The sequence below is a fragment of the Salmo trutta genome, chromosome 31, assembly GCF_901001165.1.
Source record: "Salmo trutta chromosome 31, fSalTru1.1, whole genome shotgun sequence".
NCBI classification, from domain to species: domain Eukaryota; kingdom Metazoa; phylum Chordata; class Actinopteri; order Salmoniformes; family Salmonidae; genus Salmo; species Salmo trutta.
The window spans coordinates 3,208,632-3,280,720 of NC_042987.1; positions in this window are offsets into that span (position 1 = coordinate 3,208,632).

Consider the following 72,089-nt stretch of genomic DNA (forward strand, 5'->3'; position numbering starts at 1 on the left):
CCTTCTGCTGGGGACAATAAAAATACACTGTAAAATATGCAGTTGTCACACAACACAATGCCACAATGTCTCAAGTTTTGAGGGAGCATGAAATTGGCATACTGACTACAGGAATGTTGACAAGAGCTGTTGCCAGATAATTGAATGTTAATTCCTCTACCATAAGCCACCTGACGGTGGGGTTATGGTAGGGCAGGCATAAGCTATGGACAACAAACACAATTGCATTTTATCGATGGCAATTTGAATGCACTGAGATGCCGTGACAAGATCCTGAGGCACATTGCCATGCCATTCATCAGCCGCCATCATCTCATGTTTCAGGATTATAATGCATGGCCCCATGTCGCACTGATCTGAACACAATTGCTGGAAGCTGAAAATGTCCCAGTTTTTCCATGGCCTGCGTAGTCACCAGACATGTCACCCATTGAGCATGTTTGGGAGGCTCTGGATCGCCGTGTACGACAGCGTGTTCCAGTTCCCGCCAATATCCAGCAACTTCGCACAGCCATTGAAGAGGAGTGGAACAACATTCCACAGGCCACAATCAACAGCCTGATCAACTCTATGCAAAGGAGATGTGTTGTGACCAACAGATGGTATCTGTGACCAACAGATGCATATCTGTATTCCCAGTCATGTGAAATCCATAGATTAGGGTAATGAATTTATTTCAATTGACTGATTTCTTTATATGAACTGTAACTCCATTAAATATTTTTAATTGTTGAGTTTATATTTTTGTTCAGTGTATGTGCAACCAGGCAGAGCAGAACACTCAGAACCAAAATAGTATGTTCTGCTTGATCACATGTATTTCTTTTTCTTTTTCAGGGTAGTTACTCTGTTCGTTGCTCCGATACAGGACCTATGTCATGCAAATTGGGGCAGAGAAACCATCACGCTGTCAATTGATCCGATTCTAAACCAACATATGCATTGTAAAGGAATAAGAGCTATGTTTTGTGGTATTCAGTTTGATTTTGACACAGACACACAACCCTGTCTAAATCCCACATATCTGTTTGCGCTGACCCACTTGAAGGACATGACTGTACTGTAATATGATAATCTGCATAATTTATCCTGCTGCTGCGTTTGTCTGAAATCTCTCCTTCCAGTCCCTCTTTGAAGTCCTGATGGGAAGGCTATCTGGGGACTTGAAACAAGTCTTTTGGTAATTTTATCAGAGAATTAATGGAAAGCAGTTTGAGAGTGATATAGACAGACCATACTACACACTGCTTTGAGCCAGGACTTTGAGTTCCCTGTGGAGTCCACCGAGTATATTTGAGCATCTGTTCAAGCGAGCAATATTGGTAAGTTCACGTCATAGGTATGGAACAGGATATGTTAAAAATCGTTTGAAGTGTGTGTACAAGCAAGCAATTTAGGCTGTGAGTGTACAAACAAACTGGGCTGTGTGTGTACACTTAGGTTTAAAACCATTTGGGCTATGAGTATCAGTGTAGGCTCCGCAGAGGAGAAAGGTAAGGACCATCCTCCTCAGTGAATTTCATAAAAATACAAATAGTGAAACATAAAAAAAGTTTATATTTTTTTATGAAACTACTAAATAAATTCACGTCACTAAATAACTGATTAAATGAAGGTCTGCAGTAGCCTCAACAACACTATCTTGGGTAGCACCATGGTGTAGCCGGAGGACAGCTACTTTCCATCCTCCTCTGGGCACACTGACTTCAATACCAAACCTAGGAGGCTCATGGTTCTCACCTCGCTTCCAAAGACTTACACAGTAATTATGACGACTTACGGAGGGCGTCCTCCACCCTATCAGAGCTCTTGCAGCATGAACTGACATGTTGTCCACCCAATAAAAGCATCAGAGAATGAATCTAGTAGTGAAAGCATTAGCTACAGCTAGCAAGCGCTGCAGTGCATAGCATGTGGTGAGTAGTTCACTCAAAGAGAGAGAAAGACAATAGTTGAACGAATTAATTTCTTCAAAAATTAAGTAGAAGCAGCAGAGAGAGAGAGCAAGAGCAAGCTACAGTGAGGGAAAAAGGTATTTGATCCCCTGCTGATTTTGTACATTTGCCCACTGACAAAGAAATGATCAGTCTATCATTTTAATGGTAGGTTTATTTGAACAGTGAGAGACAGAATAACAGAAAAAAACTAGAAAAACGCATGTCAAAAATGTTATAAATTGATTTGCATTTTAATGAGGGAAATAAGTATTTGACCCCCTCTCAATCAGAAAGATTTATGGCTCCCAGGTGTCTTTTATACAAGTAACGAGCTGAGATTAGAGCACACTCTTAAAGCAAGTGGTCCTAATCTCAGCTTGTTACCTGTATAAAAGACACCTGTCCACAGAATGGCCAAGACCAAAGAGCTCTCCAAGGATGTCAGGGACAAGATGTTAGACCTACACAAGGCTGGAATGGGCTACAAGACCATCGCCAAGCAGCTTGGTGAGAAGGTGACAACAGCCAGTGCGATTATTCGCAAATGGAAGAAACACAAAAGAACTGTCAATCTCCCTCGGACTGGGGCTCCATGTAAGATCTCACCTCGTGGAGTTGCAATGATCATGAGAACAGTGAGGAATCAGCCCAGAACTACACGGGAGGATCTTGTCAATGATCTCAAGGCAGCTGGGACCATAGTCACCAAGAAAACAATTGGTAACACATTACGCCGTGAAGGACTGAAATCCTGCAGCGCCCGCAATGTTCCCCCTGCTCAAGAAAGCACATATACATGCTCGTCTGAAGTTTGCCAATGAACATCTGAATGATTCAGAGGACTGGGTGAAAGTGTTGTGGTCAGATGAGACCAAAATGGAGCTCTTTGGCATCAACTCATCTCGCCGTGTTTGGAGGAGGAGGAATGCTGCCTATGACCCCAAGAACACCATCCCCACCGTCAAACACGGAGGTGGAAACATTATGCTTTGGGGGTGTTTTTCTGCTAAGGGGACAGAACAACTTCACCGCATCAAAGGGACGATGGACGGGGCCATGTACCGTCAAATCTTGGGTGAGAACCTCCTTCCCTCAGCCAGGGCATTGAAAATGGGTCGTGGATGGGTATTCCAGCATGACAATGACCCAAAACACACGGTCAAGGCAACAAAGGAGTGGCTCAAGAAGAAGCACATTAAGATCCTGGAGTGGCCTAGCCAGTCTCCAGACCTTAATCCCATAGAAAATCTGTGGAGCGAGCTGAAGGTTCGAGTTGCCAAACGTCAGCCTCGAAACCTTAATGACTTGGAGAAGATCTGCAAAGAGGAGTGGAACAAAATCCCTCCTGAGATGTGTGCAAACCTGGTGGCCAACTACAAGAAACGTCTGACCTCTGTGATTGCCAACAAGGGTTTTGCCACCAAGTACTAAGTCATGTTTTGCAGAGGGGTAAAATACTTATTTCCCTCATTAAAATGCAAATCATTTTATAACATTTTTGACATGCGTTTTTCTGGATTTTTTGTTGTTGTTATTCTGTCTCTCACTGTTCAAATAAACCTACCATTAAAATGATAGACTGATCATTTCTTTGTCAGTGGGCAAACGTACAAAATCAGCAGGGGATCAAATACTTTTTTCCCTCACTGTATATTTTGTTATATTTTTTAACTTTCACTTACTTAGCTAGCTAATGGAGATAACTAATTGAGCCAAGTCAAACACCCGGCTCAAACAGAGGGGAATGCTATTTACTGTATGTTAGCTAGCTGGCTAAGGCAACCCAATACTGGAACACTTCCAAGTCAAGGTAAGCGTTTGGTTTTATTAATTTATTGCCACTGGCCCACTGATGTAACTGCTAAACTGCTTACTATACACTGAACTGCGTGATTGTAGCGGGTTTACTAATGCGTTAGTTCTAATAGCTATGTTCACCTGGTCACAAACAGCTGTGTGTTGTGCACAGAAGTCCACAAGTGAAGGGAAACGGTGAGAGGAGGATAGCGCGTAGATGCAAGAAGGAATTAAAGAATGAGAAAATTGACGATGCTGTTTGTATGTGGCTGCTATGAAAGTGAACTGTGTGTGCGGGGTGATCAGGTATGTATTCATTCCGCCGATTATGTTGAAAAATGTTTCTTAAACGGAAGCAAACGGAACAAAACAGGAATAAACCTACCTGAATTTGTCCAATAGAAACTGTCATTTTGGTTAAGAAACAAAACGTTTTGCAACTGATTGGACTAATGATTACACCCTAGACCAGCTAGATGCAGGCAAGACTGTGCAAGGCGGTATTGAATGTGTCACTGTCTGTCACCTTGATTACTCCAATTTGTCTCTCAACATGTGCACCTACGTTATAAACTTTCATTCGTAGTCTGTTGTAGCAACCTCATTATGGTTATAGGGAAATGTGAGTATCATGAGGTAGCCTAAACCTATCAATGTCACATTGAGCTGGGTGACTGGAATATGAATGACAGTCATCGAATGTGCTGTAATAGTAATAAGGCCATGCTCATATAAAAAACATCTTCCCTAATCTTAAACATCACTGACCGCCACTGATGTGTATACACTTATGTTAAAAGCAGTTTGTGCTATGGGCTGTGTGTGTGTAGTTGGGACTGTGTATACAATAAATTTGGGCTGTGTGTGTATCTGATTGCAGATTTTGGGTCTTGGCAGCAGGCAGGTCTGTGTAAAGCAGCTAGTCTGTTTTGGTGTGTGTGTGTTGGGGGGGGGGGATTGTGGTTCCAGCCCTTAATTATGAAAACTAACAACCAGGGGGCATTTTTTATTATAATATGATGACAACATAACACCCTCTGGTCTCCAACACAGCATCAGATGGCAGGAAGAGACAGAGAGGAAGGGATGACACTGGCAGAAGGAGAGAAAGAGTGAAGACACTGCCTCTCCGTCAGATGGCCTGAGGAGAGAGAGGGTGAGGGATGACACTGACAGGAGAGAAAGAGGGAAGAATGGATGACAGAAGGAAAGAAGAGAGAAAAGAGGCGATGGTAGAGATTCCAAAACCTTTTGCAAGTGAGAACCTGTTCGATGCCACTCTCACGCAAGGCTTGCTTTTATTTTGTTTTATTTTATTAAAACCTACTTTTAACATGCAGTAATAGCCCATGTGTGAATCAAAACCACAACTTGGATTGCAACCCAACTGAGCCATCAGACTAATAATAAAAATGATATTACTGTGAACGAGGGATACAAAGTACTGTATTTTGAAAGCAGGTGCTTCCACACAGATGTGGTTCCTGACTTAATTAAGCAATTAACATCATCATGTTTTGGGTCATGTATAATAATGCCCAATTGCCCATTATTTTTGGCTACTGTGGCTAGAAGAAGAAATTGAAAGAGGGGTCTCAAAGGACTGTAGAGGATTTAAAGGGTGTGTGTGCGTACGTGCGTGCGTGTGTGTGCGTGTCAGTCAGAAGAGCTCAACCCAATTGAACACTTATGGGCGATTCTGGAGCGGCGCCTGAGACAGTGTTTTCTACCACCATCAACAAAACACCAAATTTCGGAATTTCTCGAGGAAGAATGGTGTCGGATCCCTCCAATAGAGTTCACACACTTGTGGAATCTATGCCAATGATTGGCAGCTCGTGGTGGCGCAACACCCTATTAAGACACTTTATGTTTGTGTTTCCTTTATTTTTGCAGTTACCTGTATATCTTTCAGACCTTTGATAAGTTTTTATAAAGGCCATTAAATAAAAATGTGTAGATGGGACATTCAGGTTCTAATTCTACGAACCAGGCTTTCCTCAGTGACCTACAATAGTGGAAAGGTTTTGGTGAGGGTCTTATAAAGGGTGAGAGCCCATTCACCCATGCACTCACCCATGCTGGCATTGGCTGGCCTGCCTGGGTACATGATGCAGTTCCACTGAGGCAGGCTATACAGAAGTAGCTATATCTCCCCCAGGTTCACTGACCGTAAAAATAGCTCTGAAATATGCCAACAATTCACGAGTACAGTACTCACCTCGAGTCAGGGCGGCGAGCAAGTGTGTATTGGAAGTGACGTTTTATGGTTAGCGAACTTGGCTCAGGGCAGGGAAAATGTTACTCTGTGATGCACTGTACTTTATAGGATATGGTTCAGAGAGAGGGGAGACCATGAGCACATTCGGTCTAAAGTTTTTTCATTGACAAACAGACTTTGGGTCTCCAAAGCAGTCAACGTAGCAAATTATTTTAGCCATTTTCAGTCATTAATATTTTATTTTTTACATGGTTTGTATTTATGTTACAGCTCTGCGAGAAATCCCCTAGGATCCGTTTAGAATAATAGTAACTGCCTTGTAATAACATAACACGTACATAGTAAAAGTATTAGTTACTAATTTTACTTTTTTTTATATTCTTTCCTTCCTAAGACCCAGAGTTTTTCCCGGTCAGTTCACATGGTCATGGAAAAATAGGGTAGCTCACATGATCTGTAAAACTCCTGACCCTAGTCCTATCAACATGTTTGGCCTGTGTTGTGTTGTGGTCTGGCCAGCCCTGATCAGACTGATCTGTGTGTGTCTCTAATTACTAAAGCCTGGCCTTGGCCGCTGCTACACTACACTGTATGTTTACCACCCAGCTCTCTCTCTCTCGCTGTGAAGATTGCCTCATTAATCCCTGGTTAATTTAATCAGTGAAGTCAGCAGCAGCAGCTATCAGTGGGTTAATCCAACATCCCATAGTATCCTATAGCCCATTAGTTAATCTTACCTTCCGCTGATCATATATTATGCTACATTACTGGGACAGTACATAATACATTACTGGTATTGCTGGGAGCATTGGTAATACATTTAATTGTATTGAGGGCATCCTTTATCTTGTTGTACTGCTAATATATTTTACAATATTGAGTGCATCCCTTGTTTGGTGGAATGCTTTCCAGTAATCTACTAACTCTAGCTCATACCCTGTTATCAAATCAAATTGTATTTGTCACATGCTCCGAATACAACAAGTGTAGAAATTACAGTGAAATGCTTACTTACAAGCCCTTAACCAACAATGCAGTTAAGAAAAATAAGTTTTAAGTAAAAAATAGAAAAAAATTAAATAAAGAGCAGCAGTAAAATAACAATAGCAAGGCTATATACAGGGGGTAACGGTAGAGTCAATGTGCGGGGGCACCAGTTAGTCTAGGTAATTGAGGTAATATCTACATGTAGGTAGAGTTAAAGTGACAATGCATAGATAATAAACAGAGTAGCAGCAGCGTAAAGGGGGGGGGCAAATCAAATAGTCTGGGTAGCAGTTTGAAACTTAAATCAGTTTTACCTAATTTATATCAACATGTTAAATGTGCAACCAGAGGGAAAAGAACTCTGGACCACCTATACTCCACACACAGAGATGCATACAAAGTTCTCACTCGCCCTCTATTTGGCAAATCTGACCATAATTCTATCTTCCTGATTCCTGCTGACAAGCAAAAATTAAAGCAGGAAGCACCAGTGACTAGATCAATAAAAAAGTGATCAGATGAAGCAAATGCTAAGCTACAGGACTGTTTTGCTAGCACAGACTGGAATATGTTCCGGGATTCCTCCAATGCATTGAAGAGTACACCACAGCTGTCATTGGCTTCATCAATAAGTGTATCGATGACGTCGTCCCCACAGTGACCGTTCGTACATACCCCAACCAGAAACCACGGATTACAGGCAGCGACCGCACTGAGCTAAAGGCTAGAGCTGCCGCTTTCAAGGAGCGGGACTCTAACCCGGAAGCTTATAAGATATCTCGCTATGACATCCGACGAACCATCAAACAGGCAACGTGTCAATACAGGACTAAAATCGAATCATACTACACCGGCTCTAACGCTTGTCGGATGTGGCAGGGCCTGCAAACCATTACAGACTACAAAGAGAAGCACAGCCGAGAGCTGCCCAGCGACATGAGCCTACCGGAGAAGCTAAATTACTTATATGCTCGCTTCGAGGCAGTTAACACTGAAACATGCATGAGAGCACCAGCTGCACTGGAAGACTGTATGATCACGCTCTCCGCAGCCGATGTGAGTAAGACCTTTAGACAGGTCAACATTCACAAGGCCGCAGGGCCAGACGGATTACCAGGACTTGAACTATGAGCATGTGCTGAACAACTAGCAAGTGTCTTCACTGATATTTTCAACCTCTCCCTGTCTGAATCTGTAATAGCAACATGTTTTAAGCAGATCACCACAGTGCCTGTGCCCAAGAACACTAAGGTAACCTGCCTAAATGACTACCGACCCATAGCACTCAATTCAGTAACCATGAAGTGCTTTGAAAGGCTGGCCATGGCTCACATCAACCCCATTATCCCAGAAACCCTAGACCCACTCCAATTTGCATACCGCACCAACAGATCCACAGATGATGCAATCTCTATTGCACTCCACACTGCCCTTTCCCACCTGGACAAAAGGAACACCTATGTGAGAATGCTATTAATTCACTACAGCTCAGTGTTAAAAACCATAGTGCCCTCAAAGCTCATCACTAAGTTAAGCCCCTGGGACTAAACACCTCCCTCTGCAACTGGATCCTGAACTTCCTGACGGGCCGTCCCCAGGTGGTAAGGGTAGGTAACAACACATCTGCCACGCTGATCCTCAACACAGGGGCCCCTCAGGAGTGCATGCTCAGCCCCCTCCTGTACTCCCTGTTCACTCATGACTGCATGGCTAGGCACGACTCCAACACCATCATTAAATTTGCGATGACACAACAGTGGTAGGCCTGATCACCGACAACAACGAGACAGCCAATAGGGAGGAGGTCAGATACTTGGCCGTGTGGTGCCAGGACTACAACCTCTCCCTCAACGTGATCAAGATAAAGGAGATGATTGTGGACTACAGGAACGAGAGCACGCTCCCATTCTCATCGACGGAGCTGCAGTGGAGCAGGTTGAGAGCTTCAAGTTCCTTGGTGTCCACATCACCAACAAACTAACATGGTCCAAGCACACCATGACAGTCATGAAGCGGGCACGACAAAACCTATTCTCCCTCAGGAGACTGAAAAGATTTGGCATGGGTCCTCAGATCCTCAAAAGGTTCTACAGCTGCACCATCGAGAGCATCCTGACTGGTTGCATCACTGCCTGGTATGGCAACTGCTCGGCCTCCGACCGCAAGGCACAACAGAGGGTAGTGCCAATGGCCCAGTACATCACTGGGACCAAGCTTCCTGTCATCCAGGACCTATATACCAGGCAGTGTCAGAGGAAGGCCCTAAAAATTGTCAAAGACTCCAGCCACCCTAGTCATAGACTGTTCTCGCTGCTACCACACGGCAAGCAGTACCGGAGTGCCAAGTATAGGTCCAAGAGGCTTCTAAACAGCTTCTACCCCCAAGCCATAAGACTCCTGAACATCTAGTCAAATGGCTACCCAGACTATCACATTGCCCCTCCCCTCTCCACACCACTGCCACTCTCTGTTGTCATCTATGCATTGTGGCAGACCAGCGGGTTTGGTCTAGACATTTACACATATCAGACACGGACAGAGTATGATTAGCTCGGTTTCAAGGGTGTTTATTCAATAATAAGTCAAAAAGAAAAGGATAGGTCTCCCCCATGAGACCCTCTCCGGGATACCGGAGACGGTCTCACCACCCAGGACAATGGATCGGATCCCAGCAGGTGACCCAAAACAACAGCACCGCAGAAGGGGCAGACGGAGCGGTCTTCTGGTCAAGCTCCGTAGACAGGCACATTGCTCACCGCTCCCGAGCATACTGCTCGCCAATGTCCAGTCTCTTGACAACAAGGTAGACAAAATCTGGGCAAGGGTTGCCTTCCAGAGAGACATCAGAGACAGTAACGTTCTTTGTTTCACGGAAACATGGCTCACTCGAGACACGCTGTCATAGTCGGTACAGCCACCTGGTTTCTTCACGCATCGCGCAGACAGAAACAAGCATCTCTCTGGTAAGAAGAAGGGCGGGGGTGTATGCCTTATGATTTACGAGACGTGGTGTGATCATAACAACATAAAGGAACTCAAGTCCTTTTGTTCACCTGACTTAGAATTCCTCACAATCAAACGCTGACCGCATTATCTACCAAGTGTCAAAGCTCACTAGAGTGATGGGGTGAAGTCAGGCGCAGGAGAAAAAAGATGCGTAGTAGGGTGTTTTATTTCCTAAGTCCAACAATACCATAACCAGGCTACGAACAAGGAAAAAAGAACCAGACAAAAAATAATGTCCACCTCAACAGGGTCGGAACATAGTCCAGAAACAAATTAACATTCTTCCACGAAAATAAATCAGGAAAACACAACAACCCCAAATTCATTAAAAATCCTACAATGTGATTTTCAGAATTTTTTTTTCTCATTTTGTCTGTCATAGTTGAAGTGTACCTATGATGAAAATTATAGGCCTCTCTCATCTTTTTAAGTGGGAGAACTTGCACAATTGGTGGCTGACTAAATACTTTTTTGCCCCACTGTATATACTGTACTCTATACCATCTACTGCATCTTGCCTATGCCGTTCGGCCATCACTCATTCCTGTATTTTTATGTACATATTCTTATAAATTCCTGTACACTTGTGTGTATAAGGTAGTTGTGAAATTGTTAGGTTAGATTACTTGTTAGATATTACTGCATGGTCGAAACTAGAAGCACAAGCATTTCGCTACACTCGCATTAACATCTACTAACCATGTGTATGTGACAAATAAAATGTTATATTTTTTGAAACTGCACTGTTGTTTAGGGGCTCGTAAGTAAGCATTTCACTGTAAGGTCTACACCTGTTGTATTCGGCGCATGAGACTAATAACATTTTATTTTATTTTATTTTATTTGATTAGCTGTTCAGCAGTCTTACGGCTTGGGGGTAGAAGCTGTTAAGAAGCCTTTTGGACCTAGACTTGGTGCTCCAGAACCTCTTGCCGTGCGGTAGCAGACAGAACAGTCTATGACTAGGGTGGCTGGAGTCTTTGACAATTTGTAGGGCCTTCATCTGACATCGCCTGGTATAGAGGTCCTAGATGGCAGGAAGCTTGGCCCCAGTGATGTACTGGGCCATACGCAGTACCCTCTGTAGTGCCTTGCGGTCGGAGGTCGAACAGTTGCCATGCCAGGCAGTGATGCAACCAGTCAGGGTGCTCTCGATGGTGCAGCTGTAGAACCTTTTAAGGATATGAGGACCCATGCCAAATCTTTTCAGTCTCCTGAGGGGGAATAGGCTTTGTCATGTCCTCTTTATGACTGTCTTAGAGTGTTTGGACTGTGATAGTTTGTTGGTGATGTGGACACCAAGGAACTTGAAACTCTCAACCTTCTCCACTACAGCCCCGTCGATGAGAATGGGGGCGTGCTCGGTCCTCCTTTTCCTGTAATCCACTATCATCTCCTTTGTCTTGAACACTTTGAGGGAGAAGTTGTTGTCCTGGCACCATACGGGCAGGTCTCTGACCTCCCTATAGTTGTCGGGGATCAGGCCAACCACTGTTGTGTCATCGGCAAACTTGATGATGTTGTTGGAGTCGTGCCTGGCCATGCAGTCATGAGTGAACAGGGAGTATAGGACGGGACTGAGCACACACCTCTGTTGTGGCCCACGTGGTGAGCATCAGCGTGGCGGACGTGTTGCTATCTACCCTTAGCACCTGGGGGCAATCCATCAGGAGGTCCAGGCTCCAATTGCAGAGGGAGCTGTTTAGTCCCAGGGTCCTTGGAAAAGTGATTAGCTTTGAGGGCGCTATGGTGTTGAATGCTGAGCTGTAGTCAATTAATAGCATTCTCACATAGGTGATCCTTTTGTCCACGTGGGAAAGGGCAGTGTGAGAATAGAGATTGCATCATCTGTGGATCTGTTGGGTCGGTATGGAAATTGGAGTGAGTCTAGGGTTTCTGGGATAATGGTGTTGATGTGAGCCATGACCAGCCTTTCAAAGCACGTCATGGCTACTGAAGTGAGTGCTATGTGTCGGTAGTCATTTAGGCAGGTTACCTTAGTGTTCTTGGGCACAGGGACTATGGTGGTCTGCTTGAAACATGTTGGTATTGCAGACTCAGTCAGGTAGAGGTTGAAAATGTCAGTGAAGACACTTGCCAGTTGGTCAGCGCATGCTCGGAATTCACATCCTGCGGCCTTGTGAATATTGACCTTTTTAAAGGTCTTACTCACATCTGCTATGGAGAACATAGTTATCGGGAACAGCTGAAGCTCTCATGCATGTTTCAGTGTTACTTGCCTCGAAGCTAGCACAGAGGTAATTTAGTTCACCTGGTAGGCTCGTGTCACTAGGCTGCTCGCGGCTTTGCTTCTCTTTGTAGTCTGTAATAGTTTGCAAGCCCTGCCACATCCGACGAGCGTCGGAGCCGGTATAGTATGATTCAATCTTAGTCCTGTATTGATGCTTTGCCTGTTTCATGGTTTGATGGAGGGCATAGCGGGATTTCTTATAAGAAGCTCCTTGAATGCGGCAGCTCTAGCCTTTAGCTCAGTGTGGATGTTGCCTGTAATCCATGGCTTCTAGTTGTGGTATGTACGTACGGTCACTGTGGGGACGACGTCATCGATGCACTTATTGATGAAGCCAGTGACTGTGGTGTACCCCTCAATGCCATCGGAAGAATCCCGAAACATATTCCAGACTGTGCTAGCAAAACAGTCCTGTACCTTAGCATGTTCTTCATCTGACCACTTTATTGACAGTCACTGGTGCTTCCTGCTTTAGTTTTTGCAAGAATTTTGGTCAGATTTGCCAAATGGAGGGCGAGGGACAGCTTTATACTCTGTATGTGGAGTAAAGGTGGTCTAGAGTTTTTTTCACTCTGGTTGCACATTTAACATGCTGGTAGAGATGAGGTAAAAAGGATTTCAGTTTCCCTACATTAAAGTCTCTTGCCATTGGGAGAAAGTCCTACATTAAAGTCCCTTGCCACCTCTGGATGAGCGTTTTCCTGTTTGCTCATTGAGTGTGGTCTTAGTACCAGCATCGGTCTGTGGTGGTAAATAGACAGCTACGAAGAATATAGATGAAAACTCTCTTGGTAAATAGTGTGGTCTACAGCTTATCATGAGATACTCTACCTCAGGAGAGCAAAACCTCAAGACTTCCTTAGATTTCGTTCACCAGCTGTTGTTTACAAATATACATAGACCACCATCCCTTGTCTTACCATTGGCCTCTGTTCTATCCTTCCGAAAAAGCATAAAACTCACCAGCTGTATGTTATTCATGATGTTGTTCAGCCACGACTCGGAGAAACATAAAATATTCCAGTTTTTAATGTCCCGTTGGTAGGCTATACGTGATCGTAGTTTGTTTATTTTATTATCCATTGATTATCCATTTATTATCCGTTGGATGATAGGACCGATGGTAAAGGGAGAAAAGAGTGTGTGTGCATGAGAGAAAAAGAGAGAAAATAAAAAAGTGAGAAGACTTTCAACTTGTTGCTAAAGGGCAGCTTTTTGGCATTAACCCTCTGCTAATCTGTTAACTCAGAAGTATAATCTTGCGGAATTTGGTCAGCTGCGTGAATACATTTAGCATGCGTGTTAGATATTGAGATTTCCGGCAAAAACAATGTGCTTTTCTGGATTTTTGTTTTAGATTCCATATCTCACAGTTGAAGTATACCTATGATAAAAATTACAGACCTCTACATGCTTTGTAAGCAGGAAAACCTGCAAAATCGGCAGTGTATCAAATACTTGTTCTCCCCACTGTATATAATTCCTTCTTGCATCTATCTATGCCCTCTCCTCCTCTCACCTTTCCCATTCGTTTGTGGACTTCAGTGCACAACACATCAGCTGTCTGTGACCAGGAAAAAAAAACTTTCCAAACTAACCCTTCGTATCATGACTGCTAACCGCTACACACAGCCTACATTGTTGTCGCAACATAGTTAACATAGCTACTGGAACTAAAAAGTTAGTAAACCTGCTACAATCATGGAGTACAGTGTAGTGAGCAGCAATCAGTTTCGCAGTTAAACCAAAAGCTTACCTTGACTTGGACGAGTTCCGGTGTTGAATAGCCATAGCCAGCTAGCTAACATAACATCCCTCTCTGTTTGAGCCGGGTGTTTGAGTAGGCTAGACTAGCTAGCTGCATTCACTAGCTAAGTAAGTGAAAAGAAACATACAAAAAATATAGCTCGCTCTCCCGCTCTCGCTTCTAATTCAATTTTGGAAGAAGTTAATTTGTTAAAAACTGTTCAACTATTTTATTTCTCTCTTTGAGTCAACTACTCACCACGTTTTATGGACTGCAGTGCTAGCTAGATGTAGCTTACGCTTTCAGTAAAAAAAGAACATCCCTTTTTCCGGACCGTCTTTCAAGGATAATTTGTAAAAATACAAATAACTTCACAGATCTTCATTGTAAAGGGTTTAAACACTGTTTTCCATGCTTGTTCAATGAACCATAAACAATTAATGAACACATACCATTGAAACGGTCGCTAAGACACAAACAGCTTACAGACGGTAGACAATTAAGGTCACAGTTATGAAAACTTAGGACACTAAAGAGGCCGTTCTACTGACTCTGAAAAACCCCAAAAGAAAGATACCCAGGGTAACTGCTCATCTGCGTGAACATCCCTTAGGCATGCTGCAAGGAGGCATGAGGACTGCAGATGTGGCCAGGGCAATAAATTGCAATGCCGTACTGTGAGACGCCTAAGACATCACTACAGGGAGACAGGACGGACATCTGATCATCCTCGCAGTGGCAGACCACGTGTAACAACACCTGCACAGGATTGGTACATCCAAACATCCCAGGTACAGGATGCCAACAACAACTGCCCGAGTTACACCAGGAACGCACAATCCCTCCATCAGTGCTCAGACTGTCCACAATAGGCTGAGAGAGGCTGGACTGAGGGCTTGTAGGCCTGTTGTAAGGCAGGGCCTCACCAGACATCACCGGCAACAAAGTTGCCTATGGGCACAAACCCATCGCCGCTGGACCAGACATGACTGGCAAAAAGTGCTCTTCACTGATGAGTCTCGGTTTTGTCTCACCAGGGGTGATTTACATTTTACATTTTTAGTCATTTAGCAGACGCTCTTATCCAGAGCAACTTACAGTAGTGAATGCATACATTTCATACATTTTTTTTTTTTTCTGTGCTGGCCCCCCGTGGGAATCAAACCCACAACCCTGGTGTTACAAACACCATGCTCTACCAACTGAGCTACAGGGAAGGCTTAGGTGATGGTCGGATTCATGTTTATCGTCGAAGGAATGAGCATTACACCGAGGCATGTACTCTGGAGCGGGATCGATTTGGAGGTGGAGAGCCCGTCATGGTCTGGGGCGGTGTGTCACATCATCATCGGACTGAGCTTGTTGTCATTGCAGGCAATCTCAACGCTGTGTGTTACAGAGAAGACATACTCCTCCCTTATGTGGTACCCTTCCTGCAGGCTCATCCTGACATGACCCTCCAGCATGACAATGCCACCAGCCATACTGCTCGTTCTGTGCGTGATTTCCTTCAAAACAGAAATGTCAGTGTTCTGCCATGGCCAGCAAAGAGCCCGGATTTCAATCCCATTGAACACATCTGGGACCTGTTGGATCGGAGGGTGAGGGCTAGGGCCATTCCCCCCAGAAATGTCTGGGAACTTGCAGGTGCCTTGCTGGAAGAGTGGGGTAATATCTCACAGCAAGAACTGGCAAGTCTGGTGCAGTCCATGACGAGATGCTCTGCAGTACTTAATGCAGCTGGTGGCCACAACAGATACTGACTGTTACTTCTGTTACTTATGTTCATACAAATATTTACACATGTTAAGTTTGCTGAAAATAAATGCAGTTGACAATGAGAGGATGTTTCTTTTTTTGCTGAGTTTAGATTCATCCTCTGATTCTTTGATTGGGTTGACAACATTTCAGTTCATGCTGCAAGAGCTCTGATAAGTTGAAGGACGTCCTCCGGAAGTTGTCACAATTACTGTGCAAGTCAATGGAAGGGGGTGAGAACCATGAGCCTCCTAGGTTTTGTATTGAAGTCAATGTACCCAGAGTGGGACAGAAGCTAGCTGTCCTCAGGCTACACCATGGTGCTACCATACAGAGTGCTGTTGAGGCTACTGTAGACCTTCATTGCGAAACAGTGTTTTAATCAATTATTTGGTGACATATGAATATATTTACTTTTATCTAAAAAGGATAACTTTAATGTTTCACAATTACATTTTTATGAAATTCACTGAGGATGGTGCTCCCCTTCCTCGGAGGAGGAGCCTCCACTGATCTGTAGCTATAGACCATTTAGAACACAAACTACTGCTGCTTTCTGATAGGTCATTCTCTGGTAATGGCGTCACGCCTCAAGGAGAACATTATGACAAGCATTAACGTTATGATTAGCATAACCATCTCATCCCTCTAAATGAATATGATTTGGACAAACAAAAGATAAACAGAGACAAAGTCTCCAATTGGAGGCAATGCATCTCCCTCCAGTCTGAGTGAAGAGAGGATGATCAGGGGTTATGTAAGTTATTGAAGTGTTACTGGAATGCGCACAGTGCTGTACCAGCTCAGGGCTCTTTAGAGAGGGCGTTAGTGAACCCTGTTTGAAGAGGAAGAGGGAAATATGGCAGCCATAGTCTTCCTCACCAGTTTCCTTTGGCCAGAGAGGGACAGAGAGACTGAAAACATGAAACCTGCTGTATACACACGTATTTTGAAAAACAAGAGTCAGTGGATATTAAACAAGAGTGTGTGAGTATGTGTGTGAGAGAAGAGGAAGAGAGAGGAGAGAAAGAGAGTTAAGTAATTACACTCAATACTCATCATCTGATTATGCATCACTATGCAGAAGCACGTCACACCCCGTCCCTCCGTACTTCAGAGTCCTCCGTTACCTGTTACCAGGAGCATTCCTCTGGTCATTAACTCCAGACATCCTGGTTGTCAGGAACAGGAGAACACTGTGACTCAGTGTTGACACCCCTGTGTCATCCCTGTGAGACTGGAAAATACCTCCCTTGGCAAGTTACCATGGTGGAGGAGTGGGAATCCCGTCCCGCCTGCCTTCCAGGACGCCACGCCTAAAAAAAAAGAGCCTTGATTGTGGATTTGTTGGTGAGGCTGCGTCCTGGGTCAGAAATAGCAGTTTAATATGTTAAAGAGAGTCCTGGAATAGTAAATCACAGGGGTTATCAGACAGCTTTAGCCCAGCCCAGTTCTGTGAACCCAGGTTGGCGTGATGAGGCAGTAATGAAGGAGGCTCTAGGGTACTGGGTAGGTACCTATAATCAGACCTGAGTGCATGGCCTATATAGCCTACAAAGGTGCTGTGTCAGATTGGGAAATATTCTCTTCTCATAGACGACACTGGCTTTTATTTTATTTTACTAGGCAAGTCAGTCAAGAACAAATTCTTATTTACAATGACAGCCTACCAGAACGCAAAAGGACTCCTGCGGAGACAGGGGCGGTGATTAAAAATATAGGACAAAACACACATCACGACGAGAGATACCACAACACTACATAAAGACAGACCTAAGACAACAACATACAGTAGCATGGCAGCAACACCACATGACAACATGGTAGCAACTCAACATGACTTTATACACTGCATTCTTTGAGGTAGTTAGCAAACCAGGCCATCATTTAGGACCTTTAAGGATGCAGTGACACATCATTAACCTGAGCGGAAACCAGATTGCATACCAGAGAGAATACTATAGACATCAAGAAAGCTAGTCAGTTGATTATTGACAAGTTTCCAAAACTTTTGATAAACAGGGCAAAATAGAAATTGGCCTCTAACAGTTAGGACCATCTTCACCTGCCCCTTTAAATAAAGGACACCGTGGCTGCCGTCTAAGCAATGGGAACTTCCACAGAGAGGAGAGACAGGTTTAAAAGGTCAGAGAAAGGCTTGGCGATGATAGAGGCTGAAACCTTAATGAAGAAAAGATATAAACCATCTGACCCAGATGTTTTTTTGGGGTCAAGTTTAAGGAGCTCCTTTAGCACCTCAGACTCAGTGACCGCCTGCAGAGAGAAACTTTGTAGGGTGGCAGGGGAAAAGAGAGGGAGGAGCATCGGGGCTAGTCGCATTAGAAGGGGTGGGAGATGAGGAAATGTTGGACAGGCAATGAGGCATGGCTGAGTCAAATAGGAATCCTGACTTAATGAAGTGGTGATTAAAAAGCTCAGCCATGTGCTCCTTGTCAGTAACAACCACATCATCAACATTAAGGGACATGGGCAGCTGTGAGGAGGAGGGTTTATTCTCCAGGTCTTTAACCGTTTTCCAGAACTTCTTGGGGTTAGATCCACAGAGAGAACTGCTCCTTAAAGTAACTAACTTTGGCCTTTCCGATAGCCTGAGTGAACGTATTTCTCATTTGCCTGAACAAGAGCCAGTCAGCCTGAGTATGCGTGTCCCGAGCCTTTCGCCAAATGGAATTCTTGAGGTGGAGTAACTCTACCAGATCAGGGACTGAACCAGTTTATGGGGGAGTATTTGTTAACAATACCACTGAAAATATAAAAAAAGAAGGTCCAAGCATCTTCGACAGAGGGGATCAAGCTGATTCTATACCAATTTACAGAGGCCAGGTCATGAAGGAATGCTTGCTCATTTAAGTTTTTTAGCAAGCGTATATGACAAATCAGGACAGATCGTTTCACTGAGCAGCCTTTACGAACACAGGCTGTAAAACAGTGATCACTAAGGTCATTACAGAAACCACCAGACTGATACCTATCAGGATTATTTGTGAGGATAACATCAAGGAGAGTAGCCTTTTCTGGGTGTTTGGAGTCATACCTTGTGGTGTTGGTAATAATCAGGGAAAATTTTAGGGAGTCCCATTGCTTTAGGACTAGTGGTTTAAGTGGTTTAAGCATGTCCCAGTTTAGGTCACCTAGCAGGACAAATTCAGACTTACTGCAAGGGACCAGGAGAGAGCTTAGGGCAGGTAGGGTACAGGCCGGTACTGATGGTGGACGATAACAGCCAACAAAGAGCTATTTGAAAGTTTAATACTTAAAACGAGCAAATCAAATTGTTTAGGGACAGATTTGGTGGAGACAACCGAGCACTGAAGGTGTTCCTTGGTAAAGATTGCCACTCCACCACCTTTGGCAGATCTGCCTTGCTGAAAAGGTTATAACCATAAAGGTTAACAGTGGTCAAAAAACTTTCTTAACCACATCTCAGTAATGACCAACACATCTGGATTGGAGCTGTGAACCTACACTTTCAATTGATCCATTTTAGAAAATAAGCTTCTAGGGTTAACATGCAGAAAACCCAGGCTTTTACGAGAGCTGAAATCAGTGAAACAGTAGGGTAGGGTTCTAAGAAAGCCTGTTACAGAAGAGCTGTCACTTACCTCGTACAACTTGGTTCAATAAAAAGGTACACAAGTAAACAAATAATCACTTTTTTGTTGCTTTATTTACTTTATTCTAACTGTCAGGTTTCCACCTTTTTGGGCCTTAGTTACCAGTAGTTGTAAGTTGGAGATGATTGTGTCTACTGGACTGTATTCCTAGCAGAGTCAGTGTAGGATATGAGGCCAAACAAAGGAGGGAAGGAAGGAGGGAAATAATTGCTCTCTGTGTGGAAAACAAAACATCAAATTAGACTGGCCTCCTTCCTCTTTATACTGTATGCCTCGGGAGCAGAGTGCTGTTCCTCCACCACACACACAGGCGCGAAAACATAAACACACACACACACACACATACACTCCGTCTGGCACTGTCAGGCTCAGTGGAGAGTGAGAGGGAAAGAGAGAACTCATTCCTAAGCCTCCAAGCCTACTCAATTAAATCTCTCCTCTCTCTCTCTCTCCCTCCCTCCCTCCCTCCCTCCCTCCCTCCCTCCCTCCCTCCCTCCCCCTAGCCACAAACTACAGTGCAGTTGGTGATAGGGTACATGTTGGTTTAGAATATTAGCAGCTGGAGCCTAATTTATTGCTATCCTTGTTTCTGAAACTTCGTTGTTGGTTATTCTTAGATCTCATACTCTGTGTTCTACCTTTTAAAATATGCAGCAAAGTTGAGACCTTTCTCTCCTGATTCTCCAGTCTCAGTCTTAACATTTTGTCCTACATATCCTCTTCGTCAGTTCACTCAAAAGTTAGCCAATAACCTTTTTTGAACGTTTCATGTAGTTATTTCAGTTCCATATACTGTATGTTCATCTCTCTCCCTCCACTTCAGCAGTGAGACTGAACTTGATGATGGACACCGGGCCCTGCCTGGTCTGCCCATGGATGTGTGCATCGGCTCAGGCATGTAATTGCCTGATGAGGGGTTCTGAGTGGTTCTCCATGGCTGCTCCATGTGTTCACCGGCTGACTGGCGCTGCTTCTGCTCAAACGATCAGGGTCAATCGCAGTGTGAGTCATGTGGGATGCTGTTGTGGAATGCACCACGACACCGTTTCAAAGGAGCGTTCAGAGCCCATGTGCGGCGAACATTTGTTGCGGCTGTGGAAGAGCATTGGAAGAGCATTGGAAGAGCATTGGAAAAGCATTGGAAGAGCATTAAGCAGGGGTCAAACGCACACATGTGCGGGGTCTGGCGAATCCGCATGATTTATTCCACATTTCGGTGTGTTACAGCTTGAATTCAAAATGGATTAGATAGATGTATTCCCCCCCTCACCCATCCACACACAAATCGCCCATAATGAGAACTTAAAACATGTTTAGAAATTTTTGCAAATCACAGTAAATACATTTTTCCTCAATAAAGTAGCTATCGACAAAGTCGGTGCTAGTAAGGGGGCAAAAAGTGAAGTGTGAGTGTTTGTTCATGAAAAACTTGGGAGGGCCAAGAGACCAGAGGTGGGAGAATGGATTGCTCGGTTTGGGGTGTAGGGTTTGAGTACAGCCTGAATGTAGGGAGGGGCAGTTCCTCTTGCTGCTCAATAGGCAAGAACCAAGGTGTTCTAGTACATGGGAGCTTTGACAGGAAGCCAGTGGAGTGTGCGGAGGAGTGGGATGACATGGGAGGACTTGGGAAGGTTGAACACCAGGCGGGCTGCAGCATTCTGAATAAGTTGCAGGTGTTTTATGACACAAGCAGGGAGACCAGCCAACAGTGAGTTGCAATAGTCCAGATGGGAGATGACAAGTGCCTGGATTAGGACCTGCTCCGCTTACTGTGTGAGGTATGGCCGTACTCTACAGATGTTGTAGAACATGAACCTGCAAAATGAGTCACTGCTTTGATGATTGCAGAGAACGACAGTGTTGTCCAGGGTCATGCCAACGTTCTTTGCACTCTCGGAGGGGGACACCGTGGAGTAGTCAACCGTGATGGAGAGGTCTTGGAGCAGGCAGGTCTTCCCCGGGAGAAAGAGCTTCAGGTGGTGGGCTGACATCCAATCTGCCAGGCAAGCAGATATGAGTGTCGCCACCTGGGAGTGTCATCTATATAGCACTGATAGGAGAGACCATGTCAGCATATGATGGAGCCAAGGGGCTTGGTGTATAGAGAGAAGAGGGCCTAGAACAGACCCCTGGGGTTCCACCAGTAGTGAGAGTATGTGGTGCATACACAGATCCTCTCCATGTCATCCGGTAGGAGCAGCCTGTCAGGTAGAATGCAATCCAAGAGTGTGCAGAGCCTGAGACGCCCAGCCCTGACGGTGTCGAAGGCAGCAGATGAAACTAGGAGGATGAGAACAGAGGAGAGAGAGAGTCAGCTTTTGCAGTGCGGAGAGTCTCCGTGACATAGAGAAGAGCAGTCTCAGTTGAGTGACCAGTCTTGAAGAAGACCGTTCTGAGAAAGAGAGTTGGTCAAAGAGCACACTCAAGTGTTTTGTAAATAAAAGAAAGGTATGCAGTTTGATGTCAGAGGGGTCTAGTGTTGTTTTCTTGGGGGGTGACTCTGGCCATTCTGAAGTCTGAGAGGATGCAGCCAATGGTCAGGGATGAGTTGTGAGGAATGGGAGAAGGTCTCCAGAGATTGACTGGAGAAGGGAGGAGGGGATGGGGTCGAGCGAGTAGGTTATTGGACAGCTGGACCTCACTAGGCGCAGGATTTCATCTGCAGAGAGGTGATAAGGAGGTCAAGGTATAGGGTAGTTCTGTGTGAATGGGACCAGTGGACTCAATAGGCTGAGTGAATGAGGAGCAGATGGGATCAATGTTCTTGTCAAAGTGGTTGACAAAGTCATCCGCAGAGAGGGAAGTTTAGTTTTCCTCCATTTTCACTCAGCAGCACGCAGCCCTGTTCTGTAAGTGTGCAATGACTCACTTAGCCATGGAGCAGGATGGGAGGGCCGAGCCGGCTAGGAGGAAAGAGGACAGTGCGAGTTATATGATGCAGAAAGGGAAGAGAGTAGGGTTGAAGAGGCAGAATCAGGAGACATGAGTGAGAAGGATTTATCAGAAAGGAGAGAAGAGAGTAGTGGGAGCGAGAGAGCAAAGATAGATTGCACATCTGGGGAGGGGCTGAGTGGCTATGGTTGGAGGAGAGGGATACAGAAAAGGAAACAAAACAGTGAGCAGAGACCTAGGAGGGTCGTAGTGAGATTAGTAGGCGAACAGCCTCTAGTAAAGATGAGGTCAAGCTTATTTCCTGCCTTGTGAGTAGGAGGAGACTGGAAAAGGGCGAGGTCAAAAGAGGCAAGGAGGGGAAAGAAATGAATCTAAGATAGACATCGGGAGGTTGAAGTCACCAAGTACGTAAAGTGTGGCGCAATTGTCAGGAAATTAGCTTATCAAGGTGTCAATCTCATTGAGGAGCTCTAAGGGCACCTGTTGGGCGATATATGACAATGTTAAGCTTGTGGAAAAATTTGTGACAGCATGGAATTCAAATGTAGAGAGAAAGTAGATCATCTCCATTCAGGAGAAATGCGTAGCCCTGTGCCACCCGTGATGACCATATGTCTTCGGATTTGGCAGAACCATCTTTGTTTCTGCGATGGTCTTAATTTTGCAGCGAGACTGCTGCTGACAAAATAGGGGAGACTGAAGTACTAACATTAATTGCCCTGCAGAGGTGTAGAGCACACCTCCCAGTACTAATTATAACGGCACAGAGCGAGACCCAGATGCAGACACAGGAGGCAGATGGTTAGAGTCTAATATTTATTGAACAAAAAGGGGCAGGCAAGAGGCAGGTTGAGGACAGGCAAATGTTCATAAACCAGGTCAGAGTCCAAATGGTGCAGGCTCGATGTCAGGGCATGCAAGAGGTCAAAACCGGGAGGACTAGGATAACCAGGAACCGGAAAACACGCTTGTAAGCTTGACAAGACGAACTGGCAACAGACAAACAGAGAACACAGGAATAAATACCCTGGGAATAATGGGGAAGACGCGTGACACCTGGAGGTGGGTGGAGACAATCACAAAGACAGGTGAAACAGATCAAGGTGTGACACTAATTGCTGATTGCCTAGGAGAGGAGAAACCACTCCCCCTCCAATACAGCCACTGATTACAAAGACAGCAGGGCTCTGTTTCAGAAAGCAGGTTAAACAAACTCTGAGTTTAAACCTGAACTCTGGGTTGACTAACGCTAAGGTGTCAATCTCAGAGTTTTCATTTTCAGAACAGGTGATAACAATTAGTTCAATCAACTCTGAGTTAAGTTAACCCTGAGTAAAGCACGTGCATGAGGATATAAAAAACCCTCATCAATGGAACGCAGATAACATGATTCATCATGGCTACAGGAGACAAAAGGGCTCAAACCTCCTACTTCTCCCCAGTGGAGTTAGAAATCTTAATTAATGCATATGCAGAATATGAGTATATATTTAAGAAAAAACTCACAAAAGAACGTGAGCTGGTGTGGCAGAAAATTGCTGACCGAGTCAATGCGTGAGTATTAATTGAACTTTTATCTCGAGTATTCCACTTATTCAACATCTATATAGTGTGTGTGTTTAATATTTGTGTAGGTGCAACCCGCAAAACACCAACATTCACAAAACATATTTGGCAGCAACTGAAGATGCAATATAAAAATCAAGGCAGAGTTCCTCTGTCCAGTGTAGGTTCTTTTGACCATCTTAATATTTTATTTTTATTGGCCACTCTGCCTAGAAGGCCAGCATCCCGGAGTCGCCTCTTCACTGATGACATTGAGACTGGTGTTTTGCGGGTACTATATTTAATGAAACTGCCAGTTGAGATGTGAGGCATCTGTTTCTCAAACTAGACACTCTAATGTACTTGTCCTCTTGCTCAGTTGTGCACCGGGGCCTCCCACTCCTTCTATTCTGGTTAGAACCAGTTTGCGCAGTTGTATGAGATCTGCAGTTTCTTGGCAATTTCTCACATGGAATAGCCTTCATTTCTCAGAACAAGAATGGACTGACGAGTTTCAGAAGAAAGGTCTTTGTTTCTGGCCATTTTGAGCCTGTAATCGAACCCACAAATGCTGATGCTCCAGATACTCAACTAGTCTAAAGAAGGCCAGTTTTATTGCTTCTTTAAATAGCACAACAGTTTTCAGCTGTGCTAACATAATTGCAAAAGGGTTTTCTAATGATCGATTAGCTAACACAACATGCCATTGGAACACAGGAGTGATGGTTGCTGATAATGGGCCTCTGTACGCCTATGTAGATATTCCATCAAAATAATCTGCCGTTTCCAGCTACAATAGTCATTAACAATGTCTCCACTGCATTTCTGATCAATTTGTTTTAATGGATAGAAAAATTTGCTTTTCTTTCAAACAAGGACATTTAAGTGACCCCAAACTTTTGAACGGTAGTGTACATTCATCCTTTTGCCAGTGTTACCTCAGTGACGTCCATCCATCTTAGACACAACTTAGCACACTGATTTTCTTGTAGCGGTTCTTTTGTAATTGACTGCTGTTTTTCAGATTCTTAGTTGCCCTCAGACATCATAATCTATGTTAAGGTGACTCCGAGTTGAATATTTGAAAAATTGTGATGTGGCCTGCACACTGTTGTAAAAACAACATTCAAATTAGGTGGAAAAGTGCCTTTTCTGGGTGAAGTTATAATTGAACTGTCTAATCGTCATCTTCTGCCAGTTACTGACGGTGTAATCTGTCTGGAGCCTTCTGCCATAACAGACCTCCATGCAGTTGTAAGTACTCCTGATACTCCACATATTTTTCATAATGTGTTTGAGTAGAACACCAACATTGTTATTTTTTATTACAGGAGGATGATGCAGATAGGCCTATTGAGGTTTACACCTTAAAATCATCAAACAGTTGATGATAGGGTTGTTACTTTTCAGTAACAGAGCAATGCTGGAAATTACAATGAGGAAGAGGGTCCATTCACTTCCATAGCACAACTTTCCTCAATAAGATGCTGTTCAGCATTGGCCCATGACTTACAATGAAACTAAGTAGACCTGGCACTGAAATTCAATGTAATTTTTTTGCGTCCCTATATCTTGTGGAATAGGTGTAATTAGAGAAACAAATTGAAAAATGTAATTTAGAAATTGACCACAAGGCTGTCGATGCAAAAGATAAAAGTAGAAATACAACTGCTGGAACATCAGTTAAATGTGGATGACTTTTACTTGTTTAAACAACATAACAAATATTAACTACTGTACTGCATTTGTACTTGGGGGGGGGGGGAATAAAGACTTCATAAAAAAGGCATTTTGTCTTTATTTGACACTGGGGAGGTGATGGGTCAATCAGAAATTATGGTAGCATATTGTGTCTGACTGCTCTTCCATCTCGTGTGTCAGTGGGGTGGTCAGGATCGTTCACTGGTTGAGTAGGACATTGTTCCCTTCTAATTTTGGCAATGTTATGGAGAATCACACATGCCCTTTCTGGGGTGACCCTGAGCCTACGAAGGCACTGTAACTGGGCCTTCAGCATCCCAATGGCCATCTCTACCCTGGCTCACTGCAGGACACAAGCCAAATGATGTTGCTGCGGGCCGGGATCAGGGTAAGGGGTCAGCAAATAGAGCTGGCAGGGGTACCCTTAGTCACCAAGCAGGTAACAATTGAACTTGCCTATGATAAACAGTTAAAATTTTCAGTTGCAATAGGAGGAAACAAAATGTTGATTATAATAGGATATAGCTATATGAAACTCACCATGGGCAAATCTAGCGCTCAGTGTACACTCATGAAAAATTGCAAGTCATGCACAGACCCAGGCCACTTTCGTTCCATGTTCCTGATGCTGGCTGCATCACATATGATCTTCACAGTGCAGAACAGTAATTAGCTCTATTGTGAAGTATCTTTCATTTGGAATGCTAAGGCTACTATTTTCAGACTACCTGCACATTAATGCTGTGGAAAGACTTCTTATTCACATAGCTCCTTCAGTAAATGAAGGAGATTATGATAGGAGTGCCGTCTATGCAGCCAATCACACTTAGAAACCCTAAAATATATCAAATTAACTGATTTGTGCTTCAAGTCTCAACTTCATACTAAATTAATTATTACTTAGACTGACACCTGCAATTCTGTGGAATTCTTTGAGTCTTGTGGGTCTGTGACTTGAGAACACCACAAAAGTGTACAGTAAACGTTTCATTGCAAAGTCACATTTCTGACAGCCCGACAGACGGTTGCCTTGGAAATATGCTCAGCGTTACCAACGTTATTTAGAAAACTCCCGTTAGCAAAAAAACGAAGTGCAACACAAAGAATTTGTTCCGAACTGAGTGCATGTCCAAGATGTATCATGTGAACGATATGAGGGCTAAGAATATTGTTCAGATGAATGATCAATTGTGCAGAAAAATGGAAACGCTCAAACAGATAATCAGGGAATGATAAAACATACAAGCGGGGTCTGACCACCCTCTCCTGACAGAGATTTCTGTGGCGTATTTATGCTTCAATATCAACTGGCTCTTTAAGAAAAGGACACGCCATGTCTGACATCTCCTTCAGTCTGCAGGCTTCAGCTAAAGAGGAGGAGAAACTCAGGGTTAGTTGACGAGAACCTGACAGCGAGCAGGTTAGCTTCATGGAGTATGTGGCCATAGTAACTGACTCAGAGTTAACCTCTCTAAGGGGTGTGGGACGCTAGCGTACCTGGCCAACATCCACTGAAATTGCAGAGCGCCAAATTCAAAAACAGAAATACTCATAAATACTCATAAAAATTCATGAAACATACAAGTGTTATACATCGGTTTAAATATTAACTTCTTGTTAATCCAACCACGGTGTCAGATTTCAAAAAGACTTTACGGCGAAAGCAAACCATGCGATTATCTGAGAACAGCGCCCATCAGACAAATCATTACAAAAGGTTAGCAGCCAAGAAGAGGAGTAACAAAAGTCAGAAATAGCGATAAAATGTATCACTTACCTTTGATGATCTTCATATGGTTGCACTCCAAAGACTCCATGTTACACAAATGTTTGTTTTGTTCGATAATGTCCCTCTTTATGTCCAAATGGAACAAATCCAATGGAACAAAGCGCGTTCACAACAGACAGACGAAAAATCTAAAAAGTACCATAAAGGTTTGTAGAAACATGTCAAACGATGTTTATAATCAATCCTCAGGTTGTTTTTGTCATAAATAATTGATCATATTTCAACCGGACAAAAGCTTCGTCAATAGAAAAGGAAAAACAAGAAAGGCACGCTCCTGGTCACGCGCTGGACTCATGTCTGTAAATTTCCACTGTCCTCTCATTGAAAGTGGTGTTTCTCCCTCATTTTTCAGAGTAAAAGCCTGAAACAATGTCTAAAGACTGGCCACATGTAGTGGAAGCCATAGAGGTTGTGAACCAAGTCTTTGTATGGTGGATAGGCTTTCAATGGAAAAACAGCCATTTCAAAATAAAAGCATTTCCTGGATGAATTTCCCTCAGGTTTTCACCTGCCATATCAGTTCTGTTATACTCACAGACATTATTTTAACAGTTTTGGAAACTGTAGAGTGTTTTCTATCCAAAGCTACCAATTATATGCATATCCTAGCTTCTGGACCTGAGTAGCAGGCAGATTACTTTGGGCATGCTTTTCATCCAAAATTCTGAATGCTGCCCCCTACCCTAGTGAGGCTGAACTGGCTTTGTGAAACCAAAAACCCAGAGTTTCCTTCAACTCTGAGTCAACTAACTCTGAGTTTTCACTAAACCTGCTTTCAGAAACAGGGCCCAGAAGTCACAAATTGCCCTGGCCCTTAGTCCTGGTTGATGTGTCAACAATCATCTGCAAGTTAATAGCAGTTAGCAGTTCATACAAGTAGGTTACTGGAAAGACAGGCAGCACATAAAGTAGATTGCCATAGCTAGCAAGAGACAGTACATTCACTACTGTCTTATAGGTAAGCAACACCGGTGTAGATTAGGCTTTGTGTTTTAGGTTATTGTCTGGCAGAAAGGTGAATTCAACTCCCAGTGTATGGTGGGAAGCCAACTGTAACACATTTTCCTCTTAGAATTTTGCCTGTGCTTAGTTCCATTCTGTATTTTTTTATCCTGAAACTCCCCAGTTCTTAACTATTATAAACATACCAATAACATGATTGAGTGGTACTTAGTAATGTGTTGTATTGGATTTGACCCAAACATAACACATTGTATTCAGTATAAAAACTTTGCCACATTTTTTGAAGTGTTACTTTAGTGCCTTATGCAAACAGGATACATGCTTTGGAATATTATAATTTGTTTCACTGTCAATTAGGTTAGTATTGTGGAGTAACTACAATGTTGTTGATCGTCCTCTGTTTTCTTCTATCACAGCCATTAAAATCAGTAACTGTTATAAAATCACCATTGGCTTCATGGTGAAATCTCTGAGCGGTTTTCTTCCTCTCCGGAAGGAGTTAAGAAGAATGCCTGTATCTTTGTAGTGACTGGGTGTATTGATACACCATCCAAAGTGTACTTAATAACTTCACCATGCACAAAGGCATATTCAATGTCTGCTTTTTTTTACCCATCTACCAGTATGTGCCCTTCTCTGCGAGTCATTGGGAAAACCTCCTTGGTCTATGTGGTTGAATCTCTGTTTGAAATTCACTGCACGACTGAGGGACCTTATTATTATCTGTATGTGTGGGGTAAAGAGATGAGGTAGTCATTCAGAAATCATGATAAAAACGATTATTTCACTCAGTAAGTCCATGCAACTTTTGTGACTTGTTAAAAACATTTTTACTTCTGAACTTATTTAGTCTTGCCATATCAAAGGGGTTGAATACTTTTTGAATCAAGACAATTCAGCTTTAAATGTTTTACTAATTTGTAAAAATTTCGTAAAACATTCCACTTTGACGTTATGGGGTATTGTGTGTAGAGCAGTGAAAACAAATCAAAATGTTGTTGTGGAAAAAGTCAAGGGGTGTAAATACTTTCTGAAGGCACTGTACATGTACTAGAAACTTTTATTCCGTAAAGTGAACCCAATTATAGTACAATATGTGTCCCATGTGGGACCCTCTAGTTCACGGGTTTCCAACCCTGTTCCTGGAGAGCTACCTTCCTGTATGTTTTCGTTCCAACCCCAGTTGTCACTAACCTGATTCAGCTGATCAACCATCTTATTATTAGTCAGATGTGCTAGATTACGGTTGGAGTGAAAACCTACAGGATGGTAGCTCTCCACGAACAGGGTTGGAGAGCCCTGCACTAGCTCAACAAACCTCGTGCTCCCACCAACTGAGCCATTACACCCCAGTGGGGTCACTCCTCTTCAGTGAAGGACAGGGTAACTGCGTCCCCATCCTCTAAGCAGAGCCAGATAAGCCCTTACAGCGTTTGATGAAAGGCTCTCCCTAGCCACCCTGTTGGATAGCAATGAACGCCCTCCTCGCTTCCTTAGATATAAACCGGCAGTGGGGGACATAATTAACAATAATAAACACAATTAATTTGCTGTGTTCATGAGTGGCTGGGCCTCTCTGTAACCCAATACTGGATTAAAAGGGTTTGTGTTTTTTAAGAGAAACAAGAGAGAAATAAAAGAGGAAAGAGACCAGCTTTATTTTGTTGTTTAGGAGGTATGAGTCATCCTTTCTGTGTCACCAGTGGATTGAGAACAGAGGGACGGTTTTAACTGGTTCGTTCGTGAGCACCATACCACAAGACATTACATGACACCAGGGGTCTCTTCACAGTCCCCAAGTGCAAATCAAGTTCACGTCAACGCACAGTATTATACAGAGCCATGATCGCATGAAATTCCCTTCCATTTCCAATTACTCAAGAAAACGGCTAAATTACATTTTTAAAAACATCTCATGGAACGGCGGGAACTGTGAGAGGACGCACACAAACACACGCACACACAGAGAAACTTTAACACACATTATTTTGTTTTTGTATTGTTTATCGTTGTATTTTACATTTGTGTGACTGTCCTTGTGTATCAGTGTTTTGTTACTTGTCATGTTTTGTGTTTTTGTGGACCCCAGGAAGAGTAGCTGATATTTCTGCAAAAGCTAATGGGGATCCTAAAAAAAATCTATATATAAAAAGGAGCCTTGGAAGACAGAAGGGACTGCCTGTGTTGCCTCAGCCTCAACCCAGCGACTCAGAGAGGGGATGAATAGGTGGTCACATAGCGATGACCTGGATCACTTTAAAGTACAAGATTATGTGACTTTCTTTCTTTAAGTTCACTATTTGTCAATTAAGACCTTGTTTATGTTCTCAGCGACCGTGTCTTGAACTCAGTGGAAAAGTACCAAAGTACCAATTATCAGGACCATGATTAGTCAAATCGGGTGTGTTCAGTCAGAGTTGGGCTGGAACAAAAGCCTGCACACCTGTATCTCTCCAGGACCAAAGTTGATGATCACTCGCCTGTATATCTGGCTGTGGCACTTTCCTCTGTTTCTCATGGCCTAGTAAGAGCAGATCTAGGATCAGATTGCCCTACGCCAATCTTAACCATAACCATTGGAGGGGTTGAAATCATATCGAATCCTGTATCATTGGGTATCTGTGGCAGTGGGGTTTCCCTGTGGTAAGTGTGCCGGCAGTGGAACCACAGCTGGCTTCCCCGGTCACCATCCTTGTCCCACAGGAGACCCCTCGAGCTGGCAGACACACTGGCCCATGTTACCTCCCTCCTTTCCTCTATCCAGCTGCTGCCAAAATGTCTCCTCCTCTCCTCCACACAGGTGCCCTTTTAAGGGGAAGCGCTTCAGAATAGGAGGAGGCTCAATGTGCTATTGTGAAAAGCTAACTATACTATAGTCCCATAGTTTTCCTTCATTTTTAAATCAAATTCATTACATCTTTATTTATCCAGGTTAGTCTCATTAAGAATTTGTATTTTACCTTTATTTAACTAGGCAAGTCAGTTAAAAACAAATTCTTATTTACAAAGATGGCCTACCGGGGAACAGTGGGCTAACTGCCTTGTTTAGGGGCAGAATGACAGATTTTTACCTTGTCAGCTCAGGGATTTGATCCAGCAACCTTTCAGTTACTGACCCAACACTCTAACCACTAGGCTAACTGCTCCCCACCTGGATACCTGGATATACCTGAGAAACCTGGTTAAGTAAACAATGAGAATTGAACCTCAGCGTTTTTTTTTACTTTGATGCTGCCATCAGACAGGACGCAACGCGAACAGTATAGCAGCTTTCATTGATTTCAAAGGAAGCATTCCCTCAATGGCTGATGGCAATGCCGGACGCCCAATAGCATCAGTGCAGCAAGGTTATCACATGTTGGAATTTGAAGGGAAGTGGTGAAACTTTTACAATAGGATTTCATACATTACAATAGGTGGAATGTTACTTATATAGTGCTACTCTAGTTCCCTAGTAGAAACAAGTTAATGTTTCCAACATTTTCAGGCCACTACACCGCTATTGATTTAGAACCACGGAGAGTTAGCGCAAGTCGCAAAGAAAACAGGAGCTGCCTCCACTATTCCAGCACCATTTCAACTTCAACATTTCAACATAATCAAATCACCTATGCTCACTCTAATACATTGACAACTAAAAGATACCAAAAACAATTTAGTCCAATCAACGTGAACTAAATATGATGTGACTGTCCATGGTTCTGATTTCTGTGTGTGCGTGCGTGTGTTCGTGCAAGTAGAAAAAACATGTTGACTCACCCTACTTGTAGAGAAAAGCAAATGCCATCCTCCTCTCTTTCATGTTGACTAAACTGTCTATCACTCTGTCATACAGTACACACTTATTTTTTGTTGTCCTAGGCTACCTGACTTGCCTGATAAAATGCTTGCCTTCTAGCCTAACTTCCATTCATGAGCAACGTTAGCTAGTTAACTCCATCTAGATCTAGCTACGGTACATATTGAACGTCCATCCTCTCAGGCCAGGGGCACAAAATATGTATTAATTGATGGTTGGATCAGAATCGCCGTTACAATCATTGGCCGTTACGGTGAATTAAGTAAAACCACAAGCGCAAATCCCTATCTCCATCAATGGCTAATTTAGGAAAGCGAACATTTTAGCTAGCTAGTCACTGGAGGACAACAACACAACAAGATGCAACAATTCAAGTTGTTTCTCTCAATGCGATTTGATTGGAGTTACGCCAAATCCAAACTGACTTCCCTTGACACTTTTTTTTTGGTGCGCCAGGACCATTCAGTGTTGAGCTCACTCAGTTTAGCTCAACGCTGATTGGCTATTGTTTTATTATTTTATGTATGTATGTATGTATGTATGTATGTATGTATGTATGTATGTATGTATGTATGTATGTATGTATGTATGTATGTATGTGTGAAAAACTGAGTTTAAATGTATTTGGCTAAGGTGTATGTAAACTTCTGACTTCAACTATATATATATATATATATATATATATATATATATATATATATATATATATATATATATTAGTTGAAGTCAGAAGTTTACATACACCTTAGCCAACTACATTTAAACTCCGTTTTTCACAATTCCTGACATGTAATCCTCATTAACATTCCCTGTCTTAGGTCAGTTAGGATCACTTTATTTTAAGAATGTGAAATGTCAGAATAATAGTAGAGAGAATGATTTAGTTCAGCTTTTATTTCTTTCATCACATTCCCAGTAGGTCAGAAGTTTACATACAATAAATTAGTAATTGGTAGCATTGCCTTTAAATTGTTTAAATTGAGTCAAACGTTTCGGGTAGCCTTCCACAAGCTTCCCACAATAAGTTGGGTGAATTTTGGCCCATTCCTCCTGACAGAGCTGGTGTAACTAAGTCAGGTTTGTAGGCCTCCTTACTCGCACACACTTTTTCAGTTCTGCCCACAAATTTTCTGTAGAATTGAGGTCAGGGCTTTGTGATGGCCACTCCAATACCTTGACTTTGTTGTCCTTAAGCCATTTTGTCACAACTTTGGAAGTATGCTTGGGGTCATTGTCCATTTGGAAGACCCATTTGCGACCAAGCTTTAACTTCCTGACTGATGTCTTAAGATGTTGCTTCAATATATCCACATAATTTTCCTCCCTCATGATGCCATCTATTTTGTGAAGTGCACCAGTTCCTCCTGCAGCAAAGCACCACCACAACATGATGCTGCCACCCCCGTGCTTCACGGTTGGGATGATGTTCTTCGGCTTGCAAGCCTCCCCCTTTTTCCTCCAAACATAACGTTGGTCATTATTGCCAAACAGTTCTATTTTTGTTTCATCAGACCAGAGGACATTTCTCCAAAAAGTGCAATCTTTGTCCCCATGTGCAGTTGCAAACCGTAGTCTGGCTTTTTTATGGTGGTTTTGGAGCAGTGGCTTTTTCCTTGCTGAGCGGCCTTTCAGATTATGTCAATATAGGACTCCTTTTACTGTGGATATAGATACTTTTGTACCTGTTTCCTCCAACATCTTCACAAGGTCCTTTGCTGTTGTTCTGGGATTGATTTGCCCTTTTCGCACCAAAGTACGTTCATCTCTAGGAGACAGAATGTGTCTCCTTCCTGAGCGGTATGACAGCTGCGTGGTCCCATGGTGTTTATACTTGTGTACTATTGATTGTACAGATGAACGTGGTACCTTCAGGCGTTTGGAAATTGCTCCCAAGGATGAATCAGACTTGTGGAGGTCTACAATTTTTTTCTGAGGTCTTGGCTGATTTCTTTTGATTTTCCCTTGATTTCAAGCAAAGAGGCACTGAGTTTGAAGGTTGGCCTTGAAATACATCCACAGGTATTCCTCCAATTGACTCAAATGATGTCAATTAGCCTATCAGAAGCTTCTAAAGCCATGACATCATTTTCTGGAATTTTCCAAGCTGTTTAAAGGCACAGTCAACTTAGTGTATGTAAACTTCTGACCCACTGGAAATTGTGATATTATAAGTGGAATAATCTGTCTTTAAACATTTGTTGGAAAAATTACTTGTGTCATGCACACAGTAGATGACCTAAACGACTTTCCAAAACTATAGTTTGTTAACAAGACATTTGTGGAGTGGTTGGAAAACGAGTTTTAATGACTCCAACCTAAGTGTATGTAAACTTTAGAACACCTACTCATTCAAGGACACCTACTTATTCATTTTCTTTATTTTTACTATTTTCTACATTGTAGAATAATAGTGAAGATATCAAAACTATGAAATAACACATACGGAATCATGTAGTAAACAAAAATGTGTTAAACCAATCAAAATCTATTTTATATTAGAGATTCTTCAAATAGCCACCTTTTGGCTTGATGACAGCTTTACACACTCTTAGCAGTCTCTCAACCAGCTTCATCACCTGGAATGCATTTCAATTAGCAGGTGTGAATTCTTAAAAGTTAATTTTCGGAATTTCTTTCCTTCTTGTTGTGTTTGAGCCAATCAGTTGTGTTGTTTGGTAAAAGACCAAGCCCATATTATGGCAAGAATAGCTCAAATAAGCAAAGAGAAACGACAGTCATTATTATTTTAAGACATGAAGATCAGTCAATACAGACCATTTCAAGAACTTTGAAAGTTTCTTCAAGTGCAGTCTCAAACCATCAAGCGCTATGATGAAACTGGCTATCAAGAGGACCGCCACAGGAATGGAAGACCCAGAGTTACCTCTTCTGCAGAGAATAAGTTCATAAGTGTTACCAGTCTCAGAAATTGCAGCCCAAGTAAATGCTTCACAGAGTTCAAGTAATAGACACATCTCAAAATCAACTGTTCAGAGGAAACTGCGTCAATCAGGCCTTCATTGTCGAATTGCTTCAAAGAAACCACTACTAAAGGACACCAATAGGAAGAAGAGACTTGTTTGGGCCAAGATACATGAGCAATGGACATTAGACCGGTGGAAATTTGTCCTTTGGTCTCGAGTCCAAATTGGAGATTTTTGGTTCCAACCGCGGTGTCTTTGTGAGATGATTAACGGATGATCTCCACATGTGTATTTCCCACCATGAAGCATGGAGGAGGTATTATGGTGTGGGGTTGTTTTGCTGGTGACACTGTCTGTGATTTATTTAGAATTCAAGGCACACTTAACCAGCATGGCTACCACAGCATTCTGCAGTGATGCGCCAAACCATCTGGATTGGGCTTAGTCCCACTATCATTTGTTTTTCAACAGGACAATGACCCAACACACCTCCAGGCTGTGTAAGGGCTGTTTTACCAAGAAGGAGAGTGATGGAGTGCTGCATCAGATGACCTGGCCTCCACAATCCCCTGACCTCAACCAAATTGAGAGAGTTTTGTGATGAGTCAAACCGCAGAGTGAAGGAAAAGCAGCCAACAAGTGCTCAGCATATGTGGGAACTCCTTCAAGACTGTTGGAAAAGCATTCCAGGTGAAGCTGGTTTAGAGAATATCAAGAGTGTGCAAAGCTGTCATCGAGTCAAAGGATGACAATTTAAAGAATCTCAAATATAAAATATATTTTGATTTGTTTAACACTTTTTTGGGTTACTACATGATTGCATATTTGTTATGTCATAGTTTTGATGTCTTCACAATGTAGAAAATACCAAAAAAATGAAGAAAAACTTTTTGAATGAGTAAATTAAGAAAAATGTTTGAATGAGTAGGTGTTCTAAAACTTTGACCGGTAGTATAAATGGAGGCCAAATGCTCGCTGGCTTCTCTTGCATTCAATGTTACGGGCGGCAACAATGTCAGCCTCATGCGAATTGAAGGAAAATATGAAACACAAAGAGAGAAGCCTGGCCTCCCTTGGCATCCATGAATACACGCTACTGAGCTAATGTCTAATTACAAAGCACTACCTACTGTCATCCTGGTAAACTAGTCTTGCTAAATGGGCTAACGCAGCATAATGAAGCAATTGCTAAGCTGTGGCTAATGCACCTCTATCCAGCACAGTGACTTAATTACTAATTATATGGAAGTTCTAGTGAGTGCTTGGTAAGTGTAAAAAAAGTGTATTTTGTTCTTCAGGCTAGATACTGTAGAGGAAGAGAGGAAGGGATGAGGGGAAAAGAGAGAGAGACTGCAGTGCTATCAAGCATGTCAGTGGTATCAGAAGCAGCAGTCACATTTTGCTTGCAGAAGAGGTTGATAGGTTTCACAGTAAACATGGAAAATGTTCTCATTATACTTCATAATAAGACAAGCTTTGTTGAAATGTCATTACATTGAGGATGTAGAACACACACACACACACACCACACTCTCAGATGATGTTACTTTATGCAGGTCTGAAAGGCAGTATAGTAGTGTGAGAAGACACACAAACACGCACAACACACACACCTAGAGGTGCTAGTGTATGTGTGAGAGTTGGTGTGTGTTAGCGGGCGGGATTGGGTGTATAAAGTGTGTGTCACTGCTACTGTCATTTTGAAAAGGAATTCAGTAATTAAAACAAACCTCTTCTCCCTGCCCCCTGCTGAGAAACAGCACCAAGAAAGAGCGAGTGAGAGAAAAGAGGGAGGCAGAGTTATTTTTTATCAAAAGGAAAGAAAGGGGTTTAAATTTAGCTGTGTGTGTCGGGTTGCCATGAGGGGAGAATGTGCTAGCTAATACCGGAGATGCTAACTGGTTAGACAGCGAGGGAGCGCACATGCAAACCGTAGCTTCCTCCCACAGCACATGCAGCCCGCTGTTGTGGCCTCAAGGCAGCAAGGTTTCCAAATGGACTTCACATAGAAATGAACACAGAGGATCGCCACGGCTTTTCATCCCCGACCCAAAAGCTTTTAGCGTTTTATTTAAACCCAGAAAAAAACATAAACCTTAACCTGGTCCTTTGGTTTTTCAGGGGGAATTATTTACTGTAGCTAAAACCCAGTGGGTTTTCTAACTCTCCATTTTGGGGACACAGACTGGTTCCTTATGTCATCCCACAGTTATACACTTCCTAAAACAACTGTTAATCTCTATTCTACTGTACAGTAGGTGATGTATGGAGGGAATTGTGTCAGACAATGGCAACAATGCATCCCCCAAGAGTGTGCAGAGCATAGGAGGAATTATATCAACAGTGGAAACTGCTGTGAGATCTGATTAAAGATGTGGTACATAAATGCAATCTCATGTATTACTGAGTCAGATCTTTTTCATTATGATTACTCAAGTATTTCCGTCCGTTTCCTCCTTCAACATTGCAGCAGTCAGCTAAACGGATAAAATGACCATATCGACGGAGAGTGAACATTTCTGAACTTTCTGCTGCGTGTTGTTTTTGTTTGGAGAGGTGTCGCATCGTGACCTAGATATGCTACTTTGGATGCTTCGAAACTTTCGTCTCCATGGTAACTCCCAATGTGAGAGCGAGTGAGCGATACGATGGGCTGCGTGCTGAATGCTGGAGGTTGTCTCCTGAGCCATCTGAGGTATACAGACAAGCACAACGAGCTAACTAACACCCCTGCCACTTACTGCTGCCTGCCATAGAACACCCTATGTAAAAGACGGGTCATATGCTAGAAATGCACAGTCCACTCCTGGTAAATGCAGTGGCTTGGGGCTATCATGAGAGCGTGCACTTATCATGCAAATATCCGAAGTAAGAAAAGCAAAAACAATTTTGGGGATAATTGGAACTGGTGAACTGCATTGCAGTTTTGAAGAGGTTGCAGAAGTTCACTGTACACAGTAACATGATTCTATACTGAGAGCACCTTCCTAATATTGAGTTGCACCCCCTTTTGCCCTCAGAACAGCCTCAATTCTTCGGGCATGTACTACAAGGTGTTGAAAGCTTTCCACAGGGATGCTGGCCCATGTTGACTCCAATGCTTCCCACAGTTATGTCAAGTTGGCTGGATGTCCTTTGGGTGATGTACCATTCTTGATACACACAGGAAACTATTGAGCGTGAAAAACCCAGCACCATTGCAGTTCTTGACACACTCAAACCAGTGTATCTGGCACCTACTACCATACCTCGTTCAAAGGCACTTAAATATTTTGTCTTGCCGATTCAACCTTTGAATGGCACACATACACAATCCATGTTTCAGTTGTCTCAAGACTTAAAAATCCTTATTTAACCAGTCTCCTTCCCTTCATCTACACTGATTGAAGTGGATTTAATAGGTGTGACATCAATAAGGGATCATAGCTTTCACCTGGATTTGCCTGATCAGTCTATGTTATGCTAAGATGTTTTGTACATTCAGTGTATATACTGTATGTTTTTACTGCTTCTGCTGTAGCTAGCCTGTCCCTTTCCTCTATCTGACCAAAGGGACAGATACACACATGTATAAACACTCACCCTATATCTTTGTCGAATGCATAATAATGTAGACCCACACCTGGTGCTTGGGAGGCACACATGGAAGAGAGGAGAGAGGAGAGAGGAACAGTCTCTGTGATATTTAATTCAGGTGTGAGGCTGGTGGCCAGAGAGATGGATGAGTGGGGGGTGTTGGTAGCCCCCCTCGAAACACTAACACACACTAACACACACAGCCCTGGGCCCTTTATCTCTTTCTCACACTCCCTGTGAGATGGGCAGGGTGTACTGTGGCCAGGTTGAGGACTGGGGAATATAGGACAAATAGTAACGGGTGGGCAAGGCTGCTAACTGCTGTAGGTATTTCTGTACCGGCTTCCAAACAAGTCAATTAGACTGTATAGTAGGCGTGTTGTCACTAGATTATTGTTATGTTGTTATCAGCCTGCACACAAACACAAAGGGCTGTGCACAGACCTTTCAGGGGGCAGGTGCGCAAAATTAAAAAACAGGTCACCCCCTCTCCCTGCTTGAAAAAAATTACACTTTCATAATTCATATCTCAGAATTCATAACATACCAAATGACTCTGTAGGGAAAATTGAGCGTAGGCCTATTTATTTCTGCAACAACACACTCACTCATCATCACACATTGTAAGCAAGCTAGTTACAGTGCCTCCTAAAGACATGATTGACATCGGGAAAAGAGGGTGGGCTATCAGCTGATCCGTTATGTTGATGATTGATGTACAGTACTAGTCAAAAGTTTGGACACACCTACTCATTCAACGGTTTTTATTTTCATTTTACTCTTTTCTACATTGTAGAATAATAGTGAAGACATCAAAACTATGAAATAACACATATGGAATCATGTAGTAACCTCCTTTTTTTTTTAAAACAAATCTAAGTATATTTTATTTTTGAGACTCTTCAAAGTAGCCAACCTTTGCCTTGATGACTGCTTTGCACACTTTTGGCATTCTCTCAACCAGCTTCATGAGGTAGTCACCTGAAATTCATTTCAATTTAACAGTTCTGCCTTGTTAAAAAAGTTCAATTGTGGAATTTATTTCCTTCTTAATGCTATTGAGTCAGTCAGTTGTGTTGTGACAAGGTAGGGGTGGTATACAGAAAGATTGCCCTATTTGGTGAAAGACCAAGTCCATATTATTATTATATTTTTGGGGGGACATACCTACTCATTCAAGGGTATATCACCACCAAAAGGTGCACTTTGGAGACTGGAAGGGTAAAGGGGCATGTGCTCTGCACAGGTAGATGCCTATCTGTGCACGGGCCTGCACACACTCCCCATCTCTCTCCACAGTGCAGATTGTGGCTTAGTATTTGCACACTGGGCGCTTGAAGGCCCAAATTGGGGGAGAGAGGGAGAGAAGGAAAGAGGGATGACACAGGGATAGTGGGATGAAGCAAAAACAAAGCAGGCTGTTACCAGTGCCCCTGGAGAGAAGAGTGGATATGCACCTCTCTCTCTATCTGTGTTACGGCTGTCGTAGAGAGGGGACCAAAGCGCAGCGTGGTAAGTGTTCATTATTATTTATTAAACAATGAAACACTAGAACAAAGAAACAAAATGAAAAGCCAAAGAGTTCTGTCAGGTCACAAACAAAACAGAAAACAACTACCCACAAAACACAGGTGGGAAAAGGCTGCCTAAGTATGGTTCCCAATCAGAGACAACGATAGACAGCTGCCTCTGATTGGAAACCATACCTGGCCAAAACATAGAAATATAAATACATAGAATGCCCACCCCATATCACACCCTGACCTAACTAAACAGAAAAACGGCTCTCTCAGGTCAGGGCGTGACACTCTGCAACGTTTACACATTTTCTACTTTCCACATGTCTCGTTACAGGCTGTGGGTGAGGTGAAACGGAAAAGAAGCAGTTGATTTAAAATTACAATTTTGGAGCGAGGGGGTCTGCGGAGATAGAGAGAGGAAGAGCAGGAGTGTTTAAAAAGCGGCCTCCCGAGTGGCGCAGCGGTCTATGGCACTACATTGCAGTGTTGTGGCGTTACTAAAGCCTGGGGTTTGATCCCAGGCTGTGTCATTACCAGCTGTGACCGGGAGTCCCATAGAGCAGCGCACAATTGGCCCAGCGTCGTCTGGGTTAAGTTCAGGGTTTGTCCGGGGGGGGAATTTACCTGGCTCATTGCGCTCTATTGACTCCTTGGCGGGCCAGGCACTTGCAGGCTAACCTCGGTTGTCAGTTGAACGCTGTTTCCTCTGACACATTGGTGCAGCTGGCTTCCGGGTTAAGCAAGTGGGTGTTAAGAAGTGTAGTTTTGCGGGTCATGATTCAGAGGATGCATGGCTCCACCTTCACCTCTCGGGAGTTGCAGTGATCATGAAATTGAGAAGAAAAAGGGGGTAAAAATTACAACAAAAAGGAGAGAATATATGATCCAAATAACATTTTACAACATCCTTCTCCTATTACTCTATGCCCCAGTGCTTGTGTTTGTATGCATGCTTTCCTGTGTGTGTGTGTGTGTGTGTGTGTGTGTGTGTGTATGCATGATCGTATACAGTGCATTCGGAAAGTATTCAGACCCCTTCCCTTTTTCCACATTTTATGTTACAGCCTTATTCTAAAATTGACAACAGTTTCCCTCATCAATCTACACACAATATCCCATAATGATGAAGCGAAAACAGGTTTTTAGAAATGTTTGCAAACATATCTTTTTTTAAATACAGAAATAACTTATTTACACAAGTATTCAGACTCTTTGCTATGAGAATCAAAATTGAGCTCAGGTGCATCCTGTTTCCATTGATCATGCTTGAGATGTTTCTACAACTTGATTGGAATCCACCTGTGGTCATTTCAATTGATTGGACATGATTTGGAAAGGCACACACTTGTGTTTATAAGGTCCCACAGTTGACAGTGCATGTCAGAGCAAAAACCAAGCCATGAGCTTGAAGGAATTGACCGTAGAGCTCCGAGACAGGATTGTGTCGAGGCACAGATCTGGGGAAGTGTACCAAAAAATGTTTGCAGCATTGAAGGTCCCCAAGAACACAGTGGCCTCCATCCTTCTTAAGTGGAAGAAGTTTGGAACCCCCAAGACTCTTTCTAGAGATGGCTGCCTGGCCAAATTGAGTAATCAGGAGAGAAAGGTCAGGGAGGTGACCAAGAACCCGATGGTCACTTTGACAGAGCTCTAGAGTTCCTCTGTGGAGATGGGAGAAAGTTACACAAGGACAACCATCTCTGCAGCACTCTACCAATCAGTCCTTTATGGTAGAGTGGCCAGACAGAAGCCAGTCCTCAGTAAAAGGCAAATTACAGCCTGCTTGGAGTTTGCCAAAGGCACCTAATGGACTCAAGATTCTCTGGTCTGGTGAAACCATGATTGAACTCTTTGGCCTGATTGCCAAGCGTCACATCTGGAGGAAACCTGGCATTACCTGGCATCATCCCTACAATGAAGCATGTCGGTGGCAGCATTACACTGTGGGAAGGTTTTTCAGCGGCAGGGACTGGGAGACTAGTCAGGATCGAGGGAAAGAGGAACGGAGAAAAGTGCAGAGAGCTCCTTGATGAAAACCTGCTACAGAGCGCTCAGGACCTCAGACTGAGGTGAAGGTTCACCTTCCAACAGGGCAATGACTCTAAGCACACAGCCAAGACAACGCAGGAGTGGCTTCGGGACAAGTCTCTGAATGTCTTTGAGTGGCCCAGCCAGAACCCGGACTTGAATCCGATCTAGCATCTCTGGAGAGACCTGAAAATAGCTGTGCAGCAACGCTCCCCATCCAAAATGACAGAGCTTGAGAGGATCTGCAGAGAAGAATGGGAGAAACTCCCCAAATGCATGTGTGCCAAGCTTGTAGAGTCATACTCAAGAAGACTCGAGGCTGTAACTGTTGCCAAAGGTACTTCAACAAAGTACTGAGTAAAGGGTCTGAATACTTACGTAAATTTGATATTTACGTTTTTTATTTTTAATACATTTGTGGAAAATCTGTTAAACCTGTTTTCGCTTTTTCATTGTGGGGTATTCTGTGTAGATTGTTTAGGAAAAAAAGCTATTTAATACATTTTAATATATGGCTGCAACGTAACAAAATGTGGAAAAAGTCAACGGATCTGAATACTTTCCTAATTAACTGTATGTATGTACTGTATGTGTGCGACACCTGTGTGGGTGTGTGTACGTGTGTGTGTACGTGTGAGTACGTGTGTGTGTGTGTGTGTGTGTGTGTGTGTGTGTGTGTGTGTGTGTGTGTGTGTGTGTAAGCCGGCTCCCTGAAGCAGACCGTGAGCTGTGGTCCGTCCAGGCCTGTTGTCCAGAGATAGCGCTGGGCTGTTTTGTTGCTACCCACCAATCAGCCCTGCGCTCACACCGAGGGGAGGGAGGGACCTGGCACAGCCCACCGCCTACATGTGCGTACACACACACACACACACACACACACACACACACACACCCTCTCTCTCTCTGTTAGATACACACACTCTCTCTGTTAGATACACCCACACGCACACACACACACACCTCCATCTTCTGCTCACTAAATCCAATCCCACACACTACAGCTCCTCCATTAGTTTAGAACAGATTATACATGGATTTTAGGGTTAATCTCAATACGGTGGTAGAAGTGGCTTCCTCTCCTTTTCTCCTTCATCTGATCTCAGCCGACTAGTCCGACTCAGGAGGCGTGCACACCATCCACCGCTTCCGAGTATACTACTCACTAATGTTCAGTCTCTGGACATAAAGTAGACAACCTCAGGGCTCTCTTTCTCCGTTCTCAGTAAATCGTGCAGATAGGAATAAAGAACTCTATGGTAAGAAGAAAGGCGGTAGGGTATGTTTCATGATTAACTAGTCATGGTGTGATTGTGGTAACGTACAGAAACTGAAGTCCTTTTGTTCACCCGACCTAGAATATCTTACAATCAAATGCCGACCGTATTACCTCCCAAGAGAATTCTCTTCAGTTATAGTGACAGCCGTCTATATTGCCCCTCAAGCCGATACCACGACGGCCATCAAGGAACTACACTGGACTTTGTGCAAACTGGAAACCACATATACTAAGGCTGCATTTATTATAGCAGGGGATTTGAACAAAACAAATTTAAGGAAGTTCTATCAACACATTGCCCATAGTACTCGCGCTGCAAAAACTCTCAACCATTGTTACTCCCCGTTCCGGGATGGCTACAAGGCCATCCCCCACCCTCCCTTTGGCAAATCAATTCACGACTCCATTTAGCTCCTCCCTTCCTATAGGCAGAATCTCAAACAGGAAGAACATGTACTAAGGTCTATTCAATGCTGGTCTGACAATCGGAATCCATGCTTCAAGATTGTTTTGATCACGCAGACTGGGATATGTTCCGGGTAGCCTCTGAGAATAACATTGACGTACACACTGACACGGTGACTGAGTTCATCAGGAAGTGTATAGGGGATGTTGTTCCAACTGTGACTATTAAAACCTACCCAAACCAAAAACCGTGGATAGATGGCAGCATTCGAGTAAAATTTCCCTCTGTATGGAAATCAAACAAGCAAAACGCCAGTACAGAGACAAAGTGGAGTCGCAATTCAGTGGCTCAGACACGAGACATATGTGGCAGGGTCTACAAACAGTCACGGTTTACAAAGGGAAAACCAGCCCCGTCTTGCTCCCGAACAAGCTAAACACCTTCTTCACCCGCTTTTACGATTAAACAGTGACACCGACACAGCCCGCTCCCAAAGACTGTGTGCTCTCGTTCTCCGTGGCCAACGTGAGTAAGACATTTAAGCGTGTTAACCCCTGCAAGGCTGCCGGCCCAGACGGCATCCCTAGCGGTATCCTTATAGCATGCGCAGACCAGCTGGCTGGAGTGTTTACGGACATATTCAATCTCTCCCTATCCCAGCCTGCTGTCCCAACTTGCTTCAAGATGTCCACCATTGCTCCAGTACCCAAGAAAGCAAAGGTAACTGAACTAAATGACTATCGCCCCATAGCACTAACTTCTGTCATCATGAAGTGATTTGAGAGGGTAGTTAAGAATCATATCACCTCTACCTTATCTGACACCCTAGACCTACTTCAATTGGTTTACTGCCACTATAGATCCACCAACGATGCAATCGCCATCGCACTGCGCACTGCCCTATCCCATCTGGACAAGAGGAATACCTATGTCGGAATGCTGTTCATTGACTATAGCTCTGCCTTCAACACCATAGCACCCTCCAAGCTCATCATCAAGCTCGGGACACTGGGTCTGTACCCGCCCTGTGCAATTGGGTCCTGGAATTCCTGACGGGCCGCCCCCAGGTGGTGAAGGTAGGAAACAACACCTCCACTTCACTGATCCTCAACACAGGGGTCCCACAAGGGTGCGTGCTCAGCCCCCTCACCCATGACTGTGTGGCCACGCACACCTCCAACTCAATCATCAAGTTTTCAGATGACACAACAGTAGTAAGCCTAATTAACAACAATGACAAGAGCCTACAGGTAGGAGGTGAGTGCCCTGGCGGAGTGGTGCCAGTAAAATAACCTCTCCCTCAATGTCAACAAAATGAAGGAACTGATCATGGACTTCGGGAAACAGCAGAGCTCCCTCTTCCGTATCAACATCGACAGGACTGCAGTGGAGAAGGTGAAAAGCTTAAAGTTCCTCGGCGTACACGTCAATGACAATCTGAAATGGTCCACCCACACAGACAGAAGAAGAAGGCACAACAGCGCCAGCTTCAACTACCCGAGCCGCGGCCTGTTCACCCGCTATCATCCAGAAGGCGAGATCAGTACAGGTGCATCAAAGCTGGGACCGAGAGACTGAAAAACGGCTTCTATCTCAAGGCCATCAGACTGTTAAATAGCCATCACTAGCCATTTACCACCCGGTTACTCAAACCTGCACCTTAGAGGCTGCAGCCCTAGGTACATAGACACAGAATCACTGGTCACTTTAATAATGGAACACTATTATGTTAATAATGTCTACATACTGCTTTACTTATTTCATATGTATATACTGTATTCTATTCTAATGTATTTTAGTCAACGCCACTCAGACATTGCTCTTCCTAATATTTATACATTTCTTAATTCCATTCTTTTACATTTAGATTTGTGTGTATTGTTGTGAATTTTTAGATACTAGTTCACTGTTGGGGCTAGGAACACAAGTATTTTGCTGCACCCTCAATAACATCTGCTAAGTATGTGTCTGTATCAGGACTCAGGATAAGACCCAGATGCAGACAGTTCGAATCGCAGATGTTTATTTACAAAACAGGGGGCAGGCAACGACAAGTCAAGGACAGGCAGAGGTCAGTAATCCAGGGCAGTGTCAGAGAGGTACAGAAAGGCAGGCAGGCTCAGGGTCAGGGCAGGCAGAATGGTCAAAACAAAACAAAAAAACTAGAGCACAGGAAACACAGGAGCACGCAAACAGAAAACACAGGTATAAATACGCAGCCTCACTAATGTATCTATAGTGCCTACATAAAGTATTCATACCCCTCAATTTATTCCACATTTTGTTGTGTCACAGCCTGAATTAATGGATACAAAAATGTATAATCTCACCCATCTGCACACAATACCCCATAATGACAAAGTGAAAACATGTTTTTAGAAATGTTTGCAAATTTAATTCGAATGAAATACAGAAATATCTCATTTAAATAAGTATTCACACCCCTGAGTGAATACATGTTAGAATTCCTTTTGGCAGAGATTACAGCTGTGAGTCCTTCTGGGTAAGTCTCTAAGAGCTATGCACACCTGGATTGTACAATATTTCCATATTATTCTGTATGTCAAAGTCGTTGTTGATCAGAAACATTCAGTGTTGTCTTGGTAAGTAGCTCCAGTGTATATTTGGCCTTGTGTTTTAGGTTATTGTCCTGCTGAAAGGTGAATTTGTTGGAAAGCAGACTGAACCAGGTTTTCCTCTAGGATTTTCCTGTGCTTAGCTCCATTCTGTTTCTTTTTATCCTAAAAACTTTGTAGTTGTGTTATGTTGGATTTGTCCCAAACAAAACACCTTGTATTCAGGACCTAAAGATTTACTTTACCGCCTTAGTGCAAACGCCAAGATGGCGTAGCAGTGCAGACGTGGTTTGTTGTCCTCTTGTTTTTTTTTTGTTGTTGTATATTAAATTCCAATTTATTTTTCAATCTCTTTATCCATTTTTAAATTAAATATACCTTCCGGTAACCCGCCTCACTCAATGTGACACGGATTCGCAATTTTTTAGACACTATAGCCAAAACTTTCATCAGAAGGTAACCAGCTAATTAGCTAAGTTACTAGCTATTTAGTCATTGTTAGCCACTGCTAGCCTTTACCCTCTGCTCAGGCACCAGCCGTTTTTTTAGCCTGGATAATACCTGCCAGCCTCGGACTGTTTTTCTCCACTACAATGGCAGATTCCTGCCGTAAACCCCTGGACCATTGATAATCACAGCTAGCTATCGTCAACTGAGTGACCCAGCCCCGAAGCTAGCCCTGTGCCAGGCGCATCTCCCGGCTAGCAAACGAAATTCCCACAACTACAATACCTCTTTCGCCATCTGGCCCGGTCCCTTCGTCAACACGGTGCCCCGCCGTACCACCACGACTGGTCCGCAGACGTAATTTCATCAGCTGTGCCTTCAACCGGCCTTTGCTGGACGACGGAGCAGACGCTTCTACTTACCCCGGACTGCTAACTTTAAACGCCGTGTCTCCTACGTGCTAGCGGCTTCCCTGTTTCATCTATAGCTGTACACTGGACCCTATGATCACTTGGCTACATAGCTGATGCCTGCTGGACTGTTTATTTATCACGGTACTCCACTTTGTTTACCTTTTGTTTATCTGTCGCTCTAGCCCCGAACTCAGGCCCTGTGTGTAGTTAACCGACCCTCCCTGCCCATTCATCGCCATTTTACCTGTTGTCGTTGACTTAGCTGATTAGCTGTTGTTGTCTTACCCATTGTTGACATAGCTAGCTCTCACAATCAACACCTGTGATTGCTTTATGCCTCGCTTTATGTCTCTCTCAAATGTCACTATGCCTTGTATACTGTTGTTTTACCACGCCCAGAAATCTGCTCCTTTTATTCTCTGTCCCCAACGCACTAGACGACCAGTTTTGCTAGCCTTTAACCATATCCTCATCCTACTCCTCCTCTGTTCCTCGGGTAATGTGGAGGCTAACCCAGGCCCTGCGTGTCCCCAGGCACTCTCATTTGTTGACTTCTGTAATTGAAAAAGCCTTGGTTTCATGCATGTTAACATTAGAAGCTTCCTCCCTAAGTTTGTTTTACTCACTGCTTTAGCACACTCCGCCAACCCCGATGTCCTTGCCGTGTCTGAATCCTGGCTTAGGAAGGCCACCAAAGATTATGAGATTTCCATACTCAACTACAACATTTTCCGTCAAGCCAAAGGGGGAGGAGTTGCAGTCTACTGCAGAGATAGCTTGCAAAGTTCTGTCATACTTTCCAGGTCTATGCCCAAACAGTTCGAGCTTCTAATTTAAAAAATGAATCTCTCCAGAAATAAGTCTCACTGTTGCCGCCTGTTATAGACCCCCCTCAGCTCCCAGCTGTGCCCTGGACACCATATGTGAATTGATTGCCCCCCCATCTATCTTCAGAGTTCTTTCAGTTAGGTGACCTAAACTGGGATATGCTTAACACCCCAGCAGTCCTACAATCTAAGCTAGATGCCCTCAATCTCACACAAATGATCAAGGAAACCACCAGGTACAACCCTAAATCCGTAAACATGGGCACCCTCATAGATATTATCCTGACCAACTTGCTATCCAAATACACCTCTGCTGTTTTCAATCAGGATCTCAGTGATCACTGCCTCATTGCCTGCATCCGCTATGGGTCCGTGGTCAAACGACCACCCCTCATCACTGTCAAACGCTCCCTAAAACACTTCTGCGAGCAGGCCTTTCTAATCGACCTGGCCCAGGTATCCTGGAAGGATATTGACCTCATCCCGTCAGTCGAGGATGCCTGGTCGTTCTTTAAAAGTAATTTCCTCACCATCTTAAATAGGCATGCCCCTTTCAGAAAATGTAGAACTAAGAACAGATATAGCCCTTGGTTCACTCCAGACCTGACTGCCCTAGAACAGCACAAAAACATCCTGTGGCGGACTGCAATAGCATCGAATAGTCCCCGCGATATGCAACTGTTCAGGGAAGTCAGGAACCAATACACACAGTCAGTCAGGAAAGCAAAGGCTAGCTTTTTCAAACAGAAATTTGCATCCTGTAGCTCTAACTCCAAAAAGTTTTGGGACACTGTAAAGTCCATGGAGAACAAGAGCACCTCCTCCCAGCTGCCCACTGCACTGCACTGAGGTCACCACTGATAAATCCATGATAATCATAAATGTCAATAAACATTTCTCTACGACTGGCCATGCTTTCCTCCTGGCTACCCCAAACCCGGCCAACAGCTCCGCACCCCTCGCAGCTACTTGCCTGAGCCTCCCCAGCTTCCCCTTCACCCAAATCCAGATCGCAGATGTTCTGAAAGAGCTGCAAAACCTGGACCTGTACAAATCAGCTGGGCTAGACAATCTGGACCCTCTCTTTCTAAAATTATCCGCCGCCATTGTTGCAACCCCTATTACCAGTCTGTTCAACCTCTCTTTCATTTCGTCCCGAGATCCCTAAAGATTGGAAAGCTGCCACCATCATCCCCCTCTTCAAAGGGGGTGACACTCTAGACCCAAACTGTTACAGACCTATATCCATCCTGCCCTGCCTTTCTAAAGTCTTTGAAAGCCAAGTTAATAAACAGATCACTGACCATTTCAAATCCCACCGTACCTTCTCCGCTGTGCAATCCGGTTTCCGAGCTGGTCACGGGTGCACCTCAGCCACGCTCAAGGTACTAAACGATATCATAACCGCCATCGATAAAAGGCAATATGGTGCAGCCGTCTTCATCGACCTGGCTAGACTGTAAACTCTCCTGCCAGACTCATATCAAACATCTCCAATCCAAAATCAAATCTAGAATCGGCTTTCTATTTCGCAACAAAGCCTCCTTCACTCACACCGCCAAACTTACCCTAGTAAAACTGACTATCCTACCAATCCTCGACTTCGGCGATGTCATCAACAAAATAGCTTCCAATACTCTACTCAGCAAATTGGACGCAGTCTATCACAGTGCCATCCGTTTTGTTACCAAAGAGCCTTATATCACGCCCTCGCTACATATTCATCGCCAAACCCACTGGCTCCAGGTCATCCACAAGTCTATGCTAGGTAAAGCTCCGCCTTATCTCAGCTCACTGGTCACAATAACAACACCCACCCGTAGCACGCGCTCCAGCAGGTATATCTCACTGGTCATCCCCAAAGCCAACACCTGCTTTGGCCGCCTTTCCTTCCAGTTCTCTGCTGCCAGTGACTGGAACGAATTGCAAAAATTGCTGAAGCTGGAGACTTACATTTCCCTCACTAACTTTAAACATCAGCTATCTGAGCAGCTAACCGATCGCTGCAGCTGCACATAGTCCATCTGTAAATAGCCCACCCAATCTACCTACCTCATCCCCATATTGTTTTTATTTACTTTGCTGCTCTTTTGCACACCAGTATCACTACTTACACACCATCATCTGCTCATCTATCACTCCAGTGTTAATCTGCTAAATTGTAATTACTTTGCGACTATGGCCTATTTATTGCCATACCTCCTCATGCCATTTGCACACATTGTATATACTTTCTTTTTTTTCTATTGTGCTATTGACTGTACGCTTGTTTATTCCATGTAACTCTGTGTTGTTGTTTCTGTCGCACTGCTTTGCTTTATCTTGGCTAGGTCGCAGTTGTAAATGAGAACTTGTTCTCAACTAGCTTACCAGGTTAAATAAAGGTGAAATAAAATAAAATAAATAAATAAAAACAGGATGAATGTTTTGGCATATGTTTATTCTGTACAAGCTTCCTTCTTTTAATGTATGTTAGTATTTTGGAGTCACTACAATGTTGTTGATACATCCTCAGGTTTCTCCTATCACAGCCATTGAACTATGTAACTATTTTAAAGTCACCATTGGTTTCCTTTCTCTCCGGCAAGTGAGTTAGGACGGATGCCTGTGTCTTTGTAGTGACTGGGTGTATTGATACACCATCCAAAGTGTAATTAATAATAAAGTGTAATTAATAACTAATGTTCCCCATCTACTAATAGGTGCCCTTCTTTGTGAGGCATTGAGAAAAAACCCTGGCCTTCGTGGTTGAATCTCTGTTTGACATTCACTGCTCAACTGAGGGACCTTACAATTATCTGTATGTGTGGGGTATAGAGATGACATAGTAAAAAAAATCATGTTGAACACCATTATTGCACACAGAGTGAGTCCATGAACTGTAACTCATGTGACTTTTTTACTCTTTGGCTTTTTAGGCTTGCCATAACAAAGGGGTGGAATACTTATTGACTAAAGGCATTTCAGATTGTTTTTATTTGTAAGAATTTCTAAAAACATAATTTCATTTTGACATTATAGGGTATTGTATGTAGGCCAGTGACACAAAATCAAAATTCCGGCTGTAACATAACAAAATGTGACTACTTTCTGAAGGCACTGTATATATTTATATTCCGGACTCTGACATTGCTCATTCTGATATTTTCTTTGACACTTTTTGAATATGTGCGTATTGTTTTGTACAGCTTTCTAGGTATTATTACTTTACTGTTGGATCTAGAAACACAAGCATTTCGATTCATCTAAGATAACATCTGCAAATCTTTTTATGCGATTTGATTTGTTTTGAAGGAACCTGACTTCGGCTACTATATCCAACCCAGCTCCTATATCACAGAGAAAGAGGGAGAGAAAGACTGTCACCATACAGTCATGGAAGCCAACAGTAAATACACGGTTGAACGTTGCAGCTGCACTCTGGATGTAGGTTGAGGTCAATCCACCACCGCTCTCACCTTGTCAGTGTCCATCTGAATATTTGAATATTTTGCAACCTGATTCAAGTGTCCTCCATTGATCTGAAGCAGGACTGGTGTCTGGCCACTTCCTTAGCCTTCTGTAACAGCTGCTCAATAACAAATCTACCAGGTTTTGTTTGTAGCATGTGAATGAAATAAGATATCATCACTCAATAAAAATACATCGATAAAAATAATATATTTGTAGTAGACAAGTGCCATCCATCTATTTTTGCCCTAGAAAATACACTATAGTTTTGGGTTAGCAGACGAAGCCCCCAAATGCTATCAAGCTAGCTACCTAACTTGCAAATCCTAGTTAGTTATCATATCTTTTTCCGAGGTGAAATGAGTTGTCTAGGTAGCTAACGTTAGCTAGCCAGTTCAGATGAAACATTATTGAAAGCAAGCTGGCTACATCCTACGAATAGGTAGCAAGCTAGTATCCAAGTGCCTGCCCTGCATTGGCCCTTAATGACAATGAGCTACAGTTAGCTGTTATTAGCAAGGTAGCTAGCTAATGTGTGCTATGCACATATTCCTCTGACATGCAACATCCCATTACATGTTAGCTTGATGTATTTAGCTAACTAAGTATCATTCCCATTTCATCTGTGATATCATAGCTAGCCTGGCTCGCTAGCATTATCAAATCATGTTGTATAACTAAAAGTAGCTACTAGCTAGCTAGTAAATCAAATCAAATCAAATTGTGTTTGTCACATGCGCCAAATACAACAGTTGTAGACCTTGCAGTGAAGTGCTTACTTACAAGCCCTTAACCAATGCAGTTTATACCCCCCCCCCCAAAAAAAGTAAGTGATAAGAATAACAAATAATTAAAGAGCAGCAGTAAATAACACCGGTGTCGAGGTAATTAAGATAATATGCACATGTAGGTAGAGTTATTAAAGTGACTATGCATAGACAATAACAGAGAGTAGAAGGGGGGGGCAATGAAAATAGTCTGAGTAACCATTTGATTAGCTGTTCAAGAGTCTTTTGGCTTGCACCTAGACTTGGCACTCCGGTACCGCTTGCCATGCGGTAGCAGAGAAAACAGTCTATGACTAGGGTGGCTGGAGTCTTTGACAATTTTTAGGGCCTTCTTCTGACACTGCCTAATATAGTAGTCCTGGATGTCAGGGAGCTTTGCCCCGATGATGTACTGGGCAGTGCGCACTACCCTTCGTAGTGCCATGCGGTTGGAGGCCGAGCAGTTGCCATACCAGGCAGTGACACAACCCATCAGGATGCTCTCGATGGTGCAGCTGTAAGACCTTTTGAGGATCTGAGGACCCATGCCAAATCTTTTCAGTCTCCTGAGGGGGAATAGGTTTTGTTGTGCCCTCTTCATGACTGTCTTGGTGTGCTTGGACCATGTTAGTTTGTTGGTGATGTGGACACCAAGGAACTTGAAGCTCTCAACCTGCTGTACTATAGCCCAATCGATGAGAATGGGGGCGTGCTCGGTCCTCATTTTCCTGCGGTACACAATCAACCCCTTTTGTCTTGATTACGTTGAGGGAGAGGTTGTTGTCCTTGCACCACACGGTCAGGTCTCTGACCTCCTCCCTATAGGCTGTTTCATCGTTGTCGGTGATCAGGCCTACCACTGTTGTGTCATCAGCAAACTTAATGATTATGTTGGAATTGTGCCTGGCAGTGTAGTCATGAGTGAACAGGAAGTATAGGAGGGGACTGAACACGCACCCCTGAGGGGCCCCCGTGTTGAGGATCAGCGTGGCAGATGTGGTGTTAGCTTAGTGATGAGCTTTGAGGGCACTATTGTGTTGAACGCTGAGCTGTAGTCAATTAATAGCATTCTCCAATAGGTGTTCCTTTAGTCCAGGTCTGAAAGGGCAGTGTGGAGTGCAATAGAGATTGCATCATCTGTGGATCTGGTAGGGGGGTATGCAAATTGGAGTGGGTCTAGGATTTCTGGGATAATGGTGTTGATGTGAGTCAGGACCAGCCTTTCAAAGAACTTCATGGCTACAGACATGAGTGATACAGGTCGGTAGTCATTTAGGCAGGTTACCTTAGTGTTCTTGGGCACAGGCACTATGGTGGTCTGCTTAAAACATGTTGGTATTACAGACTCAGATAGGTAGAGGTTGAAAATGTCAGTTAGTACCAGCTATCCACCTAGCAAAAGGATGTAATGCATTCCTGGCCATATAGCAATATTGTTGAAATGCATTGGAAGTTTGCACCAAATTTATGGAAGCCCATTTTCACTCCTATTTTCCGAGCAAATGTGCATGCGTTGCACCCATATGGAGAGGTGACATGTCCACATGGCAGCGGACCAAAAGTGTTTATTCTGGGCAATTGGTCCATATTGGCATGTACAATTGAAGTCGGAAGTTCACATACACCTTAGCCAAATACATTTAAACTCAGTTTTTCACAATTGCTGACATTTAATCCAAGTAAAAATTCCCTGTCTCTGTTCAGTTAGGGTCACCCCTTTATTTTAAGAATGTGAAATGTCAGAATAATAGTAGAGAGAATGATTTATTTCAGCTTTTATTTCTTTCAACACATTCCCAGTTGGTCAGAAGTTTACATACACTCAATTAGTATTTGGTAGCATTGCCTTTAAATTGTTTAACTTGAGTCAAACATTTCGGGTAGCCTTCCACAAGCTTCCCACACTAAGTTGGGTGAATTTTGGCCCATTCCTCCTGACAGAGCTGGTGTAACTGAGTCAGGTTTGTAGGCCTCCTCACTCGCACACACTTTTTCAGTTCTGCCCACAAATTTTCTATAGGATTGAGGTCAGAGCTTTGTGATGGCCACTCCAATATCTTGACTTTGTTGTCCTTAAGCCTTTTTGTCACAACTTTGGAAGTATGCTTGGGGTCATTGTCCATTTGGAAGACCCATTTGCGACCAAGCTTTAACTTCCTGACTGATGTTTTAAGATGTTGCTTCAATATATCCACATCATTTTCCTCCCTCATGATGCCATCTATTTTGTGAAGTGCACCAGTTCCTCCTGCAGCAAAGCACCACCACAACATGATGCTGCCACCCTCATGCTTCACGGTTGGGATGGTGTTATTCGGCTTGCAAGCCTCCCCCTTTTTCTCAAAACATAACAATGGTCATTATGGCCAAACAGTTCTATTTTTGTTTCATCAGAACAGGGGACATTTCTCCAAAAAGTACAAACTTTGTCCCCATGTGCAGTTGCAAACCGTAGTCTGGCTTTTTTATGGCGGTTTTGGAGCAGTGGCTCCTTCCTTGCTGAGCGGCCTTTCAGGTTGTCGATATAGAACTCGTTTTACTGTGGATATAGATACTTTTGTACCTGTTTCCTCCAGCATCTTCACAAGATCCTTTTCTGTTGTTTTGGGATCGATTTGCAATTTTCGCACCAAAGTACGTTCATCTCTAGGAGACAGAACGCGTCTCCTTCCTGAGCGGTGTGATGGCTGTGTGGTCCCATGGCGTTTCTACTTGCATACTATTGTTTGCACAGATCAATGTGGTACCTTCAGGCGTTTGGAAATAGCTCCCAAGGATAATAATAATCTGTCTGTAAATAATTGTTGGAAAAATTACTTGTGTCATGCACAAAGTAGATGTCCTAACCTACTTTCAAAAACTATAGTTTGTTAACAAGAAATGTGTGGATTGTTTGAAAAACAAGTTTTAATGACTCCAGCCTAAGTGTATGTAAGCTTCTGACTTCAACTGTAAGTGTATTTATTTTTTTTACCTTTATTTAACTAGGCAAGTCAGTTAAGAACAAATGTGTGTTTACAGTGATGGCCTACCCCGGCCAAACCCTCCCCTAACCCGGATGACACTGGGCCAATTGTGCGCCGCCCTATGGGACTCCCGATCACAGACGGCTGTGATACAGCCCGGGATCAAACCAGGGTCTGTAGTGACTCCTCTAGCACTGCAATGCAGTGTCTTAGACCGCTGCGCCACTCGGGAGACCGTAAGTAATCCATACCCAACCCTCCAGATATCATAAGGTGAATGCACCAATTTGTAAGTCGCTCTGGATAAGAGCGTCTGCTAAATGACTTAAATGTAATGTAAATGCAGTAAGTCGTAACGAACTCACTTACAAAACTCAGTTCAGGACGAGACTGACTTTATGACCAAAATTATCCTATTTACACTTTGTAGCCAATTTTGACAATAAAATGACTGTTTTTGGCTCAAATCTATTCCACATAGGCTGTTTAAAGCCAGAGAAAGGGGCAGTTGACCTTTAATATATTTTCTGCAAAGTAGAGAGGAAATGGGCAGGTTATGTGCAGGTAATGGGGAGACTGAATTTAAACTGTCCCATTATGCTGTGACAGCTGGAGTAACTAAAACCACTGAATTATTAAGAGGTAGAAAAGCCATGACATCACCTGACCCCGGGGGTGGGGGGATGGCGACATTGCCTGAGCCAGGGGGAGGAATCAAAGAAACAAGGGAGGTAAGAAGAATGAGAGATGTGGTGTAACAGGGGGGATCAAATGAGTTGGTTTCCTAGTTAACACTTTGCTCCAGCTAGTTGCCCTTAGGTACCTCATCTAGGATCTGGTTACTATCCTCAAATCCTAACCTTTTACTGGGGAAGTAGTATTGATCTTGAATCAGTTTTATAAGGGCAACTTCATCCTATACTGACTAGAACAGTTTGGGTGTGGAGTGCTAATTCCCAGGGCTTAATGAATCTAAACCAGAAGCATTGGTTTAAATTGTGTCCCAAATGGCACCCTATTCCCTATTGTGCATTACTTTTGACCAAAGCCCTATGTTCCCTGGTCAAAAATAGTGTCGTTTGGGATGGAGGCTTAGATAATGGTTAAAATGTATATTCTGTGAATGGGGTTACCCGCTGTCAGTCTGTGATATAACCTCTCTGTGTGATACGTAGTCTCGGTTATTTTACCCAGATTCAGAGGAAAACACTCTGGCAAGCTTGTTTCATTGTTCATTTGAAATGAGTAACTATTCCTTGTATTTCAAAGCAACAAGTGGGTGAAACCAGCTGGCACAGTGAGTCTCTACTCCAGGACCAGGTTTTCACTATATCACAACAGTTTTGTTCCTGTCTATGATCTCAGCCTAGCGGGGCGGCGGCGGCGGCAAGTAGCACAGCAGGTAGAGCGTTGGGCAAGTAACCGAAAGGTCTCAGGGGAGTTGGGATATGCAACAACAACAAAAGAATCACACATTTAGGCAGTATTCTCTCATGTTCACAGCCATTTTTAGCTGTCAGTATCTATGCATGGAATTATGTTTGATCCGTTTTGTTTTTAGACCACCATGATAAAACATTGAAGGAATGTTTGAAGGAAACATTGGAGTGCATTTTTACAAATGGCTTGAGGAAGACAAAAACACCTGTCTTCCTCTCTTCCTTCTCCCCTCTCTCTCTCTCTTGCAGTGCATGCTGGGAGTTTTTTTTAGAGTTTGAGTGTTTGGTGTGGAGGGCTGTCCTACCTTATTTTCTTGATTATCTCCTTGGTCTTTTCTTTCAGTTTTTCTTTTCTATGGTGGAGGGTTAATGCACTGTTTGTTTTAGCAGTACTCACTGCTTTTTTTCAAAGTTAGGGTGGAAGAGGACAGAGTTTTAGTTTCCTGGGGTTTGGAAGGTATGGTGTGCACAATGGATTCTCAGCCTAGCGCGGAGGAGACACTGTCATTACGGCATGGATTCAGGTGTATTTCTGAGAATGGAGTTAAGGTGGAGGTTGTTCTGCTCGCGGTCAGTGAACAGGTAGTAGCTAAATTTATACATTCCGCTTCCAGAATGAACAAAGCTGTGGTTATGTTCATGAAAAGAGCAAATTTGGTGGGTAGGTTCTTTGCTATTTGAATATTTGTAAGGTGTGTGTTGGTGCCAATTTCTCCTGTTTCTACACCTTCAACCAGAGTGGTAGTTGCAAATTTTCCTCTGTTTATTACGGATTATAAAATCAGGAAAGATCTGTCGTTTTGGTAAGTTTGCTAGAGGTTTCCGTGTACTGTCGGCAGGTTTTCAGGCAGATGTCGTTGAGCATGTTTCGTTCCGGAGGCAATGAGACACAGGCAGCAGAGGCTGGGCCTAGTCATGCCAGGGATGGTGGTGTAGATGAGGCTGGGCCTAGTCATGCCAGGGATGGTGGTGTAGATGAGGCTGGGCCTAGTCAGGCTACGGAGGGTGGTGTAGATGAGGCTGGGCCTAGTCAGGCTACAGATGGTGGTGTAGATGAGGCTGGGCCTAGTCAGGCTACAGATGGTGGTGTAGATGAGGCTGGGCCTAGTCAGGCTACGGAGGGTGGTGTAGATGAGGCTGGGACTAGTCAGGTTATGCTAGTGGATGAGGAGAGTATAGTGGGGAAGTGTAAGAGACTAGGGGGAGGAGGACGGTGTCAAGCAGAAGAGGAAAAAGGGGAGAAGAAAGGAGGTGGGAGGGGAGAGACTTGGGGGCCAAAGCCACCAAGGAACCTTTGCCTGGTGTTGGGGTGAGAGGCCCTGACCAGAGAGGAAGGGAAGGTGGTCAGGATGGGAGATGGAGATGAGGAGAAGGAAGGTGAGTCTGAGGAAGAGGATGTAGAGGCCTTTTTCAGACTCCTCCTCAATGGGTCCGGAGTTTAATGTAACGCTCTTACAAGATGCCACTTTTTGCTCAGGTTTCCAGATTTTTGGGGGAAAGGTGGGGGCAGCAAAGTGAGGAGTATGAGTCTCTGAGTCAATAGTGGGATGTGGGAAAGTCCAAATTCGGCTTTTCTGTCTACAGTATACAGTTCTCTCATCCTCAGAGGCTAGGAGGGTATTGGGGGGAACTCGAGCGTAGTATTAGTGAGATGGAGGTAGAGATTATGGGGCAAAGGGGGCAAAGGGGCAGTTTTTTCCAGGTTAAAGCAAAGGGAGCACTTGTAAGAGCTAGGACGCTCCCAGCTCCTCCTCCTATGGTTTGGAAAGACAGCGGTGAAGCCAAGGGTATGCATTGTCTACGGCTTTCTGATGGGAGGGTGATCTCTGTGGTGGGGGAGATGCGGGAGCGGACTGTGGAGTTTTATACTGAGTTGTATAGGGCAGAACTGTGTGATCCTATGTGTGCTCAGGTCTTGTTTGCAGAACTCCCTCAGCTCTCTCTGTGCCAGAGGGATGAAATGGACATTCCTCTGTTGTCCCATGAACTGGAAAAGGCCATAACCCAGATGTCCCCCGGCCATGCACCCGGGGTCGATTTACACCCAGTGGAGATTTCTAAAACATTCAGGGAAATAATTAGACTGGACTTATTTTGCGTGTTGCGTGAATGCCTCGGGGTAGGAGAGTTTGCGATGAGCTGCCGTCGGGCGTCTCTGACTCCCCTGCCCAAAAATGGGGACTTGTGTGAACTTAAGAACTGGAGGCCTGTGGCATTGCTTTGTGCAGACTACAAGATATTTGCCGAGATCCTCTAACAGACTGAAGTCTCATCTGGACTCTATAGTACACAAGTACCAGACATACCGGGATGCTCAATCATGGACAACTTGTTCTTAATCAGGGACATGTTGTCACGATTCTCTAAGACAGAACCCAGAAGCAGACCAGGACAAGGTAAATAAAATGAAGGTGAGTATTTATTGGTAGTCTTGATGTGTAATTTGAGTGATCCAGGAGACGGAGCGGCAGCGGAGGTGAGTTGATGAGAGTAAATGGGTTGATCCAATGAAGTCACTGTATCCACCGACGGCCAGGCAAGGGAGTTGAATGTTCCGGGAGAATGACTGTAGACAGAGTAAACGGGAGTGAGTAACCAGTAACAAGCACAAAACAACAAAACTATCTCAGGAAACATGAGGCTGATACGCTGGCACAACATACTGTTCGTTGCTAACGATCCGGCAGGGAATGGATGTCAGCTCAGGGTTTAAGAAGAGGTGAAGATCAGGACCAGGTGTGCAGAAGGTTGATGAGATGCAGGTGAGATGAGATGCAGGTGCGGGTAATAACTAGACTTCCCGCCTAACCTCGTTGCCTGGCAACCAGACAGGGTGCGTTCAGGAACCTTAGACAACACTTAAACAGAAACAGTCATCTCAGACAGAAACAGACTCAGGAAGCGGGATTCCTGACACATGTTGGACTTGTTGAGAGTTTCTAACTTTGGACTGGTCTCTTTAGATCAAGAGAAGGCTTTTGATAGAGTGGACCATGAGTATCTGTTTAATGTGATGTTTGGGAAAAGGTTTTTGACTTGTGTAAACATGTTGTATACTGGAGTGTCATGTATGGTCAAGGTGGGAGGGGGGCTCAGTAGGCCAGTCTGGGTGAGATGGGGCATTAGACAAGGATGCCCTCTATCGGGGCAGTTATATACGTTAGCCATTGAGACTTTTTTGGGTCTGCTACGCAGGAGACTGCAGAGAGTGTGCTGGACAGGCATAGCAGTGTCAGCGTATGCAGATTACATTTCTGGGATGGTCAGGATATGCAGGCACTAGAAACTAGTCTGAAGGTGTACAAGGGAGTTTTGTCAGCGAAGGTAAACTAGGGCAAGAGCAAAGCTCTGTTATGGGGGGATAGGGCCGCTCTGCTTCCAGTGGGTTTGCAGTGGGGTTGTGAAGGGCTTAACATTTTGGGAGTGTACCTAGGCTCGGGGAAGTCAAATCAGATTTTAATGGTCACATACACAGGGTTAGCAGATGTTAATGAGAGTATAGCGAAATGCATGTGCTTCTAGTTCCGACCATGCAGTAATATCTAACAAGAAATATAACAATTTCACAACAACTATCTTATACACACAAGTGTAAAGGAATGAATAAGAATATGTACATAGAAATATATGGATCAGTGATGGCCTTGTAGCATAGGCAAGATGCAGTAGATGGCATAGAGTACAGTATATACATATGAGATGAGTAATGTAGGGTATGTAAAGATTATATAAAGTGGCATTGTTTAAAGTGACTAGTGATACATTTATTACATCCAATTTTTTATTTGAGTCAGTATTTTGGCAACAGCCACTCAATGTTAGTGATGGCTGTTTAACAGTCTGATAGCCTTGAGAGAGAAGCTGTTTTCCAGTCTCTCGGTCCCAGCTTTGAATCACCTGTACTGACCTCGCCTTCTGGATGATAGCGGGGTGAACAGGCAGTGGCTCGGGTGGTTGTTGTCCTTGATGATCTTTTTGGCCTTCCTGAGGGTCAGGAAGAACTGAAAGGGGCTGTCACAGGCAGTGGTGTCAAGACTGGCCAGGTGGAGGTGGCTCCTGTCCCAAGTGTCGTATAGAGGGAGGGTGCTGATAATCAACAGCCTGGTGGCATCTTCCCTGTGGCATAACCCCCCCCCCCCCCCCCCCCCCCCCGCTGGTCTGCTCGCTGACCTGTAACGCAAGCTGGTGGACTTTTTCTGGTGGCAGTGTTGTACATGTCCATCCACGAAAGAGGTCAGGGCCTGATGGAACTGGAGAGCAGGGTGGCTGCTTTCCAACTAAAGGTGGTGCAGAGACTCCTGTACCAAACTGATATCGGCTGGAGGAAACCAGCATGCACACTGCTGAGGAGAGCTGGTGGAATAGGGTTGGACCGGCAGCTGTTCCTCATGAAGCTGGAGAGGCTGAGTACAGCAGGTCTCTCAGACTTTTACTCTGCGGTGCTGAGGGCCTGGCAGCTGCTAAGGCCCACACAAGAAGGGGTGTGGAGCCTGGGCTGTGGGTGTGGAAGGAGCCTATCTTCCATAACCCAGCCATCCCTTTGAGATCGGTTCAATCAGCCACCCTGCAGAGGCAACTGATGGCAGTGGGCTTACTAAGGCTGGGTGACCTGCGACTGTTGGGAGAGGAGGGGTGGAAAACCCTGGAAGTCCTGGCACAACATACAGAAATAACATCTCTTAGGCTGCTGGAGAGATTCCTGGAGGAGGTCCAAGAGGCACTGTCTGAGCGGATAAGGGGTTGTTTGAGCGGCCAAGGGGGGAGGGGCCACCAAGCCAAGGGGGGAGGGGCCACCAATGCTTCCACCACTGCAGGTGACGGCAGAGACTGGGGACTGGCAAGGGGGTCTGGAGGACTAAGTAGATTTTAACACTGAGTAAGGGGGAGTTTGAGGGGTTGGGAGGTAAAGCCCTCTACAACCTCTGCATTAAGGTGAGGAACATTAGGAGCCTAACAGGAGTGAAGGCACATCAGTGGCAGGGGGTATGGAGGGGGATCTACAAACCCCCAGTACCAAAGAGGTCAGGGGACCTCCAGTGGAGGGTTCTACATGGAGCCCTGACCACTAACAGTTGGCTGGCATGGGTTGAATCGGGAGTCGGACAGGGGTGTCCTTTCTGTGTTATGAGTGAAACTGTGACACTGTGTGCGCCAGGTTAATGCCATTAATGTCTCTGTTGGAATATCTGTGTGACAGTTTGGGGTGGAGTTTACTGTTGGGATGTTTATAATGGGGAAAAGGTATTCAAATAAGGAGAAGGCCAAATGTGTGTTGTTGAATTTTCTGTTTGCTCGGCAAAGTTGGCTATTTGGCTAACAAGGAGGAACAGGGTCAAAGGTGGGGGGATAACAGACCTTTTACTATTATTTAATGGGATGGTCTCTGCGTGCCTTAGGGTGGAATTTGAGTTCTTTAAAATTATAAAAAGTGTGGCTATGTTTTAGGAGATATGGCGTGTTGGATGGGCAGTCTGTACAGCTGGGTTGGATATACGGTTGTAGAAGTGGTGAGGTTTTGGTTATTGTGATGTGTTTTGTATCGTGGTGTAGAGAGCAAGGTGAGTATGGTACATGCATGCAGTACTGCAGTAGGGTATATTATTTGGTGTTTTGTTTTAAGGGGTGAGGTGGTGAGGTTTTAATGAAATGAGAATGTTTCATTAAAGAAAGTCAGTCTCAGATAGATAGATAAATAAATACACACACAGTAGAGTGTTAATAATTCATGTGTATCCTGCCCGCTGGTGGAAATGGATCATGTGAGAAGGGCTGGGGCCACCGAGATCCTCTTCTCTTTTTTCTCTTCTCCCTTTTTCTCATCTCTACTATGCTCTCCTCTTCTTTTCTCATCTCTTATCATTTCCTCTTTTCTTCTCTCCTTTCATCGTCTTTTCTCACCTCTACTGTTCACTTCTTCTCCTCTTCTTTCCCAGTGCCCCGCTCTCTGCACAGATGTACCTATTGTTAAGTTCATGTTTTAAGATGGAAATATTTACAGTGCCCTCTGGTATAGGTGCTCATGAGCAGAAATTACTGTCGCACTGGGCCTGAGTGTGATGGCCGCAATGTACTCTGCTAATAGTGTAAAGTAAACGTTGTTAAACTGGAATCTAGTCATTGTTCCATTTGCCAGAAATGAGTTAACATTAGTAGCAGAGGATGCAATGTCCCACCTCCCTTCAATGAGAAGGAAAAGAAAAAGCAAGCACTTATGGTGGCATTATCGCTCGGAGAGCGAAAGCTACAGCACTGGAAATATCCATGGAGGATTTGAACAAGGATGACGGTGTGGGAACTTTGGATTATGTGTTTCTAAAAGAAGAGAAATGCCATGCCTACAAGGCATATTCGAACTTTGACAGTATTACGAGAAACATTTTGGAGAGGCAATGGCGGACTACATTATTGATTTCGAACAGAGGTACAATCGGATGCAGTGCTAGCTTTCAAGACGCTAGATACTGCCTGTCTGGATGGAAGGGAGAAACAGTTGGCTTTGACTGCTTGTACTGTGCTGACTTTTGTGTCGATGAAGGCACTACAAAAGACAGCTATCACGCTAATAACAGATATACTATTGTACATCCCAATAACAGACATACCAGACATACCAAGAGCATACTACACTTTGCAAAGAAGAGGCAGCAATAAGTCACGTTTTCAAGACAACCAGACGAGGGTGCCTGGCACAAATCCACTGGACTTGTATGGAAGGAGATCAAAATGTGCTATATGTCAAAGCACTTACCATTGGGTTAAAGACTGCCCTTTACAAAAACTAAGATGGAAATGTAAGCACAGAGAGAGAACAGTGTAATGTTACACTGTTTTCAAACTAATCTGCTTCTGGTACTGAGATCTTAATAGTTGAATCCTTAGGATCTCCTATGATTTGATTTTGCATGTACACGCACGGTGTGGTGAAAAATGGCTTGATAACTACAGTATGTCAGTAAACAAAATCTGAAAGATGTACAAAATATGAGGGTCACACCAAAGCAAACAAGCTTTTAAATTTGGAGATAGGAGAGTCGTTCACTCTACCAAGAGAGTCAAGATGCTAGCAAAGGCTGGTCAGACTAAGTGTCACATTGAAGCAGAGGTTGTCCTTGTAGATTTTCCATTACTATTATGCAAGGATTCCCTCAAGAAGGCAGGGGCTGTACTGGACATAAAAAATGACAAGGCAGTGATGTTTAAACAACCAGTGACCCTTAACTTACTACCTCAGGCCACTATTGTGTAAACATTTTAGACAAAGACATCACACAGAGTCCATGTAAAAAAATATTCTGACAGTCACAGAGAACATGATTAGAGAGGAAAAACACATTCTCCACAAACCGTTTGGACATGCTACAGTTGACAAACTTCAGAAATGACTGAGCAGTTATAGGAATAATGATGATAAGTGCTAGACTACAAATTAGTTGACTCAGTGTCAAGAGTGGAAAGGACTCGGAGTCGTCATTGGCCAAGATGGTGTGGTGATATTTGTGAGGCACAGAATCACCATTATCCAGGTACATCACTCAAGATTACGCAAAGTAAATGATCAACAAGTTGGACGGCTGTTGAGGAGAATCAGCCTCCTACTGAAAAGGACTGTGAAACAGACACAAACCTTCCAGATGTGTCATCCACTGATATATATATATATATATATATATATATATATATATATATATATATATAAATAAACCAAAAGTGCTATTTTGTTAGTTTTTTCGCATTGTTTGTAACTTCTTCTGTACATAATGTTGCTGCTACCGTCTCTTATGACCGAAAAGAGTATCAGCGATTACTCACCTTGAATAGGACAAATCATTTTTCTTTAATGAGTCGGACAAGAGGGATTTACTCCAGACACCTGAACAGGCCCTCATCCCCGTCATTTGCAGGAGAAAGAGATTTTGAGGAAGGAGATCGGGGTGCCTTGTGAGGCGACGAGTGGCTAATCTGCCTTTGCCATCCGTACTATTTGCCAATGTACAATTGCTGGATAATAAATTGGACAAACTAAAAGCACGTACAGTATATCCTACAAACGGGACATTAATTCTCTTATGTTTCACAGAGTCGTGGCTGAATAACAACGTGAATAACATACAGCTGGCGGGTTATACACTGTTTTGGCAGGATAGAACAGCAGCCTCTGGTAAGACAAGGGGTGGCGGTCTATGTGCATTTGTAAACAACAGCTGGTGCATGATATCGAAGGACGTCTCAAGGTTTTGCTTTCCTGAGGTAGAGTATCTCATGATAAGCCGTAGACCACACTATATACCTAGAGAGTTTTCATCTGTATTTTTCATAGCTGTCTTCATACCACCACAGACCGATGCTGGCGCTAAGACCGCACTCAATGAGCTGTATACTGCCATAAGCAAATAGGAAAACGTTCATCCAGAGAAGGCACTCCTAGTGGCCGGGGACTTTAATGCAGGGAAACTTAAATCTGTACTACCGGATTTTTATCAGCATGTTAAATGTGCAACCAGAGGGGAAAGAAGTCTAGACTACCTTTACTCCACACACAGAGATGGGTACAAAGCTCTCCCTTGCCCTCCAATTGGCAAATCTGACCATAATTCTGTCCTCCTGATTCCTGCTTACAAGCAAAAATTAAAGCAGGAAGCACCAGTGACTCGGTCAATAAAAAAGTGGTCAGCTGAAGCAGATGCTAATCTGCAGGACTGTTTTGCTAGCACAGACTGGAATATGTTCCGGAATTCTTCCGATGGCACTGAGGAGTACGCCACACCAGTCACTGGCTTCATCAATAAGTGCATCGATGAGGTTGTCCCCACAGTGACTGTACGTACATACCCCAACCGAAGCCATGGATTACAGGCAACATCCACACTGAGCAAAAGGCTAGAGCTGCCACTTTCAAGCTTATAAGAAATACTGCTATGCCCTCTGATGAATCATCAAACAGGAAAAGCATCAATAAAGAACTAAGTTCAAATCATACTACACCGGCTCCTACGCTCGTTGGATGTGGCAGGACTTGCAAACTATTACAGACTACAAAGGGAAGCACAGCCGAGAGCTGCCCAGTAACACGAGCCTACCAGAAGAGCTAAATAACTTCTATGCTCGCTTCGAGGCAAGTAATACTGAAACATGCATGAGAGCATCAGCTGTTCAGGACGACTGTGTGATCACGCTCTCTGCAGCCGATGGGAGTAAGACATTTTAAACAGGTCAACATTCACAAGGCCACAGGGCCAGACGGATTCACTGACTACAGCTCAGTGTTCAACACCATAGTTCCCTCAAAGCTCATCTCTAAGCTAAGGACCCTGGGACTAAACACTTCCCTTTGCAACTGGATCCTAGACTTCCTGATGGGCCACCCCCAGGTGGTAAGGGTAGGAAACTTCACTCGACTCTGTAAACTGGAAACTATATACCCGGAGGCTGTATTTATTGTAGCTGAGGAATTTAACAAAGCAAATTTGAGATCAATGCTACCTACATTTTATCAGCATATTGATTGCATGACACGTAGGCCTAATACTCTTGACCACTGCTACTCTAACTTCCGCGATGCATACAAAGCCCTCCCCCGCCCTCCCTTCGGCAAATCTGACCACGACGCCATCTTGCTCCTGCCAGCTTATAGGCAGAAACTCAAACAGGATGTACCAGTGATGAGAACCATTCATTGCTGGACTGACCAATCAGAACCACGCTCCAAGGTTGTTTTGATCACATGGACTGGAATATGTTCCAATAAGCCTCAGAAAATGACATTGATCTATACGCTGACTCGGTGAGTGCGTTTATAAATGAGTGCATTGGAGATGTCATAACCACTGTGACTATTAAAACCTACCCTACCCAGAAACAGTGGATGGATGGCGGCATTCGCGAAAAACTGAAAGCGTGATCCACCACATTTAACCATGGGAAGAGGTCTGGCAAAATGGCTGAATATAAACAGTGTAGTTATTCCCTCCGCAAGGCAATCAAACAAGTGAAATACTGGTACAGGGACAAGGTGGAGTCGCTATTCAACGGCTCAGACACAAGACGTATGTGGCAGGGTCTACAGGAAATCATGGACTACAAAAACAAAAACAGCCACGTCACGGATACCGACGTCACGCTTCCAGACAAACTCAACACCTTCTTTGCCCGCTTTGAGGATAATACCAGTGCCACCGTCGCGGCTCACAAAGTCTGCAGCCCCCCCTCTCTTTCTCAGTGGCTGACGTGAGTATAACATTTAAACATGTTCACCCTCGCAAGGCTGCTGGCCCAGACGGCATCCCTAACCGTGTCCTCGGAGCATGCGCAGACCAGCTGGCTGGTGTGTTTACGGATATATATATACCTCCAGAAGGCGAGGTCAGTACAGGTGCATCAAATCTGGGACCGAGAGATTGATTTTGTGTTAAACGCTCAACAACAAAGCTTTCTGAGTGTCCAACAAGCTTTCTCTGCCCTTAACCTTACTCTGACACCTCCAAAACAATGTGGTTTGATAAGAAGAATGCCCCTCTCCCCACAGGTGTGATTACTACCACTGAGGGTTTAGAGCTTGAGGTAGTCACCTCATACAAGTACTTGGGAGTATTGCTAAACGGTACACTGTCCTTCTGTCAGCACATATCAAAGCTACAGGCTATTTATTTATAAAACCCTCTTACTTATTTATAAAATCCTCTTAGGCCTCACTCCCCCTATCTGAGAGATCTACTGCAGCCCTCATCCTCCACATACAACACCCGTTCTGCCAGTCACATTCTGTTAAAGGTCACCAAAGCACACACATCCCTGGGTCGCTCGTCTTTTCAGTTCACTGTAGCTAGCAAATGGAACGAGTTGCAACAAACACTCAAAACTGACAGTTTAATCTCAATCTCTTCATTCAAAGACTCAATCATGGATACTCTTACTGGCAGTTGTGGCTGCTTTGCGTGATGTATTGTTGTCTCTACCTTCTTGCCCTTTGTGCTGTTGTTTGTGCCCAATAATGTTTGTACCATGTTTTGTAATGCTGCCATGTTGTGTTCCAACCATGTTGTTGCTACTATGCTGTGTTGTCGTCTTAGGTTTCTCTTTATGTAGCGTTATGTTGTCTCTTGTCGTGATGTGTGTTTTGTCCTATATTTTAATTTTATTTGTCATCCCATCCCCGCAGGAGGCCTTTTGGTAGGCCGTCATTGTAAATAAGAACTTGTTCTTAACTGACTTTCCTAGCTTAAAGGTTAAATACATAAAAAGACAACATGGTTGTTTCAATCTGAAAACAAACTGTTAAAGACATGGACAGAGAAAGTGGTACCCCACATGGCAAAGTCATTGGACGAGCAGGAAAAGCAAAAAGAAAACACCAGAACTTTTACAACTTGCACGACTCTTAACCAGCTGCCCTTTCTGGTACAACGGGGTCAGCTGACTTGTCACTTGTAGATAATCACCAGATTGAACCAATGGACAATCTAGAACAATAAAATGACATTCACGATGATGATGTACTCGAAAAAAAAAGGATGTCTCATTTGACTCAGCTAAACAAGATGAACTCAGTAATTGGGGGAAAGATTGATTGTTTGAGGAAGTCTAAGACATTGGCCAAAAATGTGTCTCAAGGTTGGTATGTACCCTTAAAGAATCCTCAACCGGAATAGTGCCAAAAGCATGTCTAGTGGTTAGAGGTTTGAGGAGCTGGCTACTGAAGAACTCCCAAATGTCTAATCCACATGTGCCTCAGTCACTCCGTTTGCAGCTAACAGTGATCTGCCAGAACCAATGGAAGCTTCAATCTATGGATATCAAATCTGCATGTCTGCAGGGAACAGAGCTGTTAAGGTACGTTCACATCTAATCTCCACATGAAGTTAAGGGAGAAGGAACACTGTGGAAACTACAAAAGTGTGTGTATGGTCTGGCAGATGTATCACTCTACTGGTACAACAAAGTCAAGGCAACAATGCAGAGTACAGGAGGAAAAAGGTCAAGTGGAACCTGCCGTCTTCTACTGATCAAAACCTGAAATGTGGCTGGATTACTACTACTGTGATTTCACACCTTAAAGGCGTTCCCTACTTGATGCTGTCAAGTCAACCAAGTCTGTCATCTTGAGATTAACAGCATCAAGGAATTTGAGGCTCAGAAAATTCTGCGGATTCTGTGGTCAGCTACAAAGGAACAGTTGCCTGACTATCTGACTAAAAAGGAACATCCTCTCTTGCACTCAGTAATGAAAAGTGTCAGCTTGAGTAAAAAACTTTGTCACGTGACATTGCCGTATGGGGCGGCAGGTAGCCTAGTGGTTAGAGCGTTGGGCCAGTAACCGAAAGATTGCTGGATTGAATCCCCAAGCTGACAAGGTAAAAATCTGCCGTTCTGCCCCTGAACAAGGCAGTTAACCCATTGTTCCCCGGTAGGCAGTCATTGTAAATAAGAATGTGTTCTTAACTGACTTGCCTAGTTAAATTAAAAAAATGTAAATGGGGGACTTAAATAATGCTTCGACATTTTATTTAATTCTGCGTTGATGTTTCATTGGATATTTCATTCTGTTTTATTTTCTGTGGGAGATCGTTAAGTCCATGTATTAAGTAGTCCTATACTTGTGTAATTACACCCTCTTGTATTAGTGCACCTGAGCAGAAGTTACTGCCACTGTTGGACCAGGCCTGAGTGTGATGGATGCTATGTACTGGGCTGATAAAGTAAATGTTGTTAAACTGGAACTTTAGTCATTGTGTCATTTTAGAGTTAACACCTATCAATTACTTTCTTGCAGGTGAGCTCTGTGGAGACTCCTCTGATCTTCAAGCCCTGCCATACCATAACCTACACTACACCGCGTTGCATGGAAATACATTGCATTGTCATGTTTTATCTTCGCACATGAGTAAAGTTGGGGCTTGTGTGGTCCCTAGAGCCCTGCCACTGAACTGCTTTGCCATCGCATACTGGACATGACACTAAAATGTATTTATTTATACTGTAAGTTGCATCCACACACATGAGCACAGTGTAGGGTCATGAATAGGGCAAAACAGAATCTGTTAGGACTGTACATCACCCATTCTGCACAATGTATTCCGTTCTCTACTGATGTTTGGATAACCTTCTCTCCCTCTTGTTTCCTATTGTCCCACTGTATACTGTGTAGACTGAACTTCACACAAACACTTCAATGTGTTTGTGCACATGCGCACTTGTGTTTGCGTTTGTGTGTGTGTGTGCTTGCATGTTTGCGTTGGTATTTGTTGCGTATGCGTTTGTGTCATGCGTGCACGCATATGCATTTCTGTGTGTGTGTATGTGTCGTGGTGCTAAAGGCTCCATGTTCTACAACAGACCACAAGTGACTTAACTCTCACTTTCTTACATTATGCCTTCAAAGACTGTTTTCATTCCCATTGGCTTTGAACCAGTTGTTATATTGGGATTCATTTTGTATGATTCCCTAATTTATTGTATTTTTTTAGGTGAAAAAAATCTTTGATTAAAATGACTTAAAGGCTAGTCATTTTGGTATCATTGGTGTTCCATCAAGTCGTCATTGTATTGTTTACCTAATCATCCACTATTGGAATATTTGCAAGACCCCACACTACAAGCTTCTTTGGGCAGTCTGTACATAACTCCATTAATACGACACCCAGTACCCAGCACCCCTCCCTGTGGAGGGGTGCTGATTTCCAAATTGCCTCTGGAAGCAACGTCAGCTCAAGAACTGTTTGTCGGGAGCTTCATGAAATGGGTTTCCATGGCAGAGCAGCCGCACACAACCCTAAGGTCACCATGCGCAGTGCCAAGCGTTGGCTGGAGTGGTATAAAGCTCACTGCCATTGGACTCTGGAGCAGTGGAAACGCGTTCTCTGGAGTGATGAACCACGCTTCACCATCTGGCAGTCCGACAGACAAATCTGGGTATGGCGGATGCCAGGAGAACGCCACCTGCCCAAATGCATGGTGCCAACTGTAAAGTTTGGTGGAGGAGGAATAATGGTCTGGGTCTGTTTTTTTCATGGTTCAGGCTAGGCCCCTTAGTTCCAGTGAAGGGAAATCTTAACGCCTAGCATACAATGACATTCTAGACAATTCTGTACTTCCAACTTTGTGGCAATAGTCTGGGAAAGGCCCTTTCCTGTTTCAGCATGACAACGCCCCCCTGCACAAAGCGAGTTCCCTACAGAAATGGTTTGTCAAGATCAGTGTGGAAGAAGTTGACTGGCCTGCACAGAGCCCTGATCTAAACCTCATCGAACACCTTTAGGATGAATTGGAATGCCGCCTGCGTGCTACATGTGCTACACATCACTATGCTCTTGTAGCTGAATGGAAGCAAATCCCCGCAGCAATGTTCCAACAGCGTGTGGAAAGCCTTCCCAGAAGAGTGGAGGCTGTTATAGCAGCAAAGAGGGGACCAACTCCATATTAATGCCCATGATTTTGGAATGAGATGTTCGACGAGTAGGTGTCCACATACTTTGTCATGTGGTGTACTTTTACTCTCTCTCTCTGACACAGACTCAAACACACACACACAGCCAACCCTATCAGCTAGCATCCCAGCCTTCAAACCTCCTGATATTTGTATAAGAAACATCATATCTGATGAAGCTATGGGTTTCTTCTGCAGCTTAAATATAGAACACAGAGCCATGCAGGGATATAGGGAGCGACGGCTGACTGGGGGCCCCATTAATAAAGTAGAAATCATTTATTTTTAATTCTCTGCTCAAATGTAATTACAGTCTATTTTTAATACCTGAAAAAAGGTCAATGATTTCTCAGCAGACAGGCTCCTGTGTGTGCTGCTGAATTTTAACGATTTGGTTTAAAATAAATATTTATGGAAGTGTTATAATGCAATGCAAAAAAAATACAAACTGCCATTTACTGTAGTGTGGAAGTTTTGATAATTGGATGAAGTAATATCACAGATGGTTAGGCAGGCATGTTGATGGCAGATACAGTACCTATTGGGTGTAACCCTACTATTGTTGTGCAGCTAGGATCTACCTTAATGCATTACCAGGATTTTGTGCCTCGACACTCGATACTGCTCAGTAGCGTTAGTGTTCAAAACACTCAGTAGACCTCATTGTGAAAGAAACAATTGAACCCTCTGGAGTCTAAGCCTTGGGGGGGAGGGGGGGAGTTTGACTAGGGTGGGCATACAAAAGCTCATTTAGCTATTTTATTTTAGGATCCCTTTAGGTATAACAAAAACATATATATTTGAAGAAACATTTGACCTTACTGCTATTGGCCAATTGAAACGCATTAAATAACAGATTCATACATACAGTAGTCAAAATATTAATCAAAAGGAAGTTGGTTTTGAAGTATCTGAGAGATATAAGAAAGAGCAGGATTTATTTATTTGTTTTTACCCATATTTAACACCTTTTTTGGCACTTAAATACTTCCATATACAGTGCCTTTGAAAAGTATTCAGACCCCTT